Below are 72,089 nucleotides of genomic sequence, written 5' to 3'. Positions count from 1 at the left end.
AAGAAAATTGATGTGTTAATTCTCCCAAAAATGCTACTATCATGCCACGTTTCTATAATTCTTGACACGTGTTAGACAAATAACACGTACCGTTGGGATAATTACATAGGTTCTAGAACCCGAAACTTAAAATTAACGAACCAAGGGGCACGCAAAATAATTCCATAAAATTACAAAATTAGTCTTATAAGGTTACAAATATCCCGGAGTTATAAAAACATAAATTTTAAAATTTTAAAAATACTTTTCAAAACGCGATTTATACTCGCCTTTAACCAATAAACGAAACAAAGCGCAGGTGAAATTAATCCCGAAAATTACCAAAATAATTTTAAAATTCTCAGTATATTATGAGCTTAATAAAATATAAGTTTCATGATTTTTGAAGAATCCTGGAATTAAATATGGATTTTACCATTTAAATGAATTCAGAAAATCATTGAAGAATAAATAAATGACAGAATATTGATTTGGAAATTTTGTAAAATCCCTAAAATAATTTGCAAGGTTATAAAATCATAAAACAATTTTTAGAGACAACCCCAAATAATTTTGGAATTAAAATTGTCATTAAATCATTTTTAAAAGAAAATAAATGAAACCAAAATAACGCTGTGCACCAGTTAATTATAAATCACACTACAAAATCCCACAATCACATATAAATGATAATAAATAAACACAGAGATCATGAGTGATATAAACTTCTTTATTAATTAACTACGCAATAATTACATATTTAAATATTATAGAAATATACGGGTCGTTATAACTGTCTTAGTCCTCTTTGCTCTAGAAGAAGAAGGCTTCGCTTGATAATGTGCTGATGGCTGTGGTTGATGTGTTTGGTTAGTGGTTGGTTCTTATGGCTGTTGTGTGTTGGTGGGTTGGACATCAGGATATAGCAATGAATAGGTATCAGAATCAGCATTTACTAAAGCTTGCTTTACTGATAAAGGAATTTTAAGGGTTCTCAAAACCTCCTTCTTGTTGTCAGCAGTTAAGAGATCAGTAAAAGCCCTCTTAGCTAATCTAAACGGTTATATGAGTTCACTTGCTAGTTGTGGTTCATCTGATGTACAATAACTGTAAATTAACTGACAGAACCTAGAAAAGTAAACTACATTCCTGTCCTCTTTCATTCTATCTCCTATAAAATATAACACAGTCTTGGTATAATCAAAATAAGATTGGTTTAATAGTGCATACCCAATTTGTTGAGTCAGAATCGGAATGGCGTCAAAATTTGAGCATTTGTTTGCGAACGCCTTGGTGATGAAATCGAAGAAAAAGCTCCATTCTCTTCGAATATGTGGGCGTTTAAGTTGGCCCATCTTGCTAAACTCTCCTCATACCCTAAATTAGCCATCATTTGTTGTAGCAATGACTCCTCAACAGTAGAACTGAACTGGAAGTTCTCAGATAGATGTAGAGCTTTCCTGACTGTTGCCGGAGTAACAACGTACTCCACCTCCTTTGCTGTAAAAATGATGCTTGGAGTCCCATTCTTACCACCATCATCATAAAGTCCCGTTCGCCGGAACGTCAGAACTTAAGTTCCTGAATAAAGTGGATGGCTGCGTCAAAGCGAACCCAATTTCACTATGAGATAAGAAATCCTGAATAAAATGAAGTTCTGAAGGAGCTTCACTCTTAGTGAGAATGGCAGCGTAGTTGTTTGGTACAAACTTTGCTCCATTAAAGATTAGATCATTGGGTGCCATTGAAAATGAGTGAGAATTAAGAATTCCTGAAAAATGTTTGGTGAAATGCCTGTGTAAAAATCGTCAGTGAATATAGAGAGAATAAGAAAAAGAGAGAGAGTATAGAAAGAAATGAAAATAAAAGATATAAAATCTTTTATCTCTTTTACTTATACACGCCACTTGACAGTAGTTAAGACGAATTTGAACAGTCTTTACACCTGTCAGCCATGCAGTAGTTAAGACAAAAGTTAATGGGCACGGGAAATAAGTAATGATTACTATGCACATACAGTTTATCAAAAAAATTGTTCCCACTAAACAAGTAATTATGACTGTCTTTATCTCACTTAAACCAATATTCTGATAAAATAGAACCGTTCAAGTATTGACCAAAAATAAATCAAGTAAATAAATATTGCCACGTAAGCATCAGAACTTGATTATTATCATAATTTAAAGGTCATCAGAATATGGCTTCTGTACTCAAAAAATGAATGTTTATTTCTGTAATTCTTCACACAAATACTGATATGGTTTCTTTAGAACTTAATCATCAGAACTTCCATCAGAACTTATCCTCAGAAATTATGCAACTGACACTTAAACTGTTCATCTAAAACAACATTGATCACCACAGTAATTTTCATCATTCATATGGAGTGTAAGTGTATGCTTTGAGCTAAATATCAGACAAAGAGTAAAGTATGATTCACTTCAGTACATCTTAGAAATAAGGCATAACTAAGAACTTTGCTCAAAATCTGTCATTAGTCTGAAGTCTACTATAGAATGAGTTCATGCATGAGTCCACCTCAACTGTTTTGTGCTCATTTTATACATCTTTTGATATTCTTTTTCACAGGAGCTCCTCGGTGTAAGTGAGTCACAACTGCTTATCAGAATTTATACTATTATCAGAGTATTTCTCCAGTAATCAGAGAATGTGAAAAGTCACCAAGAAAATTTTATTTTACTTTTCTAATGCATATTACTTAATACCAGCAATGCACTTGGGTGTTCCCTTCCACATATATTTTTCTCTAGATCTCAAAGGAGTACCTGATATTTATTTCTTTTCTTTACTTTTTTTTTGATAAATGAGGCTTATCAGCACTTAGTACATCCATCAGATTTATCAACATTAGAACTTAACAGATAAGAAGCACTATTCTAGTTTGTGACTTAGTAATAAGATACACAAAGTAAACCTAACCAAGCTCAATATCAGAATTTGCTTGTGTTAAACGATTTCCGCATAAACAATTACTTCAAACATGGGATTTTTAGTATATTAGAGACTACTAGGTCAGCATCTAGTATAGTTATCCTCATTGAATTGAATAGTCACAGAAACATTCATATCACTATCAGAGTTTAGAAATTCACATCAGACAATAATCAGCACTTAGGTAAATTTCAATTTAAGCACAGATTATATAAAGATAGTAATATCTGTAAATACTGATCATACAGTCTGATGTATCAGAACATAAACTAAATAGATTTAGAGAAAGAACCTGAAACCATTCCAGGTTTATTTACCAATCTTGTAAAAGTAGCTTCACACAGTGGTTTTGTGAAGATATATGCCAGTTGTTGATCTGTTTGAACAAAATGCAATTCCACTGTACCTTCCATCACATGTTCCCTTATGAAGTGGTACCTAATGCTGATGTGCTTTGTCATTGAGTGCTGAACTGGATTACCTGTCATAACAATAGCACTTTGATTATCACAGTAAATAGGGATTTTAGAACATTCTAACCCATAATCCAGTAACTGATTCTTCATCCAAAGAATTTGTGCACAACAGCTTCCTGCAGCAATGTACTCTGCCTCTGCAGTTGATGTGGAAATTGACTTTTGTTTCTTGCTAAACCAAAAAACTAATCTGCCTCCAAGAAATTGGCAGCTTCCACTTGTGTTTTTCCTGTCAATTTTGCACCCTGCAAAATCTGCATATGAGTAACCTATTAGCTTAAAGTCTGATTCCCTAGGATACCACAATCCTAGATCAGCTATACCCTTAAGGTACTTGAAAATTCTTTTCACAGCTGTTAAGTGAGGTTCTCTTGGATCTGCTTGAAATCTTGCACAAAGACAGGTAGCATACATGATATCAGGTCTACTTGCAGTTAGATATAGTAATGAGCCAATCATACCTCTGTAATCAGTAATATCTACTGATATACCAGTATCCTTATCCAATTTTGTTGCAGTGGCCATAGGAGTGGATGCACTTGAACAGTCTTGCATTCTAAATTTCTTCAACAAATTTCTGGTGTACTTAGATTGACAAATAAAAATTCCTTCTTCATTCTTCCTCACTTGAAGGCCCAGAAAATAACTAAGTTCTCCCATCATACTCATTTGATATCTTGACGGCATTAGCTTGACAAACTTCTTACAAAGTCTGTCATTTGTAGAACCAAAAATGATATCATCAACATATATCTGTACCAAAAGTAAGTCCTTTCCATGGTTGAGATAGAATAATTTTTTGTCAATAGTCCCTCTGTTAAATCCACTTTCCAGAAGAAACTGAGCTAATGTCTCATACCATGCTCTAGGAGCTTGCTTAAGGCCATAAAGTGCTTTATCAAGTCTGTAGACATGATTAGGAGATTTTGAATCTATAAAACCTGGAGGTTGTTCAACATATACTTCTTCTTCCAATTCTCCATTAAGAAAAGCACTTTTTACATCCATTTGAAAGACTTTTAACTTTTTGTGAGCAGCATAAGCCAAAAATATCATTATGGCTTCCAATCTAGCAACTGGTGCAAATGTTTCATCATAATCAATTCCTTCATGTTGAGAATATCCTTTTACAACCAGTCTTGCTTTATTCCTTGTAATTATGCCATCACTATCAGTTTTATTTTTGAACACCCACATTGTACCAACAATAGATCTATTCTTTGGTCTTGGCACAAGGGTCCAGACTTTATTTCTTTCAAATTCATTTAACTCTTCCTGCATTGCTTGCACCCAATCAGCATCTTGAAGAGCTTCTTCCACTTTCTTTGGTTTAGTCTGAGAAAGAAAAGAATGATAGAGACATTCATTTGATGTTGTTGTTCTAGTTCTAACACGTACTTCATGATTTCCAATAATCAAGTCAGGAGTATGTGTTTTAGTCCACTTTCTTGCAGATGGAAGGTGATCTCTAGAACTGGATGCTCCCCCATGATCCATGCTGTCTCCATCAACATTTTCTGATGCTCCTCCTGAAATTATGCTCTCTGAGTTGGATTCTTCATAATTTGAGTTTCCAGAATTATCAGAACTTGGCCCATCAGAACTTGATGAATCAGAACTTGAAGAGCCTGTTCTAGGTTCTGATGCTTCTTGAGATGTGGTTGGATCTTCAATATGCTCCCCCTGCACAGGTGCATTTTCCTTTGGCGTAGTCACCACAGTTTCAATAACATAAGAGTTTAACCCATCAGAGTTTGCAGTATCAGGATTTAGACTATCAGGATTTACAGAATCAGAATTTAAAACTTCATTCTCAAATCTAAACTGATCATGATCATTGAAATCTTCAAGTCCAGTAATATTCTTATCATCAAAAGAGATATTGATAGATTCCATGACAACCCTTGTTCTTAAATTGTAGACTCTGAAGGCTTTTATGGAAAGTGGATATCCAACAAAAATTCCTTCATCAGCTTTTAGATCAAATTTGGATAGTTGTTCAGGATGAGTCTTAAGAACAAAACACTTGCATCCAAATACATGAAAGTACTTCAGATTTGGTTTCTTTTTCTTCACCATCTCATATGGTGTCTTTCCATGCTTGTTGATAAGTGTTGCATTCTGAGTAAAACAAGTAGTCTGCACAGCTTCAGTCCAAAAGTAGGTTGGTAACTTTGCTTCATCAAGCATAGTTCTTGCAACTTCAATAAGAGTTCTATTCTTTCTTTCAACAACTCTATTTTGCTGTGGAGTTCCAGGAGCAGAGAATTCCTGCTTTATTCCATGGTCTTTGCAGAACTCTTCCATGATCAAATTCTTGAACTCAGTGCCATTATCACTTCTTATGATTTTCACAGAATCTTTGACCAATTTATCCAGTTGTTTGACATGATCAATCAAGATAGATGCAGTTTCACTTTTTGTGTGCAAGAAATACACCCATGTGTATCTGGTAAACTCATCTACTATGACCATAGCATATTTCTTCTTTGCAATAGACATGACATTCACTAGACCAAATAGATCAACATGTAGTAGGTGATAAGGCTCAAGAATTGAAGATTCAGTCTTGCTCTTGAATGAAGATTTTCTTTGTTTTGTCTTTTGACATGAATCACAAAGGCCATCAGGAGCAAATATTGATTTTGGCAGTCCTCTCACAAGATCTTTCTTGACTAGTTCATTTACATTGTTAAAATTTAAATAAGAGAGTTTCTTATGCCAATCCTAGCTTTCTTCATTTGATGCTCTGCTTAACAGACAGATTGCAGAACCATCAGAACTTGTTGAAAGTTTGACTTCATAAATGTTACCATGCTTGTATCCCTTCAGAACAACTTTTCCTGTAGATTTGCTTACAACTTCACAGTGTTCTTCAAAGAAATCCACATGATAACCTATGTCACAGATTTGACTAACACTCAACAAATTGTATTTAAGTCCTGAGACTAGAGCTACTTTTTCAATGATGACATTCCCAAGATTGATATTGCCATATCCCGGAGTTTTTCCCATGTTGTCATTTCCATAAGAAACTCCTGGGCCAGCTTTCTTTACAAAGTCTGATAGCAGGGCTTTATTTCCAGTCATATGTCCTGAACATCCACTGTCCAGAACTAGGATATTTTTCCTGTTGCCCTGCAATCACAAAACCACTAATGATTAGTTTTAAGGATCCAGACTTGCTTGGATCCTTTGGCCTTATTAAGTTTGTTAGTATTTGCAGCGGATTTAATTCAGAGTTTATGCTAACATACTATTTATTAGAATTTACAGTATCAGACTTTGTATCAGAACTTATACTAGAAGGAATAATGCTAACTTTCTTTAAAGAAGGTTTTATTTGATAATAATCATAGTACAAATTATGATATTCTTATTTGATAATAATCATAGTACAAACTATGATATTCCTTACAAGTATAAATGGAATGCCATAAACTACCACAATGAAAACAAGGATTTTCTGGTTTAAACCTAACAGACTGACTCTTAACTCCTGATTTGAGAGGTAAAGAGTTTATATCCTTATTCTTCCTGCAAAAGGAAGCAAGATGGTTAGAGTTTCCACAGTTATAGCATTTCTTTCTAGGAGCATTAAGAACAGGCTTATAATTATTGCTTTTATTCACACCTTCTTTTCCATTCCTATTTTTCCTAGGTGGTTTTACCTTGTTTACATTCTTAATCTCTTTCAACTTATGCTTAAGCTGCCTTTTGTCATTAAGCCTATGTTGACTTCAGTTGGCTTATCCTATTTTAATTTGTCAAAAGTTTACTCTGCCTTAACTTCTGTCTCAATATCTTTCATCTTTTCAGAATCAGACTTTATCATTTTAGCTACAAACTTAACAGGATTTACCCTTGGCTTAACAGTTTGTTTAACGACAATTGGCTTAATTTGTTTAGTTCATGTTTCACTTTTATCATCTCCATAACCTAAGCCCTCTTTCCAGTTTCCGCTATTTAGTAAATTCTGAGTTGTTCTGCCAGAGTTAGTCCAAGTCCTGATAATCTCTCTTTCCTTTTCTAACTCAGTTTTTAGAGATTTATTCAATTTTAACACTTCATCTCTAACATAAAAAGCATCATCTATTTCTTTCGGAGTTTGATGGAACATAACTAACTCTTTTTCTAAATAGTCATTTCTTTTCTTAAAAGCCAAATTTTCAAAAGGTAACCTATCACATGTTAAAGTATAATCTCTATAGCTAATGAATATGGTTTTAAGATAAGATCTTAACTCAGTAATATCATCAATATGAAAAGCATACGTTGTTTGAGGTACCTTTAACTCAGCAGCATCAGAACTGCTATCAGCATTTTCCATCAAGGCATAGTTCACCTCATCTTCAGAATCTGAAGTGTCTGTCCAGCTTTTCTTCTTTGTGACAAGTGTCTTGCCTTTGTCATCTTTTCCTTTCTTGCAATCAGGAGATATGTGGCCTTTTTCACCACAATTATAGCATTTAACATTTGAGTAATCTCCTATGTCAGACTTTCCGGCTTTGCCTTCAGATTTTCTGAATTCCTTCTTATCAGAACTTCCACTTTTTCTGGAAAACTTCTTTCCCCTTCTGAATTTCCTATAGGCTATCTTTGTGATACCCTTCACCATAAGAGCACACAATCTCATCATCTCTTCATCAGCATCCATCTCAGATAGACTTTCAGTTTCTGAATCCTCATCATTATCAGAACTTGATGAATCTGAATCAGGCTTTGTGATGAGAGCCTTTCCTTTGCCTTTCTTTGAGACAACCACTTTGGGGTTTCCCCCTCAGCCTTAAGAGCAACTGTCCTTGACTTTCTCCCATGTCTCTTGCTTCTTTGATCCATTTCAAGGTCATGAGTTTTAAGCATACCATAAATTTCATCAAGAGTAGTTTTATCAAGAGCATAGTTATCTCTTATAGTAGTTGCCTTCAAATCCCAACTTTTAGGAAGAGCTAAAAGGAATTTAAGATTTGAATCTTCAAGATCATATTCCTTATCCACCAGTGACAGATCATTCAAGAGTTTGACAAATCTGTCATATAAACCAGTTAATGACTCATCAGGTTTTGAGTCAAAGTGCTCATACTCTTGAGTGAGTATAGTCATCCTGTTCTTCTTAATTGCATCAGTTCCCTAACACCTTATTTCCAAAGCATCCCATATCTCCTTTGCAGTCTTGCAGTTGATTACCCTGTTTGACATGACATTATCAATGGCACTATGCAGCAAATGCCTTACTTTTGCATCCTTGGCAATAGATGAGATATCTTCAGTTGTATACTCACTTTTCTCCTTTGGTACAGTCTTTGCTGGCTGATCTGCAACTACAACAGAGAGCTTGGTTGGCTTATGTGGTCCTTCATTAATTTTGTCAATGTATTCTGGATCCGTAGCTTCCAGAAACATAGCCATCCTCACTTTCCATATGGGATACTCAGAAGGTCTCAGCATGAGAACCCTAATAGTCTCATATTGACTGTGGATTTGAGCCTTTGGAGTTTCTTCAGTTTTGGTGGGTTTTGTTGGAGTTTGTTCTTCTTCAGACATGATTGTTTTGGATCTTTACTGTATATGTGTTAACAGATAGGCTCTGATACCACTTGTTACGTCACACACACTGTAGAAGGGGGTTGAATACAATGTATAATACAATCAAATCGAGTTAAGAACACAAGTATGTAACAAAGAATAATCTTATTAATAAAATAGTATTGCAATGGAACCGTTCTCTCTCAGTGATGAACAAATATCACGAGAGCTGCTAGGGTTACAATGGATAATATTCTCGATAATGATAACACATCTAGTGTAAACCCTATGCTGTGTTTATATACCACACAGTTACAAGATAATCTCTAATTGATATCGAATATAATTATGTATCCTAAAATATATCAATTAGTTATCTTTTTCTCCAAGTCTTCTATTCTTCATAGAATTAATCTCCATGCATATCTCTTCTTGCTTTAGTCTTGATCTTCTTTCCCTTCAATCAGCCGCCTTTCTTATCTAAAAGTCTTCTTAAATCCTGATATTATCTTCTGATGAACATCTTCTGATATCTTAAGTTTTGATAACTTAAGTTCTGATATCTTAAGTTCTGACTTTAGTATAAGTACTGATTTCCAGTTAAGTCCTGATTTGTCAAGTTAGTTAAGATCTGAAAACTAAACACAATTCATTATTAGACATGACATCACAAATATATCTAACACCTTGGATCAAAACTGAATAGATGAGCGGCTATTTCTGAATGAAATGTAATCCGAAAAAACAAAGTTTGGCACAAAATGAGCAAATAGTGTCACATCACTAATAAAACTATCCACCAGAAAAAAGAGGCGGAAACTTCACTATTACAACTTGACAGAGCTATCAAAACCTGAAAATAGGGTTCATGACAGCCTCTTGACAAATTTGAAATATACAGACATGACTGAAAAAAGGATTAGGGACTATACATACCTCTTTTTGAGAGATGTCAAGACAGTTTATAGAAAGAGAAGGTATTGACAAGGTTTTAATCAATGCTTTCTTTGTCGATTCTTCTGATGACACGTCATCCGCTTTTTTACCCTTCTTCTTCATAATCTAAGGTTATCAATATTTACATCGTCGTCGATTCGTTATAACTTTCCGAAGACTCCACCATAGACGACTGTATATACAGGAGTTCTATCCAGCTCAGCATAACCACATTAGCCAAATACGCCATATGTGATGGCCTCAACCCCGGGGTCAGGGGCTGACGTCACCAAAAATATGATAAATTATAACAAAAACTACTAAATAAACTTTATTATAATACACGACCCCAACCAGGAGCCGAAACAGGTTTAAGTATTATTTAGGTTATAACACACACAATAACTTATTCAAAACCAGACACTCTCACTTATTACAGCAACTCATCAGACCTCAGGGTCTGATACAAAATACCTTCTCTTTCTATAAACTGTCTTGACATCTCTCAAAAAGAGGTATGTATAGTCCCTAATCCTTTTTTCAGTCATGTCTGTATATTTCAAATTTGTCAGAGGCTGTCATGAACCCTATTTTCAGGTTTTGATAGCTCTGTCAAGTTATAATAGTGAAGTTTCCGCCTCTTTTTCTGGTGGATAGTTTTATTAGTGATGTGACACTATTTGCTCATTTCGTGCCAAACTTTGTTTTTTCGGATTACATTTCATTCAGAAATAGCCGCTCATCTATTCAGTTTTGATCCAAGGTGTTAGATATATTTGTGATGTCATGTCTAATAATGATTTGTGTTTAGTTTTCAGATCTTAACTAACAGGACAATCAGGACTTAACTGGAAATTAGTACTTATACTGAAGTAAGAACTTAAGATATCAGAACTTAAGTTATCAAAACTTAAGATATCAGAAGATATTTATCAGAAGATAATATCAGGGTTTAAGAAGACTTTCAGATAAGGAAGGCGGCTGATTGAAGGGAAAGAAGATCAAGACTAAAGCAAGAAGAGATATGCATGGAGAATAATTCTATGAAGAATAGAAGACTTGGAGAAAAAGATAACTAATTGATATATTTTAGGATACATAATTATATTCGATATCAATTAGAGATTATCTTGTAACTGCGTGGTATATAAACACAGCATAGGGTTTACACTAGATGTGTTATCATTATCGAGAATATTATCCATTGTAACCCTAGCAGCTCTCGTGATATTTGTTCATTACTGAGAGAGAACTGTTCCATTGCAATACTGTTTTATTAATAAGATTATTCTTTGTTACATACTTGTGTTCTTAACTCGATTTGATTGTATTATACATTATATTCAACTCCCTTCTACAGTGTGTGTGACCTAACAAGTGGTATCAGAGCCTATCTGTTAACACATATACAGTAAAGATCCAAAACAATCATGTCTGAAGAAGAACAAACTCCAACCAAACCCACCAAAACTGATGAAACTCCAAAGACTCAAATCCACATATTGACAAGGTTTTTATCAATGCTTTCTTTGTCGATTCTTCCGATGACACGTCATCCGCTTTTTTACCCTTCTTCTTCATAATCTAAGGTTATCGATATTTACATCTTCATCGATTCGTTATAACTTTCCGAAGACTCCACCATAGATGACTGTATATGCAGGAGTTCTATCCAGCTCAGCATAACCACATTAGGCAAATACGCCATATATGACGGCCTCAACCCCGGGGTCAGGGGCTGACGTCACCAAAAATATGATAAATTATAACAAAAACTACTAAATAAACTTTATTATAATACACGACCCCAACCAGGAGCCGAAACAGGTTTAAGTATTATTTAGGTTACAACACACACACTAACTTATTCAAAACCAGACACTCTCACTTATTACAGCAACTCATCAGACCTCAGGGTCTGATACAAACTACCTCAGAGGAGCCGGGACCGGAGGCTGACACTCTACGCTGACCTGGTCTTCTAGACATCTGCAATAAATAAACACAAAATAAGCTGCAAGGGTGAGCAATCCATTGCTCAACAGTACCTCTATATGAATAACCAGTAACAGGATGTATAAAACAATATAGGAACATATATTAAACTGATATACAAAAAATTCGTAAAACAGGTATAAACTGGATATCAAAACTAACATGCTTTGCAAAATAACATCATCTGTAGTGTGCTGTGTAAAATTACTAGAGTTAAATTTTAGCATGCTATTTCCTTTCCAAAACCACTGTCCATTGCTGGACCCATAAATCACCTTTCCCGTTACGGGGACTATAAACCATTAAACCTTTATCAGATATATAAAAGAGGATGAATTCTAGGGACAGCTGATCAGTCTATCCCACCACAAATTTCGTTCCAGAACTCAGAGACTAGCTAGGTCTCTGTAATGCTGGACTAAGCGGCCTACCAGTGCGCGCATCCGACTTAGCCTCTTACACAACCATGCTGGGCCGTTACCTAATAACGGACCTCTTACGCCAACTGACCATCCAATATATGATTTATTTTTATCCAGTTTCCAAAACCATTTACACCTATCTCCTTTTTTAAACAATTACAGCACACATTCTAAAAATCCCTTTTTTATTTTTAATCACAATCTAGAGATAGGCATTTTCAGAAGTTACTTTTTCCCCAAAACCACGTTCAGTAACACATATTTAAATACGGGGAATACATAACTTAAAACGTTCTGTTCCAGTACATAATTTAAATCAACAACTATTCATATATACTGAACTGTAAAAGATTAGTTCAGGGGTACTTGCCTTGCGAAGCTTTGCACTAACTCTGGCTTAACTCTAATCGACTTCAACTACGGGGTCCTTTGACTCGAACCTACGAAATCGAAACATCCTAGGTTAGACAACCGATTATGCTTGATTTTTCCTCACTAACTAATTACCCAACGCTATAATGTTTTCGACTCGTAAGCATATTAATATCAATAACATATACGCAATAATAGTGCACATAACAATCAGGGTTAATTTGTACTAAATAGGGTATATATATACTCAATTTATAATTTAAGGAAATTTTTAGAAAAAAAAATTAGACAGCGACTCCTCTATTTATAGGTCTACCCGTCGAAACATCAATCGACGTCACATCCCAACAAAATCAATTTGAATCAACTCATAACTAAATTTTTTTAGTCCCGAAAACAATTTATACAACTCATTTTATTTATTAAAATATTTAGGACTCAGAACAGGGTCATCACCGTCCACCGCGCGCTCGTAAAAATTCATCGCGCGCGGCGGCAAAATTATTGGTGCCCGAAAATATACGGGTTTCCACATAATTTCACCGATTCTTTTTTTAAAAAAATTATTTTTCTGCACCCACCGAATTTAATATCACGAAATTACTCAACAAAATGATGCAGGAAATCAAGAATTGCAAATCAGTAACCGAACAACAGGGTCAAAATGCAACCAAACCAACACAGCACCATACTACACAAACACGCGCACACACCACCGCACGCGCCACCGCACGCGCCACACACACACACGCACACACTGCACACACACTCATACACACATAAACACACACATGAACATACAAATATGACTGTATGTATGTATATAAGAACGAACACAAACAGAACCCACCGGAAACCGAAGGCGACGGCCGGAAATCCGCAGAACCACGGCGGAAGAAAGAAAATGAGGAAGGGGATTAAAGAGAGAAGAAAGAGAAAAAAAGAGAGTGTTACAGAGAGAGGGAGGAAGAGAGTAGAGAGAGAGAGAGTCGGAGAGATTCCGAGAGAGAGAGACAAGAGCCGCGGTCGATAGAGAAGAAGGGGGGGTGTTTTATTGTATTATATTTTTTTTCTTTCTCCTTCCTGTGCTGCCACGAGTCCAACCACAGAACACGTACTAATTTTAGTAAACAAGGGATATACACGTGTATCTGTCTCGCTCTCACTTATATTCTAGTTCATTTTCTTGATAAATAACGAACCAGCTGCATATCAGAATACATCGAAAAATTACAAATTTTATACCAAAATTCTCAAAATATTCGAAAGTTAATAAAAATATAACTTTCATAATTTTTAAAACACTTTACACACACAACTTATACCCGCATTAAATGAAATAACGAAAAACCCGCGACTAAAATTAATCTTAAAAATTACCAAAATAATTTTAAAATTCTCAGAATATTGTAAACATAATAAAATATGAGTTTCATAATTTTTGAAGAATCCAAGAATTAAATATGGAAGTCTACCTGGGAACTAGAATCAGATATGCTTGACAAATATCCTCACTTATTTAATTAGTAAAGATTCTGAGGGGAGAATCTTTTTAAGGGGGGAAGGATATAACGACTCGTATATTTCTGTAATATTCAAATATGTAATTATTGCATGGATATTAATAAAGAATTTATGGTATTTATGGTCTCTGTGTTAATTATTATTGTTTAAATGTGATTGCTGGTTTGCGTGATGTGTTTTTATGATTAGCCGGTGCACAATGTTATTTTTTATTTCACTTTTAAAAAAAGTGATTTTTATGACAATTTTATTTCCAAAATTATTTGGTTTGTCTCCAAAATTGTTTTTATGATTTTATAACCTTGCTAATTATTTTAGGGATTTTACAAAATTTACAAATTAATATTCTGTTATTTATTTATTCTTCAATGATTTTCTGAATTCATTTAAATTATAAAATCCATATTTAATTCTTGGATTCTTCAAAAATTATGAAACTCATATTTTATTATGTTTACAATATTCTGAGAATTTTAAAATTATTTTGGTAAATTTTAAGATTAATTTTACTCACGGGTTATTTCGTTATTTCATTTAATGCGGGTATAAGTTGTGTGTGTAAAGTTTTTTAAAAATTATGAAAATTATATATTTATTAACTTTCGAATATTTTGAGAATTTTGGTATAAAATTTGTAATTTTTCGATGTATTCTGATATGCAGCCGGTTCGTTATTTATTAAGAAAACGAACCAGAATATAAGTAAGAGCGAGGCAAATACACGTGTATATCCCTTGTTTACTAAAATTAGTACGTGTCCTGTGGTTGGACTCGTGGCAGCACAGGAAGGAGAAAGAAAAAAAATATAATACAATAAAACGCCCCCTTCTTCTCTATCGACCGCAGCTCTTGTCTCTCTCTCGGAATCTCTCCGACTCTCTCTCTCTCTACTCTCTTCCTCCGTCTCTCTGTAACACTCTTTTTTTTTCTCTTTCTTCTCTCTTTCATCCCCTTCCTCGTTTTCTTTTTCTTCCTCCGTGGTTCTGCGGATTTCCGGCCGCCGCCTTCGGTTTCCGGTGGGTTCCGTTTGTGTTCGTTCTTATATACATACATACAGTCAAATTTGTATGTGCATGTGTGTGTTTATGTGTGTGTGAGTGTGTGTGTAGTGTGTGCGTGTGTGTGTGTGGCGCGTGCGGTGGCGCGTGCGGTGGTGTGTACGCGTGTTTGTGCAGTATGGTGTTGTGTTGGTTTGGTTGCATTTTGACCCTGTTGTTCGGTTACTGATTTGCAATTGTTGATTTCCTGCAGAATTTTGTTGAGTGATTTCGCATCTCTATATTAATTATTATTGTTTATATGTGATTGATGGTTTGCGTGATGTGTTTTTATGATTAGCCGGTGCACAATGTTATTTTTTGTTTCACTTTTAAAAAAAGTAATTTTTATGACAATTCTATTTCCAAAATTATTTGGGTTGTCTCCAAAATTGATTTTAAGATTTTATAACCTTGCTAATTATTTTAGGGATTTTACAAAATTTACAAATCAATATTCTGTTATTTATTTATTTTTCAATGATTTTCTGAATTCATTTAAATTGTAAAATCCATATTTAATTCTTGGATTCTTCAAAAATTATGAAACTCATATTTTATTATGTTTACAATATTCAGAGAATTTTAAAATTATTTTGGTAAGTTTTAAGATTAATTTTACTCGCGGGTTGTTTAGTAATTTCATTTAATGCGGGTATAAGTTGTGTGTGTAAAGTGTTTTAAAAATTATGAAAATTATATTTTTATTAACTTTCGAATATTTTGAGAATTTTGGTATAAAATTTATAATTTTTCGATATATTCTGATATGCAGCTGTTTCGTTATTTATCAAGAAAACGAACCAGAATATAAGTAAGATCGAGGCAGATACACGTGTATATCCCTTGTTTACTAAAATTAGTACGTGTCCTGTGGTTGGACTCGTGGCAGCACAGGAAAGAGAAAGAAAAAAAAATATAATACAATAAAATACCCCTCCTTCTTCTCTATCGACCGCGGCTCTTGTCTCTCTCTCTCGGAATCTCTCCGACTCTCTCTCTCTACTCTCTTCCTCCCTCTCTCTGTAACACTCTCTTTTTTTCTCTTTCTTCTCTCTTTCATCCCCTTCCTCGTTTTCTTTTTCTTCCGCCGTGGTTCTGCGGATTTCCGGCATCCGCCTTCGATTTCCGGTGGGTTCCGTTTGTGTTCGTTCTTATATACCTACATATAGTCATATTTGTATGTGCATGTGTGTGTTTATGTGTGTGTGAGTATGTGTGCAGTGTGTGCGTGTGTGTGTGTGGCGCATGCGGTGGCGCGTGCGGTGGTGTGTGCGCATGTTTGTGCAGTATGGTGCTGTGTTGGTTTGGTTGCATTTTGACCCTGTTGTTCGGTTACTGATTTGCAATTCTTGATTTCCTGCAGAATTTTGATGAGTGATTTCGCGTCTTTGTGTTAATTATTATTTTTTATATATGATTGCTAGTTTGCGTGATGTGTTTTTATGATTAGTCGGTGCACAATGTTATTTTTTGTTTCACTTTTAAAAAAAAGTGATTTTTATGACAATTCTATTTCCAAAATTATTTGGGTTGTCTCCAAAATTGTTTTTATGATTTTATAACCTTGCTAATTATCTTAGGGATTTTACAAAATTTACAAATCAATATTCAGTTCTTTATTTATTCTTCAATGATTTTCTGAATTCATATAAATTGTAAAATCTATATTTAATTCTTGGATTCTTCAAAAATTATGAAACTCATATTTTATTATGTTTACAATATTCAGAGAATTTTAAAATTATTTTGGTAAGTTTTAAGATTAATTTTACTCGCGGGTTGTTTAGTTATTTCATTTAATGCGGGTATAAGTTGTTTATGTAAAGTGTTTTAAAAATTATGAAAATTATATTTTTATTAACTTTCGAATATTTTGAGAATTTTGGTATAAAATTTATAATTTTTTGATGTATTCTGATATGCAGCTGGTTCGTTATTTATCAAGAAAACGAACCAGAATATAAGTAAGAGCGAGGCAGATACACGTGTATATCCCTTGTTTACTAAAATTAGTACGTGTCATGTGGTTGGACTCGTGGCAGCACAGGAAGGAGAAAGAAAAAAAATATAATACAATAAAACACCCCCCCTTCTTCTCTATCGACCGCGGCTCTTGTCTCTCTCTCTTGGAATCTCTCCGACTCTCTCTCTCTACTCTCTTCCTCCCTCTCTCTGTAACACTCTCTTTTTTTTCTCTTTCTTCTCTCTTTCATCCCCTTCCTCGTTTTCTTTTTCTTCCGCCGTGGTTCTGCGGATTTCCGGTCGCCGCCTTCGGTTTCCAGTGGGTTCCGTTTGTGTTCGTTCTTATATACATACATACAGTCATATTTGTATGTGCATGTGTGTGTTTATGTGTGTGTGAGTGTGTGTGCAGTGTGTGCATGTGTGTGTGTGGCGCGTGCGGTGGTGTGTGCGCGTGTTTGTGCAGTATGGTGCTGTGTTGGTTTGGTTGCATTTTGACCCTGTTGTTCGGTTACTGATTTGCAATTCTTGATTTCCTGCAGAATTTTGTTGAGTGATTTCGCGTCTCTGTGTTAATTATTATTGTTTATATGTGATTGCTGGTTTGCGTGATGTGTTTTTATGATTAGCCGGTGCACAATGTTATTTTTTGTTTCACTTTTAAAAAAAGTGATTTTTATGACAATTCTATTTCCAATATTATTTGGGTTGTCTCCAAAACTGTTTTTATGATTTTATAACTTTGCTAATTATTTTAGGGATTTTACAAAATTTACAAATCAATATTCTGTTATTTATTTATTCTTCAATGATTTTCTGAATTCATTTAAATTGTAAAATTTATATTAAATTCTTGGATTCTTCAAAAATTATGAAACTCATATTTTATTATGTTTACAATATTCAGAGAATTTTAAAATTATTTTGGTAAGTTTTAAGATTAATTTTACTCGCGGGTTGTTTAGTTATTTCATTTAATGCGGGTATAAGTTGTGTGTGTAAAGTGTTTTAAAAATTATGAAAATTATATTTTTATTAACTTTCGAATATTTTGAGAATTATGGTATAAAATTTATAATTTTTCGATGTATTCTGATATGCAGCTGGTTCGTTATTTATCAAGAAAAAGAACCAGAATATAAGTAAGAGCGAGGCAGATACACGTGTATATCCCTTGTTTACTAAAATTAGTACGTGTCCTGTGGTTGGACTCGTGGCAGCACAGGAAGGAGAAAGAAAAAAAATATAATACAATAAAACACCAAAACACCCCCCTTCTTCTCTATCGACCGCGGCTCTTGTCTCTCTCTCTCGGAATCTCTTCGACTCTCTCTCTCTACTCTCTTCCTCCCTCTCTCTGTAACACTCTCTTTTTTTTCTCTTTCTTCTCTCTTTCATCCCCTTCCTCATTTTCTTTTTCTTCCGCCGTGTTTCTGCGGATTTCCGGCCGCCGCCTTGGTTTCTGGTGGGTTCCGTTTGTGTTCGTTCTTATATACATACATACAGTCATATTTGTATGTGCATGTGTGTGTTTATGTGTGTGTGAGTGTGTGTGCAGTGTATGCATGTGTGTGTGTGGCGCGTGCGGTGGTGTGTGCGCGTGTTTGTGCAGTATGGTGCTGTGTTGGTTTGGTTGCATTTTGACCCTGTTGTTCGGTTACTGATTTGCAATTCTTGATTTCCTGCAGAATTTTGTTGAGTAATTTCGTGATATTAAATTCAGTGGGTGCGGAAAAATAATTTTTTTTAAAAAAGAATCGGTGAAATTTTGTGGAAACCCGTATATTTTCGGGCACCAATAATTTTGCCGCCGCGCGCGATTAATTTTTACGAGCGCGCGGTGGACGGTGATGACCCTGTTCTGAGTCCTAAATATTTTAATAAATAAAATGAGTTGTATAAATTGTTTTCGGGACTAAACAAATTTATTTATGAGTCCATGTGTGTGTTGTAACCTAAATAATACTTGAACCTGTTTATAACAAAAACTACTAAATAAACTTTATTATAATACACGACCCCAACCAGGAGCCGAAACAGGTTCAAGTATTATTTAGGTTACAACATACACACTAACTTATTCAAACCAGACACTCTCACTTATTACAGCAACTCATCAGACCTCAGGGTCTGATACAAACTACCTCAGAGGAGCCGGGACCGGAGGCTGACACTCTACGTTGACCTGGTCTTCTAGACATCTGCAATAAATAAATACAAAACAAGCTGCAAGGGTGAGCAATCCATTGCTCAACAGTACCTCTATATGAATAACCAGTAACAGGATGTATAAAACAATATAGAAACATATATTAAACTGATATACGGAAAATCCGTAAAATAGGTATAAACTGGATATCAAAACTAGCATGCTTTGCAAAATAACATCTTCTGTAGTGTGCTGTGTAAAATTACCAGAGTTAAATTTTAGCATGTTATTTCCTTTCCAAAACCACTGTCCACTGCTGGACACATAAATCACCTGTCCCGTTACGGGGACTATAAACCATTAAACCTTTATCAGATATATAAAAGAGGATGAATTCTAGGGATAGCTGATCAGTCTATCCCACCACAAATTTCGTTCCGGAACTCAGAGACTAGCTAGGTCTCTATCATGCTGGACTAAGCGGCATACCAGTGCGCGGATCCGACTTAGCCTCTTACACAACCATGCTGGGCCGTTACCTAATAACGAACCTCTTACGCCAACTGACCATCCAATATCTGATTTATTTTTATCTAGTTTCCAAAACCATTTACACCTATCTCCTTTTTTAAACAATTACAACACACATTCTAAAAATCCCTTTTTTATTTTTAATCACAATCTAGAGATAGGCATTTTCAGAAGTTACTTTTTCCCCAAAACCACGTTCAGTAACACATATTTAAATATGGGGAATACGTAACTTAAAACGTTCTATTCCAGTACATAATTTAAATCAACAAATATTCATATATACTGAACTGTAAAAGATTAGTTCAGGGGTACTTGCCTTGCGAAGCTTTGCACTAACTCTGTCTTAACTCTAATCGACTTCAACTACTGGGTCCTTTGACTCGAACCTACGAAATCGAAACATCCTAGGTTAGACTACCGATTATGCTTGACTTTTCCTCACTAACTAATTACCCAACGCTATAATTTTTTCGACTCGTAATCATATTAATATCAATAACATATATGCAATAATAGTGCACATAACAATCAGGGTTAATTTGTATTAAACGGGGTATATATATACCCGATTTATAATTTAAGGAAATTTTTAGAAAAAAATTGGACAGCGACTTCTCTGTTTGTAGGTCTACCCGTCGAAACATCAATCGACGTCACATCCCAACAAAATCAATTTGAATCGACTCATAACTAAATTTTTTTAGTCCCGAAAACAATTTATACGACCCATTTTATTTATTAAAATATTTAGGACTCAGAACAGGGTCATCACCGTCCACCGCGCGCTCGTAAAAAATCATCGCGCGCGGCGGAAAAATTTTTGGTGCCCGAAAATATACGGGTTTCCACATAATTTCACCGATTTTTTTTAAAAAAATTTATTTTTCCGCACCCACCGAATTTAATATCACGAAATCACTCAACAAAATTCTGCAGGAAATCAAGAATTGCAAATCAGTAACCGAACAACAGGGTCAAAATGCAACCAAACCAACACAGCACCATACTGCACAAACACGCGCACACACCACCGCACGCGCCACACACACACACGCACACACTGCACACACACTCACACACACATAAACACACACATGCACATACAAATATGACTGTATGTATGTATATAAAGAACGAACACAAACGGAACCCACCGGAGACCGAAGGCGGCGACCGGAAATCCGCAGAACCACGGCGGAAGAAAAAGAAAACGAGGAAGGGGATGAAAGAGAGAAGAAAGAGAAAAAAAGACAGTGTTACAGAGAGAGGGAGGAAGAGAGTAGAGAGAAAGAGTCGGAAAGATTCCGAGAGAGAGAGAGAGAGACAACAGCTGCGGTCGATAGAGAAGAAGGGGGGGTGTTTTATTGTATTTATTTTTTTTCATTGTCCTTCCTGTGCTGCCACGAGTCCAACCACAGGACACGTACTAATTTTAGTAAACAAGGGATATACACGTGTATCTGCCTCGCGCCTCGCTCTTACTTATATTCTGGTTGATTTTCTTGATAAATAACGAACCAGCTGCATATCAGAATACATCGAAAAATTACAAATTTTATACCAAAATTCTCAAAATATTCGAAATTAATAAAAATATAATTTTCATAATTTTTAAAATACTTTACACACACAACTTATACCCGCATTAAATGAAATAACGAAACAACCCGCGAGTAAAATTAATCTTAAAAATATTAACAAAATAATTTTAAAATTCTCAGAATATTGTAAACATAATAAAATATGAGCTTCATAATTTTTGAAGAATCCAAGAATTAAATATAGATTTTATAATTCAAATGAATTCAGAAAATCATTGAAGAATAAATAAATAACAGAATATTGATTTGTAAATTTTGTAAAATTCCTAAAATAATTAGCAAGGTTATAAAATCATAAAAACAATTTTGGAGACAACCCAAATAGTTTTGGAAATAGAATTGTCATAAAAATCATTTTTTTTAAAGTGAAACAAAAAATAACATTGTGCACCGGCTAATCATAAAAACACATCACGCAAACCAGCAATCACATATAAACAATAATAATTAACATAGAGACCATAAATACAACTTCGTTATTAATATCTAAGCAATAATTACATATTTAAATATTACAGAAATATATGAGTCGTTATACCATATCTTTATTTAGTTATTAGTACTATATCTAACAGTCCAACACGAACTCTTTATGACCTCTGGAGTCCTTAAATAACTATATAAAACTTCTACACACTCTCGTTTCTAGTTTACTATAACCTCAACTCTGATACCAACCTATAACGCCTGTAAATACGGATCAGAGGGTTTGGTCGTCACAATGAAACCTCAATATAAAACAACATGTTTAATCAATAAACAATTACAGACAGTTGAAATATAGCATCTGCGATCCTAAACTATACCAAGATCGTTTTAGGTTACATCTCTAGAAACAAGAATTTAAAAATTCTATAATTAATTTTTTCCTTTCTTTTTAAATATTTTTTTAATAATCTCAGAACTTATAACTAGACCTACTAGCATAACTTCGAAAAGAAGAATATTAGGCTAAGCTATACAATAACACAAAAATAATATATATAGAAACAACTTTACATAATAGAACGTACTCTAGTTCCGGAAACCCGGGACCAATAATCTTCGTAATAGCATCTTTCTCAGCCTTTCTCAAATTACGCGGTTAAACAGTGCAAGTTATTCCTCACTGGAATGTTAAATTTAAAACAGGCAAGTATGAGCGAAAATAATGCCCAACAAGTATATTAATAGAATAATTACCAAGCCTCAAAACATTTACATTTTTCTTAATTAAAACCGAAAACTTCACTTTAAAAATCTTAAAGTGATTTTGATAATTTGCAACACTTATTTGTTAAAACTTTTTGGGAATTGAGCAAAAGATGCTTTAACCGCATTTTAAATGTTAACAAGAATCTGGTCAACTATCATTATTGGAAATCAGTTGACGAAAAAGGATTATCTTTTCAAATCACTTTGCCCTGTATACTAACATGCATATCACAAAAATCAATATGAAACATTGAGTATTGATCGAATTATAAATTTATATTCATTTTACTCAAAACCCCAATCATGATATCAATACTCATTTTGATGTCAACGTCAAATTAGATATCAATACTAACTTTGATGCTCACAACATCCCATATTGAAGTCAACATCAATCAAATATATCAACATCAATTTTAAATATTAACAGCAAATTAAATATCAATATCATGTAAACCATACAATGACAATTTACGATAAATCATCTATTTTATGATTATCAATAATAGTATATGCACGAGAATAAAAGCTATCATAAGCTTAACGAGTAAATAATAAGTTTATAGATTGGAATTCTCGTTTGACGGGTGTATTATCACAGCTGAGCAGTTCGTCTGATAGCACGTATCATGATTCGGAGTACTCAAATAAAAAGGCAACATATCTTCCCATGACATTAGTTGTATTATAAAAATTTAATATAATACATGGCCCTTGTTGGACCGCTGTCAAGGCCTCTTATGAATTCATCCAATCGATATTTTTCATAAAGGAATCGAATCAATCGATATCCTTAAATAATAAACTCTCAATTTCACATGATCCGGAGTAACTGTAACAACTGATGGACATATAACTAGAATGATTAGTTATTCGCTAAATATAAAAATCAAGTTCCCCTTTATAGAGTATATCTGGATAGAATGGTTATTCACTATCTATCAAAAATAGGAAATAATATCCATGTAGGATAATTACTAGAACAGCCTAAACTCGATAAATCCATGAGTATCCATAAATACTATATCACAAAAATATGCATAACAGTTTTATCAATTATGAGTATAAAAACATTCATCCATTCTGAAGTTAAAATAAGAAGCGGGTACTTGCATAATCGGAACTAAATATTTTGATATGTAAAATATTAACTATTCTAGAAGTAGAATAGGTCAAGAATACTTTCCTTTGGTTTTTTTAGCAGTTAAGTACACTCGCAATAACAAAAAACATCTAATTCTGACATCTCATGACATCATCGCCTTCTATTCCAATAACTCTTTAATCTCCAGCTCATGCGGTTGGTAAAAGCCGGATTTACAACACTATTCACTATTAAACACATGAATTTTGACCCACGTAAACACATAATTCACATAGCATGTAAACAAATAATTGAAGTATCACATAATTCTTATATAACACATGACTCAGTTCGTCAAAAGGTAGGTCTCAGTATTTTAAAAATTGAAATCTAGTCAAAATATGATTTTTCAGTCAATACGTGACTCATTATTATTTATAAAATGAGCGACCTTTCAATACAAAAGAATTTATGTCTCGAAAGTATATTTAAAAAGCAAAATATTTTTCCGAGTCTACACGTGTTCGTTTCGTATTAAACGGACAAACGGTCTATTTTCTACGAATAAAATAAGAATAATTCAATTATTACAAATATTAATTGATTATTCAAAACTTTATATATTTTTAGAAGCTCAAAATAATATTAAAATAATATTTGACTTAATTACATATAATTAAATTTTATTTAACTATTTATAGATAAATTTAATTGATTAAAGTTAAATCAATAATTAATTAACTAAAATAAATTATAAATAATTAAATCAAATTTTGGATTTTTTAAAATAATAAATAAAATAATTTTCTGGCATTTAAAATTATTTAGTTAAATATTTAAAAATAATTAACCAAATTGTTTTGAATTAAAAAATGAAGTTTTTTGGAATTAAAAATAGGATTTTTGAAATATTTTAACAATAATTCAGCAGAAACAAATATATGGTTTCGTTTTGGGGGGAAAAGTAATCAAATTCGGGTCTGATTTGCTGGTCATCAAGAACAAACCGGGTCGGGTATGAATAACCGACCCGATTCTAGGGTTGAACTCAGTTTCCGGCGGGTCTGCCTGACCCCGGCGTGCCTGGTTCGGCCCCAAATTGCACCGTTTAACCTCGTTTTCGCATTCCAATTAATATAACCACAACCCAACAGCTAATTCCAACAAACAACATCAACACCCAGTTGTTTGCACTCCGATTCCGGCTACAATCAATAAAATCCGGCGAACTTCGAAAAAAACCGGCGAAAAAACGAACTTCACCAAATCAATACCAAAATTTACGATTTACCCATGAAAGCGAAGCTAATCGACTGTACAATCTATTCATGTCCTTATAAACATCAAACCAACATTCTACAACTCAGAATTTCGAAGATTAAAAACGAAAACGAAAACAAAAACTTGGCTTAGGCCCTCTGGTAATCAAAATATACAACTTAATATATGAAATTACTCTAAATCATATCAAGAATCTTAATCTTGCATTAAAACAATTAAACAATCAGGGAATAAGGAAGTCCCGATTCTCGTCGATTCCGACGAACACGTAACGAGAAAAATACTCCACCTTAATTCACGATTCCGGCGTCAAAAAACTCGCCTCGATTAGGGCTTTAATTTGGCTTCAAGAACACTAAAAACGGATGGGTAATTTTCTTGCAACAGATTGATCTTTGAACACGGCTCTCGAATTTGTATCGGATAAACGAAGAAAGGAAAACAAACCGACTTATCCACTGATTTTTTATTTTTATCAAATTGTTGGATAATTACGAAGGGCTATTTGTACTCGTAAAATTAATCCCGATAAATCACACAACGGTCCTTTCATTCTCATAATTTAAACATAACAAGCCCTAAAGTAATAATTTACGGGAAATCATTATAAAAATATAATATTTAAATCAAGTCCCCCAAATTTATTTGCATTCTAAAAATATTAAAACATTGACTATTTGAAATATCTTAGATTTTATAAAAATGAATATATAAATTTTATGGGTTTTAACGTCCCGATTGGGTCCCGGTCCGATCATTTTTACGAAATCAAAATACTTTCTAAATTTTAAATAACCCCAAAACGGATACAATATATGCAAATACACACAAAACAAGATTTAACACGTAAAATGGAACAAACATAATTTGGCACGCATCCAAAGCGTAAAATTTCATACAATTGCATTTTAAAACGTAACAAATATCTGAAAATATATTGGTCCTTACAGGACCACATATAATTCTATCACATGTTACATCATTTCCAGCATCAATTTAAATAATAATAATCACATAATAATTCATTTAACATGTAACAAAAAGGTCATAAAATATTAGTTTTTTTTAATATTCTCACAATTCACCCGCTATGAGGGCGAAACCGGATAAAAACATTTACATTTTTAACGCAAATAAAATATCCACTCATTCCCTGAAATATTAAAACGAACTCAATCTACCGATATCGATTAAACGATCGGGTTTTACAAAATTTTAAAAATAGTAAAAGTAAGTAAATATATTCACGGTACCAAAAGGGATCAATATTGAACTACCAATTAGCACATTGGTCCAAATAAGGACACAAACTCATGAAATAGAAATACAATATCCATAATTTTATTCCTTCCAAATTGAAACAATCACATAAAATTCTTCAAATAATAATAATAATAACTTTTGAAAATACAGGATATCACAATATTATGAAGGGGATTTTGATCTTTCAAAACATAATATATTTGTTTGCAATAAGGTTTATCTGTCCTCAATTATTTGTGAACACTTCACACCGTGTCAACGATCGGTATAAATTGGTCATTATTGTACTTAGACCTGAAAAGTTACTGAGTTGATAATGACCAATTCGGTTAGTTTATATAGATCGTGGTATAAATTGGTCATTATAAATCGTGGCTTATAGCACCTTCACGGTTTTGTGGCGTGTGGAGCTGGCGTGTCACTACGCCATAGATGACCTATCTGAATATTTAAGCATGGGTGTTGATTTAGCTGATGTTATAATAGGTATGAAATTTTGGACCTAACACAACATCACACTTATGGGTGTTAATGTAGAACTAAAAGTGTGTTGTTGTAGCTCAATAAGGTGTTACACACTCCAACACGTTAGATTATGTTACTATAGACCGTGAAAAAAGCAAATTTTAATTTTAACTCATGATAAATTAATTCGTTAAAATTAACTCATTTTAAAATAATATTTATTTTTAAAATTAATTGACTTGAATGAAATAATTTATGAATTTTTCTTAGAAAGTTAATTTATGTCGATTTATTTAATTTTTATAAATATCATTTTTATCGAATTTAAAATTAAATTAATCTTCGAAATCAATGATTTGAAAAAAATAATATATGAAATTTTCTTTGAAATTAGAAATATATGAAATACATAAAATATTTATATTTTTATAAAATAATATAAGATTTATTTGAATTCATAATGTATACATTTTTACTAAATTAGTATAAATTAAATTTGATTAATGCAATTACTCATATATACTGTTATGGAAAATAAAAATATGTAATATTTTTATAATATTAAAAAATATATAATTAAACTCTTAAAAAATTAATTATAGCAATTATAATGTGTGTAATAAAAAATATTGTAAATATGATTAAATTGAAAAATGAAAATGAATTGTCATATAAACTGGGCTACAAAGACAATTGGGTTGGGCCGGTAATATTTGTGTTGGGCGGCTAACAAAAATACATAGCGGGAGTTTGAAAATTTCAGACAAAAATATATTCATTTTGTTACATCTCACGGGCACTATTTTCAGATAGTGGCAAAATCAGTGTAAGAACATCTGCAACCATGTTACCTTTTAGGTAAAATGTCTAGGTGGCAGTATAATTTTTTTTTGACTAATTTTGGCTTATAGCCTTACAAATGAGTATCTGTTCTCAACAATTCTCGGGGTGAGCCAGGATCGAACCTCATATACATATTTCTGTTTTTTTTAGTTCTATTTATTTTCTTTGTTGAATGCTTTTTTATCATTATACTTGGTATGAATGAAATTTCCTAGTGGAGTACATTTCTTGGTTGTGATGTGCATTGCAATATTAGTTAGCCCGCACAATATTAGGAATAATGTTGTTCAGTACCAATTATTGATGCTTTGGAAGTGGTTTGGAGAATCTTGTTGGGGGAGTGGTGGTGTTTTTCTTTAGTTGTTATGAATGATTAGCTATCATTTTGTTCTGAGAGTTGTTCTGGATCTGAATATACTCCGATTTGAGACTTCTCAAATAGTCCAGAGTTGTCGGAGTTGGGGCCATAACAGCTCTTTTTACAGTCTTGTGCTTTCCGTGGATAATATTATATTTTTGAAAATATAAATTCTTTAATTATATGGCCTTAATGTATCTTATGTTACTGTCTGTATTGATATTTCACGCTCTATTAGTTAAGTTTTCAGGGGAAAATAACTATCTTAATTATCCGCTCTTCCTTTCTCTGGTTTGATTTCTGTTCTTCTGATGTAGACAAATTATGTCCTACTGCTCTCTTCCTTCAAAGAACAACTGCAACAACATGTTCGTGTTCATGCCATGGAAGCAGTCATGGCTTGCTGGGAGCTTGAGCAATCTCTGCAAAGCTTGACAGGTATCATTTATATTTACCGCATGAATGTCATTTATTTTAACTGGATATTACTGCATCATTTATGACCAGGTATGCAATTCTTCTAAAATTATTAACTTAAATCTCTCATTAATTTTGGCTTGTAGCTTTGCAGCATATATGCTTGTTAATGGTAGTATGATAACTGTGGTTATATCTAATTCTTAACCAGACGACCACTTTATTTTATCAGCTTGTTCATATAATTATGATGCCCTAAAGGGTATAATCAATCAAACAAGGATATATTAGGTTTCAACACCTACTGCATTGTTCGATATCAGTTAATAGTGGTCGTCTATCTTTGTTCCTTGAAACATAAATGTTATGAATGGACTTGTAGACTCTTGTTGGCATGGGCCTATTCCTGGATGTTTTCTGTGTATTTTAGTTTTCTTTGTTGGGGAACTTCATTGTTGAATTATAAACTGAAGGTTAGTAAGACAGTTAGCTGCTGCTTAAATGTAGTATGACCGTTTATGGACAGAATGTCTGAAATTTAATATAACTAAAACATGCCCTTAGAACTGCCAGGATCTGTTGTCCGAACATTTTTTTTATGTAATTCAGTATTGAACTATTTATTGTTGCTTTTAACTCAAAGGAAGTCATCATATGTAGTGTTGGAAGGTACTGCCCTTAAGATGTATATTTAACAAAATTGGCGGTGTGTTTCTACCTGTATCCAAAGAAAAAGAGTGTGTGCAAAGTGCAAATTGCAGTTCTGTTGCTGTCAAAGAGGCAACCAAACTTATCTTGGGTGTTAAAGTTAACTCGGAGTCTAGTCAAATGTAGTTTTCTGTACAAGGAGAAAATCCAAGTTTAGGTTTCCGAATCCTAAACTTGTTACCATGCAACTTGTTTGATATATGCATGTTTTGTAGTCAATTAATAATCCTCATAAGTTTAATGCAGTATCAACTGTCATATACTGATCTTGTCATCACCTTCAGTGACTTAGTGTTGCTAATACTGACAGTTAAGTGTTTTGACATCAGTTGAGTAAATGTTTGTGTCATATTTCCAGAGTAAGTGTTTGTAAATGCATTGCATTGCATTGTGCATTAGAATACACATTTAATTTCCGAGGCAAAGGTTAATTGGTTGCTTAGTATGAACTTCACCTAGCAAGTATAATTGTAAATTATATGGTACATTTGCTGATTTGCTCAATTGTAAGTTGTAACCTGCTTTTGACTTTCCAGATTGATAGAGGATACATTTTCAGATTGATGGATGACAAATTGAGATCAGAAGCTGAAGATGCTCACATTAGGCATACGACCAAGCACGTGAATGGAGCGAATGACACTTGAAAACTGAAGCTGGATAAAATTGTTAATCATGAACCAGTGGCTTCCCACACAGCAACATTCGATCTTAAAGAGCGCATTACAATCTGGCAGTGTTCAATACTTATTTTACAGAACTCAGAGATGAATTCATCTCTTTGTAATAATTCTTTATAGTGATCCATGAGTTTAAATTTATTAATTTAAATTGAGTTGTTAGTCTCATTATTCTTGGAATATTTTCATTTATATTTTGGATTTAAATATTTGTCTACTTACTATTATATTTGTGAAAATTAAAGGAAAAATAACCAACAGAAAAAACATTTAATATGAATTTATAAGAAAATATTTATGTGGGCCCACTGGTTAAAATTTATTCTGAAAATTATAAGATCTTTTGCAACACAATAAATGTGTTACTATAGAGCCTAAAATATGTTGTTGTATAGTTCCATAGTAACTACAAATGCTATGTTGCAGTAGACTAGGTGTTATGTTGCTATAAATATCTATACTAACTAGCTACGGGTCAACATAACTTTGATGTTGCCTTAGCCTTTTTTGGGCCTTTAGCAACATTTTTTCGAGTCTATAACAACACAGTTTGGGTGTTGTTTAAAGCAATCTATGACGTAGTATGTGGAGCTGTGTGGAAATGTAGATTTAATGTAAGGATACGTGTCAAAAGTTCATGTATTGTACTAGGTTAGCGTTAAGAGACTTGGTGAACAAGTCTCTGTATATGATTGGACATTGGAGTCCTAAAATGTTGGGAACACATTCCTTATAGGATTCGTTGCCTTGGAGGCCACTCTACATAGAATTATATCCTTAATTAAATACCTTTAAAGAGCTATTATTTATCCCTATTTATTAATTACGAAATTAATAAATAACAAGATTTTGGGCCTCATCAATTGTGCTTATTCTTTGAACCATACTAGATCTATTGATACCACATTAATTATGTATCTAGGATTATTTTTGACCATATCAAAATAATTTAACTGTAATCATTATAAGAAAGCTCGCTTTTCGTACGGTCTCTTTCATATAGACGGATTTTCTACCAGCCATTCTCTAATGATTTTCAAGTTAAAAGGGCCTTTTCCTACAACACACAATGTCGGCAGGAAATGCAACACCAATTTTTACTGAGATTGGTATGAAATGGATTAAGTGAGATCCACCATTTTTTAATATCATAAGTGTAACTTGAAATGTCTAACAATTCAATTCATCACAAAATTTTGATAAAAGAATTTCCAAAAACAACAGTCCTTGCAAAATTGAAAATCACACTTGACCAATATATCACATTAAGATTAACTATCTCGGTTACACATGGCTATGAAAAGAAAGCTAGAAGGCCACATATTCCCAATCAAAGAGAATCATCAATCATCATGCAAGTGACATTGAAACTTTGACGACAATATCAAATTCTTGGCAAATACCTCTGTATCACTATATTAAACCTCTTTAATATTAGGTTCACCAAAAAATTAAATTTCTTAAAAAGACAGAGTCAAAGAACCAAAGACTAGAAAGGCCTTGTATTACAGGGAGAATTTCGTGTAACAATATTTTTAGATGTTGCTGGAATCACGAAGTAAAATGCAGATATTTTGCTAAGAACACCAAGAATACGAGATCGATTTAGATGGATGTCATGAGTGATCTTGTTAAATGATTATTCAGATGCTAGAGAAAATACTTATATTCTCTCCAATACCAACTATTATTCTCTCCAATACCAACTATTTCTCAACCTAAAACAAGAGGCATGTGTAACCTATTTATAGGGGTTCAAGTCACACATATTTCTTGGAGAAAAAGTTACATCTAGACGAGCTATGATTTCGTCTGGTCCATCAAGGTCCAAGCCCATAATCCATGGACACCATCAAATGGAAGCCTAAATTACCATGGTTTGAGCCCATTAGGCTAAATAATTGTCATGAAATGAGGTGAAGTATTCTCACGATTAGGCGCGAGGGAACCTTTGGCCTTGCATGCGATTCTTGAAGACCTTTGCACGCGTTGCGGCCATTTGAATGTATTTATGTGACCCCTCCTGGAGGAGCTTTCACTATGAACCTTCATCTTCAAATGATTTAAGTATGATAGCGATGTGACCTTTTAAAAGTAAGGCTCAATGGTCTTCAATACATGCGAGGCACCCCCAAGAGAGCCGGCCTGCAAGCCTTTCAAATATTAATTAATCTTCAATGTGATATTGTAGGTCTTGAGGTGACACCTAGGGAGGGCTCTCTATGTACCATGATTACAAACTCTGTGGTCGCCAGTCATCATTTTCGAACGTATATCACCCCTTTCCTTCATTAAGTTTCGTATGATCCTTAGATGGGTTCACATTTGCAATCATAATTGAGTCCATTATTGATAGTGGGATGAAATAATGTATTCATTAGGCATGTGTAGGACCCATGCCAAAAGTGGGCATAATCTCCTAATTCCGGGTCGCTATTGTGAATATGACAATGGACCAGAGTCTAGAATCTATTTAATAGTGAAGGAAGGCCAGGGCTGCAATAGTGAAAACTTCTTGAAATTGCATCGCTCATTGCCACTAGTGGTTAAGTAAAATATTTTTTCCAGGTTTCACCCTGAGGGAATGCTTTCCAAAGGCTAGGATAAAGATACATGTCTTGCATATTCTCTCTCATCTCTTCCCTATAAATATGTTAAATTCAAATTCATTTTTCAACATTTCCATAAACAAGTTCACAAAGTGCTGTCATTTTGCTTAAGGATGAAAATGGCTAATATTCGAAGAACATCAAAAATAGTCTCCCATATCCAGTCCTCGTCTTCTTCAAACTCATCTCAATCTTTAAACAGTAAGCAATTTTATCTTTTATTTTCATAAATAATGTATCTTTTTATTGTTTAATTTGTTATTATACGTCACATTCGCATACATACACGAGGGCACCCTTATTTGGACCTATGTTTTGGTGACATCTTGATGCGCCCCTTTAGATGTTGGATTGTTTTTAGGTATATGACATATTTATACCATCATAACAAGTCTACTCAAGTTGTAATGTTTACTTTGCATAAACAAATGGAGTTTATTGTTACCCATTAAAGATATAATTGTTTAAGGGGGTTGGATACAATTATTTCAATAAATCAAAATCAAGATGTAAGATTGTTATTCCCTAACAATACAACAAGAATTACAAAAGGGGGGTTGAATGTAATTCTGGCTTCTTTTTCAAGATTTTAAAAACAGTTCTTACTTGATAATATATAAGTGTTTGAATTGCAGAGTGCGGAATAAATATTTTATATGAATCAAAACACAAAGTAATAAAAACACAAGCTTTTAAAACTTTCTGGTGGATTTGAAAGTATCCACCACACACACACACGTATATATATATATATAATATATATATATCGAATGAGAACTCTGTGAAGCTTGAATAGCTCACAACTTCTTACAAGTAGAACAACTAAACTTACAGAGAAATGCTACAGAATACAGCTTGAAAATGTTTCTCTGAAAATGTGTTTGCTTAGTTTATTGCTCTACTAGCTACACTTGGTTTATATATCACCAAGTTTAGATGATAGTGAGACAAGATAATAAAACAAAACATATCTAGTCTAGCTCTATGCTACTTCACTACTCTATTCCAGCATATCTTTGAATATCTTCATAATAGCATGGAAATGGTAATGCTTCTTTGTTCTCAAATTCCTACTTAACAGGCTGCCGCATTCCTTTTGCAAACACCCAACGCATGTGACTGTGTTGTCACTATCAACATATATTTGAATTTGATCATCCGTCGGGTACATGCTTGTCATTCGTCGGGTAGCTTTATTGATCATCCGTCGGGTAGCTTTGTTGATCATCCGTCGGGTAGCTATTTGTCACTTGACTCCATTTCACTTATACAGAATTACAAGACATCTCATATTTATAATTAATCAACCTATTCTGCATATCCACTAGTAGTCAACATGACTTATATGCTCCTACAGAATCTACATAAAGTTTTTTGCAGAAATGTGCTACAAATCTTATTTGTTACATAAGCTACTCACCCTGTGGATGTCAAATCATCACCCATCGGGACTATATTGAATCATCCGTCGGGACTATATTTTATCATCCGTCGAGTGCTACAAAATTCAATAAGTTAAATCTACTAAGGTGTTTTGTTTAATTTATCTTCAAGTTTACAACATATTCCTAACAATCTCCCCCAATTTATGTCTACTGGAATTGTAGGCATAAATTAAGAGAAACTTGATGATAACAAAACACCCAAAAGATACAGAATAAAAATAGTAGATAAAACTGATAAGTGCTACAAAATTTATTGAAAATTGAACAAAGTAAAGTATACAAAGAAGTTGCTCACAATCATTATCAAGGTGCTCCTCTAGTCTGAGCAGATAAGTCTATTTCCTTGATTGTCTGGATTTCTTCCCAAGCCTCCTGTTGTTCTCTTCTATTTGATTTTGGAGTTGTCTGTGGAATTCAAGTTCATCAGCTTCTGAGAGATCTAGCATTTCTTGTATTTCTAATAGAGTCTCATTGCTAGAGATACTCAACTGGTCCTCCAATCTGAAGAATATTTTTACTCCCTTTTCTTCCCTGAATTCCATCAGCCAATAGGGCCTCAAATGCACTCTCTTTCCTGTGAAGGGAATTGACAGAGTTTTTGGTAGTGCATCTTTGGTTCTATTACTCCTCAGCTCCTCAATTTTCTTTAGAACCAATCTCCTTGCAGTCACATTATATCCAAAGTTCTTTTTGAAAGATGTGTAGATCTTTATTAGAATTGATTGACTTTCTAGAAGAATCCTATGAAGTGGCCATATTATCTCTTTTCCTCCCTTATATTTAAACACCAGCCTTTCAGGAAGATGTCTGTGAGCATCAATTCCTCTTACTTCTTTCAATTCATATAAGTAGAGGTTTATGTTATAGAACTCCTTGATATCACAGATGTATAACAAATCTCCCTTGTTGACTGTAGATTGAGTTTTAATTAGGGTCTTGGATCTGAGAGTCACATGCTTCACTTTCTTGCTTGCTCTGGTCTTTGTCTTCTTTGGCTTGTTGAAGATAGGAAAATTTAGCTCAGGAATTGGCAAATTATCCTAGTCTACTGGCTCATCCTTAAGAATAATGGGTCACCATGAATGTTCCTAGTTGGATCCACCACCTTAAATTCTTCAAAAACCACTGAGGGTTTTGATGTCTGAGTTAAAGTTGTTGGATTTTTGGGAATATAGTCTTCCATTTCCTCATCACTGAAGTCCAATTTTCTTTTGGAGTGGAGCTTGTATCTGAATCTTCTTTTCTGTTGTGGTTCATCTTGCACTTTTTGATCTTGAGGTTCAATAATTACAGATGGTTGTGCAGAAATCTAAGTTGTGGTCTTTACAGCTTGAAGTTTGGCCAAGATAGCAACTTGCTTATTCTTTTGTGTGAGTTTCTTAGCATCCAGAGCAACTTGCTTCTTTTTTTGCATGATTCTTTCCTTCTTTTCCTTTTTAGTTTCCACAAGCATAGGGTGTTCAGCCACCACACAAATTTCCTTACCATTTCTGTAAATCTTGTCTAATCTTCTTTTGAGTGCTGAATCTGCTGGATCTTTGTAAAATGCAATTGACCTGGCCAATAGCTTCTTCTCATCTAGCTTAGATGTCTCATACTCAATATGTTACGACCGGTATTTCTAAATCTTATCTATATATAATTGTGTGTTTATAATTGAAATTTAAATTGTGTGGAATTATAAATGTGGGTGATCTATATGTTGAGTGCCTATAAATTAATTGTTTAATGTATTAGTTTATATGAAAATTTTGAAAGGAAAATCTTATTATTTAGTATTTTTAAATGATAATCAAAAGTATTTCATTCTATATGAAAAATCGATTTTTAAAAATCTTTTAACAACAAAATTTCAAATCTTATATCATTAAATTTCTAAAATCATAAGCTATTTTATAATATATATTTTGTGATTTATGGAAGTGCATTTTTATTTATAGAAATTGTTTTATATGGATTAGTTAATTTTTAATTTGCAATTTACTTAGTTGCCCATGCATGTATTTTGCTCCCAACACAAGATAAGGGCAAACTTGGAAATTCCAACCCCACTAACTACTACTTCACTAGCCAAGTTACTTCTTTATCCTTGTATGCAAATTGACACAGGCTTGCTAGAGGGTTACTTTTGTCAATTCTCAATTCCACTCACATTTTAGTCAAATTAAAACCCAAAACCAAAGACAATTTGTAATAATTCTCACCACCACATCACACTCACTCTCCCTCCTCTCCTCTCTCGGCCGAAACCCCCACCCCCCATTCTTCTTCATTTTTTTCATTCAAACATCCACCCTCCATTAAGTAATCTCACTTCTCATATATTGATCATTTATAATCCAAAGAGTTATGATGAAAAATCTAAGTTTTATTCTTGCATGGTAGTGTTTTGTTAAACTCAAAGTGAACACCCTTGATTCTTGTGAATCTAAGGCTTTCACCATGAGATATATTATCATGGGGTTGAGAATGGCTACATATGAGTGTGTCACACTTGTGCAAATATTGTTTTCACCCTAATCCATTAGGCCATGACTTGTTAGGAGCCGAATGGATGGTGTTCTTGTTGCTTTATTGGATTTTTGTGTGTTTATGTGATAATAGCTTGGATTTGGAAATAAAAACTTGATAAAACTCTTTGCATGCTAAGTTATCATATTAGTTATGGTTAATGCTATTATTCTATGATGAAATTTATATGGAAACCATATTGTTTTTCGCTTGTAAGTTCGAAAGCATGCATATATAGGTTCAACTCATGATTTCCGAAAGTTCTTGATTATTTGGATTGATTTTTGTTAATAAACTCTAATTTCAGTTGAGTTAAGATATTAATTATGATTTATGCTCCTTGTTATGTGATTTTGATTCATATATATGGAGGATTTAAGTTGTTATTTTCGAAATTGTGATGACTTGTAATTAGTATGTTATTTTGACTCTTGTTTTGCTATATTGCACTTAAGGTAAGGATGCTCTCCACTAAGCCAATATTGTGTGTGGGAGTGTTGGTTCAGTAGGTTACCTTGGTTGAGGTTTAGTTTGGGTCTTGGTTGATGTTTGGTTTGGTTTGTCAAGTGGGAAATCATGGTGGAAAGGGTATATTAAATTCTGCAGATTTTCAGTTTGGTAACATGAGGTTTAGGGTGAGATTTGACCTTGTCATTGTAATGCAATTTGAGGCCCAACTCACCAGAATCTAGTACTAGGGGTATAATTCAGATTTTAGATATTTTTTTAGAGGTTTGTAGGTTGTTTGGTTAGGTGCACGAGTGAAAACACTAAATCTGTCCAGCAGGGGACAGTTTTACTGCAACCTAGAAATGAGGAGTTTTGACCATGTTATGGGTAGGCCCTCACTAGGCCCTGGTTGGCCATAGTTAGAGGGAGTGTCAGAGGTGTTTTTCCAGTCATAGTTCATAAGAATTGAGTTAGAATCATGTAGCACAAGTTAGTGCAAGACATGACACTTTTCTGTCTAGAAAACAGGGGCACCGTGGACTTTAAGCTTAGGCCTAGGGAGGCCCAAGCTAGGCCTTTGAGTCACACCAAGTTTTGGAGTTACCTTATGATCATAAGAGTCTAATGTAGAAGTTTGGAAGGTAAACTTGAGGTGTAAGGGTGTCAATTGTACTAAAAAACCCATTGATGTCATCCTAAAATCACTATAATGAGCACATTCACTTAACATTTAGTTTTAGAGCACTTATGAGTGAGGCCTAGGTTGACCATCATAGTTGCAAGATAGTTTAAGGTCAGTAGAGTGTAGGGCCTAGGTCAGGGTCAATAGGAACTTGATGGTTTAAAAAAAAGCACTTCGAGTTATGAGGTCAATATTAGGAGTTTTGACTAGTTTAGCATAACTAAGTGACTTGAGTAAGTGGAGTGAGATCATCCAAGCTTAGTGATGAAATATAGTGTGTTGATGTATTATTATGTACTTAAATATGTTATGTGAGCATATGTGGCTATGTGAACTATTATGCTTATAAGGTAATTGTAAGCATGTATGTGTATATAGGCCTAAGTGCCAATGTGCTTAATTTCGGTTTCTAATTAGGTTGAGTTGGTGAGAATAAATTATAATGAGGTTATTATTATTTTGTGTAGGCTCACGAGACGAGGGTAAACTTGCCATTAAAGTCGAGTAAAGCTCCCAGTTGCTCCCACCTGCCAATCAAGTCAAGCCTTTCTCAAGGCAAGCGTTTCAACCTACCTTTTTTTTGTTTACACTGCAAGTGTGTGTTAAACCAGCTTTATATATGATGCGAGTATTCTATTTCACCTTGATATACATGTATACATGATCCAAGTGGTTTCAAATCTATCTTTCGAATTATATGCAAGTGTCATGAGCCCTCAAGTATCTATTACAAGTAGTTTAACTTTACTTGGAGATTGCTATGCCAGTAATTCAAAAGTCATACCATGCTAGTATACCAAATTAATTGTGATGCTAAAAACTGTATAAGTTGTATTTAGTAACCTTATCTTGACACCTAAAAGTCAGTTATTCCTCAAAGTTGTTCATATATGCTTGATAACTCTATTCTTATCCTTAAACCATGAGACCATGTTATACTTTGAACTGATGCTCACCTTATTTATATGTTAAATACCTATGTCTTATCTGGAACCACTACATTGAACCTAGTTTGACTTAGTTCCTTTATACTATTCAATAATTCTGTTAAACCTCATTACTAAATCTCTTGTAAATAGAAACTTTGCAATTCTATTTGATAAGGTACCAGTCTAGTTGATCACGGCCTTAAAAATTATTGAACCTATTCCATGTGCTTCTAAGTTGATCTAGAACCCTTGATAAAGATGTTCACTATTTAAGAAATTAACCGTCACTTGGCATCAGTTTTTAAAATGAAAAGTTAAAAGTGGATTTTCAGTCCCAAAGGGGTACGAATGTTTTCTTTAAATAGTGGACCTGGACTGAGACGCAAGTCCTTTCCGCTTTTAAATTATAGGCTTAAAGGTTTTCTAGGGATCCCATTAATGTTCTAGAACCCAACGAGGTTCGGGATTATTTCGCGACTGATCACCAGCTGTAATCCGTAGCGTCATAAAATGATTTTAATAAATAAATGGTTTTTAATTATTTTGTTACAAATAAAAGATGCCATCACCCTAAAAGTTTATCTCTTGTTACTATATTGTTGAATTTTTCATTCCCATTGTTATTATTCTTGTTTATGTATAATATAGCACTTGTTGAGCATTTGGCTCACTACTTGCTTTCACCCTGATATTTCAGCTAGCAGATATGGTTAGATTTGGTATAACAAGAATTACAGGAGGGGGGTTGAATGTAATTCTGACTTCTTTTTCAAGATTTTTAAAACAGTTCTTACTTGATAATATATAAGTGTTTGATTTGCAGAGTGCAGAATAAATACTTTATATGAATCAAAACACAAAGTAATAAAAACACAAGCTTTTAAAACTTTCTGGTGGATTTGAAAGTATCCACCATATATATATATATATATATATATATATATATATATATATCGAATGAGAACTCTGTTAAGCTTAAATAGCTCACATCTGCTTACAAGTAAAACAACTAAACTTATAGAGAAATGCTACTAAATATAGCTTGAAAATGTTTCTCTGAAAATATGTTTGCTTAGTTTATTGCTCTACTAGCTACACTTGATATATATATCACCAAGTTTACATGACAGCGAGAAAAGATAATAAAACAAAACATATCTAGTCTAACTCCATGCTACTTCACTACTCTATTCCAGCATATTTGAATATCTTCATAATAGCATGGAAATGGTAATGCTTTTTTGTTCTCAAATTCCTGCTTAACAGGTTGCCACATTCCTTTTGCAAACAACCAACGCATGTGACTGTGTTGTCACTATCAACAGGTATTTGAATTTGATATCCGTCTGGTACATGATTGTCATCCGTTGGGTAGCTTTGTTGATCATCTGTCGGGTAGCTTTGTTGATCATCCATCGGGTAGCTATTTGTCACTTGACTCCATTTCACTTAAACAGAATTATAAAACATCTCATACTTACAATTATTCAACCTATTCTGCATATCCACTAGTAGTCAACATGACTTATATGCTCCTACAGAATCTACACAAAGTTGTTCGCAGAAATGTGCTACAAATCTTATTTGTTACATAAGCTACTCACCTGGTGGATGTCAAATCATCATCCGTCGGGACTATATTGAATCATCCGTCGGGACTATATTGAATCATCCGTCGGGACTACATTTAATCATCCGTCGAGTGCTACAAAATTCACTAAGTTAAATCTACTAAGGTGTTTTGTTTAATTTATCATCAAGTTTGCAACATATTCCTAACAAAGATCAATAACAATTTATTAATTCTGGTACAAAACTGTTACAAAACTCTCTTAAGAAATTCTGATGTTCTTGAGAGCTAGTAGGTTACAATAATACTTGTGTTAAAGCTTATCAATAATGATAACCTATTATGTGTTTATATAATACACATCTGCTTTATCGATTACAAGATATGTCAAAAAGATATTTATTTTGTCTCCTCAAATACTGGGACTGTATAAATTACTAGATTCTGATTTATTCTATAATCCTGTCACCCAGTCATATCCTGATGACTTTCTTCATCTTGATGCCATATCCTGACGCCATGCAAATCCTGACAGTTAGCAAACCCTGATTCTCGGCGAATCCTGATTCCTGACAGATCCTGATTTTGACTTAAAGAATTTTCACCTAACAATCTCACCTAATCTATGCTTTGGAGAGCATGCATAAATTCTATGCTAAGCTTGATGCCAAAAATAGATAGACAAGATGTTGAGTAGATATTTCATATAAGTATAGAGAATTTTGTCATGTATTAATTCCTTGGTTCTTCATAGATATTATTATACCTCATGATAAAATTCCTCACCTTTTTATTCACCTTCTTTTGGAGAATTTATTTCCATTTTTCATTCATGTTCCTCTAATAATCAGATTCATCATAAAACTGATAGATGGAAGCTCTCAAGCTTACAATAGAAGATCTCTCAATCATCACATCATCAAGAAGTACATAGCATGCTTCTAGTCCATCAAGATTCAGTGCCAGCTGTCTAGAAGTAAGAACAGTTTCAAACCTAGATGCATCCCTTCTTATTTCCACTTCTTGATTACTGAGATTCATGTAAGTAGGAATGTAATGACCATTATACTCAAATCCTCTATCTATAATCCTTATTCTTATGGATTAGAAAATTAAATCAGAAAATTCCTTAGATACTTGACTGTCAACCTCAAGAAGATAATGGATTTATTTCAATTCTTTAGTTTTTATCACTAGAAGCTCATCAGATGATAATGTTACAATTCTTTCATCTTTCATTAAGAGCATTATCTTCTATTTTGGAGACGACCCATCAAATTTGTCTATAATGATCTACACTGCTTCAAGTCTACTCAGATGAGCAGCTGTGACTGATTCTCCTGGCCTGTCAGCCAAAGTGAAATTTATCATTCTTGGATTTACAAATTCAGCTTCCTAATGACCCAATCCTGGTCTAGAATGACGTTATATCAATCTTAGTTTTTGAGAATGTATAAACTAGGAAGGTGATGATGTAGTATCCTATGCTTTAGATTCAAATACACCTTCTTCTCTATTTCCACCATGAACAAAATCAATAGAATCTGTACATTTGATTTTATTTTTTCTTTTCTATTTCCTGTCCTCTTCCCTGACCGGAAAATAGCTTCTTGGCAATTCTTCTTTCTCTTTAGGATTCTGAACACGCCATTGATGTCTATAAGAAGTTCTTATTATTTCCCTGAAATCAACATTTGCTGTATAATTTACAATCCTTCTTATCATCGTCTCATTTCTTCTCTCTTTTTCATCCACTTCAGAATTATGTGCGTCAAATTAAGCAGAAAAATCTAAATATTCAAGTGATCTAGACATTCTTGATCTCCATCTTCATCAATATCAGGATTTGCAGTACTTGACCTTATGTTAGTATCATAAATTGAACTGTCAGGATTGACTGTGTTAAGAATTCTCGTGTCAGGATTATCACTATTAGGATTAGTGTTGTCAGAAGCTGCAATAATTTAAAGTTGCCTCGATCTTCTAATCAATGGCATTTTTGGTTCCTCAACAGATACATCTATGTCCTGAGTCAGTAGTCTTATTGCATTTGTTCTTGGCTTAGGATTTAGAAATTGTGGATCAATGATTCTTGGAGTCTGAGACTGAGATGTCTCAGGAATTTCTTCAATCCTGACCCCACTTCACCTTATCCTTCTTTGAGAAGAAATAATAGATTACTCATTCCCGAGAGTCCTTCCCCTTTCTCTTCTAGACCTTTTAGATCCTCTATCCCCCTTTCTCTTTCTTTAGAGGGACCTTCACTAACATTTTGAAGCTATTTTAGAATTTCTTACTGTTACTTTAGCATTGTTTCCTCAGTCATATCGGGATATTCTTCACTTAAGTGAGTGAGTTCTTTTCCATCAAATAAATCTTTAACTCTTTTATCTTTATGATAAAGAGTCACTGCTTCACCAGCTCTGGTCTTAAAAGTCCTGTAGAACCTTTGAGCATCTTCAGGATTATCAATGATCACTTCATCCCCCTCAAGAACTGCAGGCAGAGTTTGCTTTTTCTTTAGTATTTGAGAGTGAGTCAATGTCTCAGTTCTAACATTCCTAGCACCATCTGTAGAGACATGAGTTGACTTTTTGGTTTGTGTTTTGATTCCAGCTCTTGATTGTACCACAACAGCATCAGAGGTCTTTGTGCTTTGATTTCTATCATCATCATCAGCATTGACATCATCTTTCTTCAATACTGATTCAGGTGCACATTTTTTTGAGCTACTATCTCCCCCTTTTTGGCATCAACACCCTGTAACAAGGAGAAAATAACATCCGATTTTTGATTTTTAGCTTATTGATTTAAAATAATAGCACCTAGCCTCTCATTCATCAATTACGGATTGGACTCTATATTCATCATTCTTTTAACTAGTCCATTGTTCTTGTTAAGGCCATTGATGGTAACAGAAAGGTCAGCAACGTCTTCTTTTAAATCAGTATTTGAATCTTTGAGAGCAGAAAGAGAAGAATGCATTCCTTTAACCAAAACTGTAGTAGCTTTAACAACATTTTTAACTTAGGATTAACAATGAAGTTAATAGCATGGGCTACCAAAGTGTGAGTAGCATCATAAGAAATCCTTTCATTTGCAAGCCTCCATGACTGATTCCATTCATGAGCTCTGTGAGCATTAATAGTAGCATGGCCAGATGAAGACCCATATGTAAAATATTTGGAAGCTTCTAAAATCGCTTTAAGTTGAGCTGCAGGAGGATCATCATCATCATCACTGTCAGTGCTAAACTTTTCAGGAATATCATGAGCATCAGGAACTTGATCTTCAACTACGATTTTGAGCTTTTGATCAACCTTTAATTTACGAATATGGTATTATGAGAAGAGCCTCAAACAAAAGAACCAGTAACACCTAAGTCTCTCTGTTCTTTTAAAGCGATCTCATAATTTCTCACACAGATATTACTTTCAATAGTAATATTTTGCTAACTTTTTTCTCTCAATTCTACCGCTCCTTTTTCCAGATTGCCTCTCATTAATTTTATTTTTCACAAATTATTTTCTTCCAGTCTCACTAGAAAGGCTCAAATCACTCATAAAAGAAGAAATAAGAGCTGGCTGAGAAGAGTGGTCTGTAGTCATATAAATAGGGGTATCCTCATGTAAAGTTCTATTTATAGTCATACTAACAGATAATGTAGAAGTGGAAATAGAAACTGTTAGGTCACACACACTGCAGAAGGGGGTTGAATACAGTGTTTGTTAAAATCAAATCGAATTTAAGAACTCAAGTAATAAAACACAGATTTTATTTAACACAATAAACTCTGTTACAAAGAACTGTCCTCTCTCAGTGATAAACAAATTATCACGAGAGCTGCTAGGGTTATAATAAATAATAAACTCGATTATAATAACACATATAGTGTAAACCCTATGCCTGTGTTTATATACTACACAGTTACAAGATAATCTTCTAATTGATATCGAATATAATTCTGCTTCCTAATATATATCAATCAGTTATCTTTTCTTCCAAGTATTCTATTCCTCGTAGAATTCTTCTCCATGCATATCTCTTCTTATGTTTGTCTTGATCTTCTTTGCTTTCAATCAGCCGCCTTCCTTATCTGAACGTCTCCTTAAGTCTTGATATTATCTCCTGATAAATATCTCCTGATAACTTAAGTTCTGACAACTTAAGTTCTGATATCTTAAGTCCTGACTTCAGTATAAGTACTGATTTCCTGTTAAGTACTGATTTGTCATGTTAAGTAAGATCTAAAAACTAAACACATATCATATTAGACTTGACATCACAAATATATCTAACAATCTCCCCCAACTTGTAAATTAGCATAATATACAAGTTTAACAGATATTTGATGATGTCAAAAACATTAAGTACAAATGCATGAGAATTTGACTAGATAACTACAACTTACAGTCCTTGTAGCTTTACCATCCTCAAGGTCTGATAACAGCTTCAGTCTGTATACACTTCAGAGTTTAAGCAGTTGTAGATCTTTGACTTGGCTTCAATTTCTGATCTCTTTGATATCAGGAGTTGTTCTGAGATAGTTCTTCAACAAACATCTCTCAGCATATTCAAGTTCATTGACCATCCTCCTTTTAGCATTCTTCAATTCAACTGTATCTTCACCAGTTTGAAAAATAGCAGCCCTGAGATCATTTATTTTAGCTTTCCTTATATCCCGATCTAGTCTGATGATATAGGCTTTATCAGACTCAAGATTGAATTTAAGTCCCTTAATACCAGAAAATGTAGTGATGATTTTAGCAGTATTAGGCTTCATTTCAACAATTTCTCCAGTGTGAGATCTGTACTTGAGACAGTATGGGCTGTCAGAATTTACAGAGTAAATCTTCTCCTGTCTTTGAATATTTGATTTTAAAACCCTGCAACACCATCTGTTGATCTATTTTTAATTTGAAGTAGCAATAGAACATATTCCAGTTCTTCAAAATACTTCAATGAAATTGAATTCTCCCTGATCTGGAATACCCTCCCATCTGTCATAAAGTATAACATGATATCTTCTTTCAAAACAGAATGGTAAACCATTTGTACAGATTCAAGTTGATTCAATCTCTCAGGAGTTGCTCCTATACCTGGTTCACTTAAGGAAGTTGGATCATTGGTAGTATTGCTTACTCTCTTCTCTTTTGAACTACCTAATCCAGATTTGTCTCTTTCTTCCTTTCCTGTAACAACTCTTGCTTCAAAACCACTTGATTTAGTCTTTAAAGGTTGAGTCTGTTGAGCTTTGGTGAATCCTGGTAGTAGCATCTTTGTAGGTTTAACATGAGCAATATCAGAGGTTTCCTTTTCCTTATCTTCTGATATCAAGCCAACTTGAGCTATGTCAGAGGTTGCTTGCTTCAATGTAATATCAGAACTTACTATATCTTGACTCTGAACAACTTGAGCTATGTCAGAGGTTGGTTGAGAAATCTTCTTTTTCATCAGAGTAAGACTAGCATCTTCTTCATCAATTATTTCTTCATCCATGACTAGCACATATACCTTTACAGGTTCATCAACTTTTTCTTTGCCCTTGGATCTTGGATCTATCTCCACTTGTGATTTGGCTTTGGTTGCCTCAGAATTTGTCCTTTCCTTAATCACAATACCTTTAGGTTTTGGAAGTTTCTTTTCAACAACAGAAGCTTTAGATTTGGAGTTGAATTTTTCTGCTATAAGTCCAGCTTTTTCTTCCTTTAGACTTTCAAAGTCCATTCCAGGATTTTCTTTAAGAAATAATCTCTTTGAAATCTCTTCATCAAGTTCCAGATATTCAGTAGAACTTATCCTTTTACCAGTATCAGAAATTATCCTTTTACCAGTATCAAAACTTATTCTTTGTGTAGAAATTTCAATTGTCTTTGATGAAGAACCTTTGCCACCTTTGCCTTGACTATGACCTCTACCCATTCCAGAGTTTCCCTGGTCATCATTTCCATCATCCTTACCCTTCAGTGATTGAATAGATTTGCATTTGGACTTAATTACTTTCTCCCCCTTTTTGGCATCAGCAGGTAAAAGAAGAGAGACAAGCAATTCCACTGAGGATTGGATCTGATTGAGTTGAGTTTGATGAGAAGCTTGATTCTTTAGAATTTCATCAATCTGAGCCTGTTGCTTCTCCTGGGTTTTTTTAATATACCCAATTCTGTCAAAGGCTGGCTTGAAAAATCTGTTCTTTTTTAATTTTATATTCATATCTTGCTGGATCAAAGATTCTTTAATTTTATTCACCTTGTCATGAGTTATGGAGTGTTGACCTTGAAGGTGCCTTGTACTCATTGCAGTAACTCTCAGCTGTGCCTTGAAATAATCATTTATCAGCATTTCATCAGCTTTGGCAAGGTGCTCAGCAAGAATTTTTTCAGTAGGAACAAAATGAACTGAGTTCCATTCCTTAGTCCACTCCTTTCCTCTAGGAGTTTCACTCCAAGGTACTGGTGCATCCTCTCTAACAAACTTCTTGATTAAATCAGCTTTGCATGGAGCTTGTTGAGGTGCATGTCCTGATGGACTAGCTGCATCATCATCTACATTTGCAGCATCTTCATCAGTAAGTTCAGCATTATCAGCATCAGAACTTACAGAGCCTGCAACATCAGCATCCTCTGATAAAATAACAGTATGTGAGGCTATAGAGGCTTCAACATCATCCTCTAAGTTCTGATATACAGGTAAGTTCTGATCAACAACCAAATCTTGATGCCCAACTTCAATCTGATTTTCATCATCCAGATTCAGAATTGGTGTGGTTGGAATATTTTCATTGAAATCAGCATCTAGAATTGGTGTTGTTGGTGGAGTGAGTGGAGTTGATGGAGCTTCCAAGTACAGAACCTCAGGTACAATCAAGTTATGAATATAAATTTCAGCACTTGTACCTGGGTCTTCAGTATGTACTGGATCAATTATTGGAGACACATGAGGTGTAGACACTTTATCTGGAATATCCTCTTGTTCTTGAATAGGAGACTTGTGAGCTGATTCAGCAGTAGGAAGTAATTCAATGACTATAGGTTCTGTTGGGATCAGAGATTCCTGACCCCCTTACTTAACTGCTTCTTCCAGAGTTGCTTCAGAGTGTGATGATACACTTACATCCCTCCCGGCTCTTTGCTTTTTAAGTCTCTTTGCGGAATTAGAGACTTTGGGAGCTTCATCATCAGAATTTAGCTTTCTAAGCCTTTTTAGGGGCCTAGAACTCCCAGTTTCAGTATCATTCTGAGAAGAAATCTTCTCAACTTCTACAACAACAGGTTCTGATATTGGAACCTATTCCTCAGTATCTAACTCATCTCTCAGAACTATTCTCCTTCTCTTCTATTGAGTCTGAGGTACTATCTTAGTCCTCTTGGGTTTGGAAGATGAAGGCTTCACAGGATGTGCTGAAGGATGAGGTTGAGATGACTGTGATGGTTTGAAATATGTCCTGATAGAGGGTTGAGTAGGTTGAGGTTGAGAAGTTTGAGGTTGTTGTGTAGTTGTGGTATGTTCTGATGGCTGTTGTGTTGGCTGTGATGTGTTGGTGGGTTGAACATCAGGGTAAACAGATGTGTATGTTTGTGGCTTAACATTTACCAAGATCTGTTTTACTAACTGAGGAATCTGTAAGGGTCTCTGTACTTGTTTCTTAATGTCAGCATTTAACAAATCATTAAAAGCATTTTTTGCAAGCTTAAAAGGTGAAATTAAATTACTGGTAGGTTGGGGTTCATCAGCACAATAGAAAGTATATATAAGCTGACAGAATCTAGCAAATTATACTACATTCCTATTCTCTGTCATCCTATCCCCTATAAAATCTAACACAGCACTTGCAAAATCAAAATGAGTTTGATGAATAAGGGCATACCCGATTTGCTGACTCATGATAGGAATAGCATCAAAGTTGGAGCATTTATTTGCGAATGCCTTAGTGATACAATCAAAGAAAAAGCTCCATTCTTTTCTAATATTTGCTTTTTTCAGTTGACCCAGCTTTCCCAAACTTTTCTCATAGCCCATACTGGCCATGAGCTGTTATAAGACAGGATCCTCCACTATTGAGAATGTGCAACCTTCAGGTAAGTGGAGAGCTTTACGAACTGCTCCAGGAGTAACCACATGCTCGACATCTCCTGATGTGAAAATGATGCTTGGAGTACCAGTAGCACCACCATCATCAAAAAGCCCAGTTCTCCAAAATGTCAGCACTTGTTGGCTTGAAATAGTTTGAGGTTGGGTCAAAGCATACCCAATCTCACTATGAGCTAATAAATCTTGCACAAAGTGCAAATATGATGGAGCTTCAGCCAAGGTCAAGATTGCAGCATAATTATTGTAACACCCCCAAATCCGGGGTCGGGGATCCGGGTTGTCACGAGTTCCCTTTCCCTTAATAACACCCAATCTTAATAATTAATCAACTACTCTGTACTGTGACCCCACAATAAACACACACACCACAAGTTATAGTCTCAGAGATGAACATCCAAAAATAATCACAAGTCATTTTATTCCACAATTATCTTCCAATACACCTTAAAAGGTTTTCTGAATAAATTTACATTTTCTTTGCCATTATTACAATTCATAAATATACATAAATCTGGTACATCGAAAGTTGAAAGCCTAGCCTATTGGTAGTTCCTACCTCAGCTACAGCGACATCAACGCCTATAGGAAACTGCGGAACGTTTCCTATCCGCTCGCGAATCGGGAGCTTGGTCCTGTTCATCTTTTCTATCTGTTGTTGTGTGATGAAAGAAGAAAGCAAGGGTGAGCAGCAAGCCCACTAAAATAATATGTATAATGATTAACAATATATGAGCCTTCTCATAGTACTCATGAAAGTCTTGGTCAAAAGAAATGAACCAAGTTGATATCTTAATGCGATGAAGTCGCAAAATATTCAGTATATATATACATATATACTTTTCAAAATATTGGAAGTCCTCTTCCATGCATAATACACACAGAGTTCCAGTGTATAACTGTATAAAAATATCGTTGCAAGGTGATCTCATATATCTAACCTTGTCTCAACGTTTTTCTAAAAATCTTTGTCATGCATAAGATAATCATTTACTAGATATAAGTTTAAAAGATGAAGTTACAAGATACTCCAATATACTTATATCTTTTCCAAATACTAATTGAACTACCACCGTTCAAGTTATAATTAGTTTCAAAAGTTCATCACATAGATGAGACTACAAGACCAGATTTGAATAGATTAAATCTTTAAAATATCATCAAAATAAAATGAAGTTACGAGATACTTCATTTGATGCAAACATCATTTTGAAAATTTGACCCTGCCAACACTCAATAATCGCCCAACCGTAGCCTTTCTATCGAAGTGCTCTGGGTAGTGTTGCAGAAATATCCAATTGGATGATGAACTCATTACGGGAGTTTGCCGCGCCAGGAAGACCACTTACGATGATCAGTCGTAGTAGTGCAACCCCACCATTTTCTACATGTAGAGGAGAACCTGTCGGATTTACTTGTCAACCGAACACTGAACTCCTAAGGAATGGACCGCCTTAGCGGAACTTCCAGGCCATTTGGGCCAATATAATAAGGCTGGGCCGGCGCTACTCGACCACTTACGCCACTCCTAGTTCAGATGAAATCCATGACTCTGAAACGTAAAGCTCGTCCCCACTTTCCCCAAGTAGAAACTTGTTGATACGGCTCCACCAAGAAGTCGTATCTAGTTGGAAAGGAAAACTCACCGATATTTCCCAGGCGATGCCTGTTAATGGATTAACTTGTTCCAAGAATTTTACTTCCCGAGTGTTGGGTAAGTAATCAAAATTCTTTTATCAAGACAGCAACCTTGTTGCGAATATAAAACACACCACAGAGCCGGATCCCTCAGGTTTTGAGCGAGTATTTAAATCCCCTTCGAAAGGAGGATCTTAAATATAAAAATGAGTTTTGGGATCCGCTCTAACTTTTAAAAATCATTTTGAAGACTCGCAAAACATTTTTAAGAATGTTCGGAGTGATGCTGATTTAACAAAATAAATCAGTCCCAATATATTAGAAAATATCTGAATATTATTATTTAAATAATATTCCCATAAAGAATAATCTTTATAAAAATAATTGAAGTATATGTTGTAAAACTTATACTTGAAATGAGTATTAAATAACCAAAGATATACTTATACGAAAGTACTATCTTTATTGAATCATCAAAGATAAGTTTGATTATCGACACCTTATTCTTTAATAAAATAAAGAATATTATTAAATAATAAGCGGAGTCATAATACCTCGAATGAATATTATAAATATAATTCATTAAATAAAATAAAGGAGTCATACATCCTCAAATAAATATTCGAAATAATATTCAATTAATACAATAAAAGGAGTCATAAGTCCTCGGATGAATATTCGAAATAATATTCAAATAATAAAATAAAGATAAAGTTATCGAATAAACCTTATTCGATTAATAGTTTTGAAAACTATAACCATATATATATATAAATATATATATATATATATATATATATATTATTCTCGGGAACATCGACTCCCGGTTTAGAAATATATTCATCTTTTATCCCCTATACTAAGGGTAAACTCAAATACCGCTTATCTCTAGCATAGGTATTATGCAACTATAAGCATTTGAATCAACAGATATATAAATCAATAATATAAAACATGCATGCATATATACCATATCACATGCTACAATATATCGCAAGAATTTGCTAATAACAAATATGCATTTATCGCAAGATCATGCATATACACATATACATCACAACAACAGTTATACGGGTAGAAAACTTGCCTGAGCGACTGGGGTTACAATGGCTCGGGACGAGTCTGGTAACCTATAAACAACAAGTAAGTTGGAATTAAACCAAAGTCACTTGTAAATCTATACTTTAACCAAATTAGACTGTAACGCTCGTTTTGCGCTTACTGATTCTCTTAAGTCACTCGAGTACCCTCGGCTCCACCATTTTTAATAAATTACCCATTACGAGTTTTAAAGCGATTCTTTCGCGAGTGCCTTACCAACTGCCTAATCCACTTAACATAATTGTTTCATACTCCAATTAGTCCTTTAAGGTCTTTAACCAAGGTTCCAAAGTAAGGCGAGGGGAAATGTTTCGTTCGTGAAACGCCGTTACTTAAAACGGTCGTTTCTCCTAAACCGTACATCGGAATCAAACGAACCACATATCAAAACGAAGCTCGTAACATGAAATATCTAATCATGGCAATGGTCAAAACCTAGCAGGGAGTTCTCGGGTCCTAATGTTATGAACAAAAGCAGTCTAAAGTAAATCGGACATTACGACGACTATGTTTACGCGATTTCCGAAATTTATACCATTCCAATTCAACCACCAATCAATCCCAATTCACAACCCAATCAAAACTCCATCCATACCATACTAAAACAGCCCCAACAAATCAATATTACCAATTCATACTTATTTCTCAATTATGAATTAAGAGTTTACTTAAGTTCATTGAGTAATAACCAAGATTTCCAACTCCAAAAATATCACAAAATCAACCAATCTCTAAACACACAATAATCATGCCTCTCACCAACCAAACTACTCATAACAAGGTTTAAACATGATTACACACCCATTACACTAACCCATCATCTAAACATTAGGAAAGCTAAACAACAAAACCTAAAACTAAGATCATGAAGAGTTATACCTTCCTTGAAGCTTTTAATCCATGAAAGATCCTTGAAATGCCCATGGAAGCCTTAATCTAACCTCCTACAAGCTTGATCTTTCAAAAAAATCAAGAACACAAAAATTAATTTCAAGAAGTACTATTCACCATCTTCTTCCTTGATTTATAAAAAAAGATTGGCTTGGAATTAGAAGCTTAAACTTATAGGAAGTATGTAACTATCCATGGGGAAGCTTAGATAAATACCTTGCCAAATAGTAAGTGGTGGAGCTTGGATCTTCATTTTTTAAGAAAAGGGGCCGAGAGCAAGATGAAGAAAAGAAGTGTTTTGTGATTTGTTTGGTGAAAAATGAAATGTTTGGCTTGGTTGGTTGAATTTTGATTTGTTTTAGGTGAATTACCTAATTAACCTTGACTTTGTGTGGTTATCATTCAACCACACTTCCTCCCCCCCATGTCATGCTTACATCATCAAGTGATGTCACCCTCCCTCCTTTGTCCTCTTCCTATTGGTTTGATGACATCATCCCCACTAATCCCTTTGATTAGCTTTTAATTGTTTGCCTAATGACCGCTGATCTGTTATACGGTTCGCTTAACTTTCGTTCTCGTTTTTCCATTGAGGGATCATACCCGGGATCTTATTACTTGGGTTTCCTTAACCTTTCTCAATACATTATATTCCTTTTTTGATCCTCTCTTATAATCCTTTAATTTAAATCCTTTTCATCCTGGTACCTTATACTCAATTCTTTCCGTATCTAGTGGATTTCCGGGAAAAATCAAAGTGTTCGGAATTGGATTCTGACGATCTTTACATACACTTATATACCACATAGAGTACTAATAATATCCCAGAAGATCAATAACAGAACCCCTACATAGTGTGGCATGAAAAGTTTTCTCATTCAGCATAATCTGCAAAATCACTATTCATAAGGGTTTCAAAATTTTCCAAAAATTGGGGTTATTACAATTATTTGGGACAAACTTGGCTCCATCAACAATTAAATCCTTGGGCGCCATCAGAAATAAGTGAGAAGTTAGAGTGCCTGTAAGGTGTTTGAGAAAATGTCTGTAAAGAAAACCGTCAGAAAATGTGAGAGAGAATAAGAAAAGAGAGAGTAGAATAAAAATGAAAGTAAAATATTTGAAAATCTTTTATCTCTTTTACTTAGACACCCCACGTGACAACAGTTAATAAGAAGTGGAACAGACCTTTACACCTGTCAGACATGCAGCAGTTAAGGCAAAAGTTAATGGGCACGGTAAATAAGTAATAATTACATTGCATGTTCTGTTTTTTAAAAAAAACTGTTCCCACTAAACAAATGATTATTACTGCTTTAACTCACATAAACCAATATTCTGAGAAAATCTGACCGTTCAAGTAATGACCAAAAATAAACCAAGTAAATAAATACTGCCACGTCAGCATCAGAACTTGATTGTTATCAGGATTTAAAAGTCATCAGAATATGGCTCCTTAACTCAAAAAGTGAATGTTTATTCCTGTAATTCTTCACACAAATACTGATATGGGTACATCAGAACTTAATCATCAAAATTTCCATCGGAACCTGTCCTCAGAATTTATGCAACTGACACTTCTGTTCATCCAAAACAACGTTTATCACCATAATAATTTTCATCATTCATATGGAGTGTATGTGTGTGCATTAAGCTAAATATCAGACAAAGAGTAAAGTCTGATTCACTTCAGTACATATTAGAAATAAGGCATAACTAAGAACTTTGCTTAAAATCTGTCATTACTCTGAAGTCTACTATAGAATGAGTTCATGCATGAGTCCACCTCAACTGTTTTGTGCTCATTTTATGCATCTTTTGAAATTCCTTTTTACAGTGGCTTCTCAGTGTAAGTGAGTCACAACTGCTTATCAGAATTTATGCTATTATCAGAGTATTTCTCCAGTAATCAGAGAATGTGAAAAGTCACCAAGAAAATTTTATTTTGCTTTTCTAATGCATATTACTTAATACCAGCAATGCACTTGGGTCTTCCCTTCCACATATACTTTTCTCTAGATCTCAAAGGAGTACCTGATATTTCTTTTCTTTTTCTTTTGATAAGTGAGGCTTATCAGCACTTAGTACATCTATCATATTTACTAACATCAGAACTTAACAGATAAGAAGCACTATTCTAGTTTTTGACTTAGTAATAAGATACACAAAGTAAACTTTAACCAAGCTCAATATCAGAATTTGCTTGTGTTAAAAGATTTCCACATAAACAATTACTTCAAACATGGGATCTTTAGTATATTAAAGACTACTAGGTCAGCATCTAGCACAGTTATCCTCATTGGATTGAATACTCACAGAAACATTCATATCACTATCAAAGTTTAGAAATTCACATCAGACAACAATCAGCACATAGAAAATTTTCAATTTAAGCACAGAATACACAAAGATAGTAATATCTGTAAATACTGATCATAAAATCTGATGCATCAGAACATAAACTAAGCAGATTTAGAGAAAGAACCTGAAACCATTCCAAGTTCATTTGCCAATCTTGTAAAAGTAGCTTCACATAGTGGTTTTGTGAAGATATCTGCTAGTTGTTGATCTGTTGGAACAAAATGCAATTCCACTGTACCTTCATCCACATGTTCCCTTATGAAGTGGTACCTAATGCTGATGTGCTTTTTTATTGAGTGTTGAACTGGATTACCTGTCATAGCAATAGCACTTTGATTATCACAATAAATAGGGATTTTAGAATATTGTTAACCCATAATCCAGTAACTGATTCTTCATCCAAAAAATCCGTGCACAATAGCTTCCTGCAGCAATGTACTCTACTTCTGCAGTTGATGTGGAAATTGACTTTTGTTTCTTGCTAAAGCAAGAAACCAATCTGCCTTCAAGAAATTGGCAGCTTCCACTTGTGCTTTTCCTGTCAATTTTGCATCCTGCAAAATCTGCATCTGAGTAACCTATTAGCTTAAAGTCTGATTCCCTAGGATACCACAATCCTAGATCAGCTGTACCCTTAAGGTACTTGAAAATTCTTTTCACAGCTGTTAAGTGCGGTTCTCTTGGATCTGCTTGAAATCTTGCACAAAGACAAGTAGCATACATGATATCAGGTCTACTTGCAGTTAGATAGAGTAGTGAGCCAATGATACCTCTGTAATCAGTAATATCTACTGATATACCAGTATCCTTATCCAATTTTGTCGCAGTAGCCATAGGAGTGGATGCACTTGAACAATCTTGCATTCCAAATTTCTTCAACAAATTTCTGGTGTACTTAAATTGATAAATAAAAGTTCCTTCTTCATTCTGCTTGACTTGAAGGCCCAGAAAATAGCTAAGTTCTCCCATCATACTCATTTGATATCTTGACTGCATTAGCTTGTCAAACCTTTTACAAAGTCTGTCATTTGTAGAACCAAAAATGATATCATCAACATATATCTGCGCTAAAAGTAAGTCCTTTCCATGGTTGAGATAAAACAATGTTTTGTCAATAGTTCCTCTGTTAAATCCACTTTCCATAAGAAACTGAGCTAATGTCTCATACCATGCTCTTGGAGCTTGCTTAAGGCCATAAAGTGCTTTATTAAGTCTGTAGACATGATGAGGAAATTTTGAATCAACAAAACCTGGAGGTTGTTCAACATATACTTCTTCTTCTAATTCTCCATTAAGAAAATCATTTTTTACATCCATTTGAAAGACTGTAAACTTTTTATGAGCAGCATAAGCCAAAAATATCCTTATGGCTTCCAATCTAGCAACCGGTGCAAATGTTTCATCATAATCAATTCCCTCATATTGAGAATATCCTTTTGCAACCAGCCTTACTTTATTTCTTGTAATTATGCCATCACTATCAGTTTTATTTCTGAACACCCACTTTGTACCAATAACAGATCTGTTCTTTAGTCTTGGCACTAGGGTCCAGACTTTATTTCTTTCAAATTCATTTAACTCTTCCCGTATTGCTTGCACCCAATCAGCATCTTGAAGAGCTTCTTCCACTTTCTTTGGTTCAGTCTGAGAAAGAAAATAGTGATAGAGACATTCATCTGATGTTGTTATTCTAGTTCTTATACCTGCTTCAGGATCTCCAATAATCAAGTCAGGTGTATGTGCTTTAGTCCACTTCCTTGTAGATGGAAGGTTATCTCTAGAAATGGATGCTCCCCCATGATCCATGCTGTTTCCATCAACATTCTCTGATGCTCCCCCTGAAATTATGCTCTCTGAATTGGATCCTTCAGAATTTGAGTTTCCAGAATTATCAGAACTTGAGTTTCCAGAATTATCAGAACTTGGCTTATCAGAACTTGATGAATCAGAACTTGAAAAGCCTGTTCTAGATTCTGATGCTTCTTGAGATGTGGTTTGATCTTTTATATGCTCCCCCTGCACAGGTGCATTTTCCTTTGGCATAGTCACCACAGTTTCAATAACATCAGAGTTTAACCCATCAGAGTTTGCAGTATCAGAATTTAGACTGTCAGGATTTAGACTATCATGATTTACCGAATCAGAATTTAAAACTTCATTCTCAAATCCCAGCTGATCATGATCATTGAAATCTTCAAGTCCAGTAATCTTCTTATCATCAAAAGAGACATTGATAGATTCCATGACTACCCTTGTCCTTAAATTGTAGACTCTGAAGGCTTTTGTGGAAAGTGGATATCCAACAAAAATTTCTTCATCAGCTTTTAGATCAAATTTGGATAGCTGTTCAGGATGAGTCTTAAGAACAAAACACTTGCATCCAAATACATGAAAGTACTTCAGATTTGGCTTCTTTTTCTTCACCATCTCATATGGTGTCTTTCCATGCTTGTTGATAAGTGTTGCATTCTGAGTAAAACAAGCAGTCTGCACAACTTCAGCCCAAAAATAGGTTGGTAACTTTGCTTCATCAAGCATAGTTCGTGCAGCTTCAATAAGAGTTCTATTCTTTCTTTCAACAACTCCATTTTGCTGTGGAGTTCTAGGAGCAGAAATTCCTGCTTGATTCTTTGGTCTTTGCAGAACTCTTTCATAATCAAATTCTTGAACTCGGTGTCATTATCACATCTTATGATTTTTACAGAGTCTTTGACCAATTTATCCAGTTGTTTGACATGATCAATCAAGATAGATGCAGTTTCACTTTTTGTGCAAGAAATACACCCATGTGTATCTGGTGAACTCATCCACTATGACCATTGTGATATCTCGTATTTTCAGAATTATTATTATTAATATTTGAATATGTTTAGGTGATTTTCTGATTTAGAAGGAATAAAATGGTGGATATTTTATTCCTATTTGACGAGTTGGTGTTATTATAAGGTAATGTGTTAATTGTTAAGTGTTATATCGATCCTTGTTAATTTCTGAAAATATTTCTTTAAATGTATTATTTTCAAAAGTTTATTTGAAAACCGATCATTTTATTGATATCGGTAAATTAAGTTCGTTTAGTAATATTAGGGATTGGATGGATATTCTGTCTACTATGTGTTGTATGTAATATTAATTGTGTGGGACTCAGTTGTGATTGAGGATTATTTGTATTATTAATTAATGAGTCGTATCGTTTTGTTTTTATCTTTAAAAGTGATTTTATTGAAAATTTAATTTCATAAATATTTAAATTATCTTAAAAATTATTTTTACGACTTTATAATTACAATAATTATTTTTGGGATTTTATAAAATTTAGAAATCAATATTTCATCAATTATTTAGCCCGGTATGATTTTCTGATTTCATTTATTTGTAAAATCCATATTTAATTCCAAAATTCTTCAAAAATTACGAAACTCATATTTATTTAAGTTTGGAATATTCCGAGAATTTTAAAATTATTTTGGGAATTTTTAGGATTAATTTTATCCGCGCGTTGAATCGTTTAATTGATAAAAGCGGGTATAAATTGTGTTTCAAAATTATTTTAAAATTTTGAAATTTATGTTTTTATAAATTTCGGGATATTTGTAACATTTTAAGACTATTTTTGTGATTTTCTGAATTTGTTTCAAGTGCAGCTCGGTTCGTTAAATTGTGTAATACGGGTATAGAGCGCAAGTCAAAAATATTTTAAAAATTATGAAAATTTTATTTTACTAGTTTTCTAATTATTCTGAGAATTTTAGAATTTGTTTGGTAATTTTTCTAATTTTTATTTACCGACGCGTTTATTCGATAAGTTGAGAAATGCGGGGCAACAAATTTTCAGGTATAAATAAGGATATGTTGGTGTGCTCTGTTTAAAAAAAAAAAAACAACAACGTGTCAAACAGCGCCCCGACCCCCTGCCACCTACCCCCACCCGCGTTAAGCCCCCTGCCCCCTTTCTTTTTTTTTTTTACCAAAAACAGTTTCTCACCTTCTGTCTCTCTGTCTCTCTCCCTATTTATATACTTTTAATTTTCAAAAATTCATATCTTGCAAACCGTATATCCAAATTTCAATTGGTATATATATAAACGATCAGCGCTTCGATACCTACGTATAGGTATATAAATTGCAAGGTTTTGAGAAGAAAATTTGCGGGGCATATTTCCGTTATATTTCCGTTTTAATTTATTTTCGGGGCGTAGAAAAAGAGTTTGGAGGCGGTGATTACTCCACATGGCATCTTAGCGTGTATATGTCTATGACCATTAATTTCGGATTTTTCTGGAGATATTTTCCGGACATCAGATATTCTCCTCGGGGTGATCAGAATTTATTTTGGGTAACGATTCCGAAATTCCGCCTTCGTACTTGTGTATATTATAGCATGTTAGTGTTTATATATTTATTTCATAATTTTTAGAAATTGTTGGAGAAGTCACTTTTGGTCCGAGTTTTGGTTCAGGTGGCCGTGTTATTCATTTCTGGAGTGTTTATATGCGTAAATATAAATTATTGTGTTGATTGTTGTTGGTTGTGTCGATATGATATCGACTGGCATTCCGAGAAATAGAGCAGATGCTGTCCGATTTCCAAGAGAATATTATTTTAAATTATTTTCCAGGCTCAATAATTCTTATAAAATTATTTCGAGTGTTCGAGCACTATTATTTAGTTATAAATGATTCGGAGACCCGTTTTAATTCCGAAAAATGTTCAAAAATTCATAATAAATAAACCGTTCATCCGTTTAATATGAAACAAACGCGTACAGACTCATAAAAATATTCCGCTTTCATTAAAAATACTTTCGAGACCCAAATTCTTTTGTTTTGAAAGGTCGCTTGTTTTACAAGTCATTCTGAGTCGATTTTTGATCGATAAATCATATTTTTGACCCGATTTCAGTTTAAAACGTACCTAGTCGAATGTTTTGGCGAGACGAGTCCTGTGTTATATGAATTATGTGATACGTGGATTATGTGCTTACTTGCTATGTGAATTATGTGCATTTGTGGACCAAGAGTCCTGTGTTTGTCTGTTTTAATTACATGTGGGCTATCGTATGGGTAGATGATAGGCTTTTGACGCGTAGTTTGTCGAGTGATTATCGTTTAGATGATTAAAGTTCTATATTTTAATTATAGATGCGGATCTCTCGAGTTGATCGGGACAAGACGTTGGATAAAGAATGAGATGGAATGGTATTGGGTAGCTGACTTCTAGTAATCGCAGGAGCAACATATCAGTAAAGTGTTGGAAGGGAAGATGATGATGTCTTGAGACAGAATGTCAGAATAGATGCATGTTTGCGAGTGTGACTAACTACTAAAAACCCAAAGGCAAGTATTTCTATCATCACTTATTGTTCAAGTGATATTTATTTTGAATCGTATCATCCAAGTATTGCTTTCCCTATTCAGTTCAAGATAGATAAATGTTTTACATATCGCTGAATTAAATAATTCTGTTTATGCAAGCACTCTTCTGCTATTCTATGTTCAGAATAGATTTACAAATGTTTTGGGTTTTGAGAAAAATGATTTTGTTGCGAGTATTCCTGCCCAAGTGAATGAGGGAATAAAATTATTTCGGGTGTCGAGTATTATGACCCCTTTTCAATAAAAGGTTTTGAGATTGAATGGTTACTGATTGCGTAAGAGGCCGAAGCACCGGTCCAGCGTGAACTATTATACAGAAGTGAAATACGGAAGTGTAATATCTTACAAGGCTTGTTATGCCTTTTCTGGCGCCATATAGGTACCGTATGTCTTCGGGATACGGGTAGTACCTATATTTACGGTATGGCTGCGGGATACCGGTGTTGTTTCGCGACTGATCATCAGGAACAACATGAAATGTTATTGATTCCAATCTAAATTGATATCTAAATTTCTTTATTATTTTTGATATTCATAGAATAAATGATTTATCAACTGTTTCTGTTTTGGAATGATGGTGAAATGCAGTTTTGATTCAGATTCTGATTTATGCTAATACTTACGTTGTTGTTAAATATCAAAGGTGGTATTAGTATAGATGATTCATGTTGACTTCAGTATGGGTGTTGTGAGCATCCAAGTTCGTATTGATATCTAATTTGATATGACAGCAAAATAAGTATTAATTTCAAAAGTTCGATTTTGAGTAAAGTTTATGAATAAATCCATAATCATTGTTTCATGTTATTGTGGTTTACGATATTTCCGTAAACACTATTTTACGAGTTTTATTCTCGTCAAGATTCAAAGTATTGCTTAAGCATTTCGCTCAAAAATATCAAAATGGTTTTGAATACAATTAAGGAATCAATTCTGGGGTTCCTCAACTAAAATTTTATGATTCGGCAATTATGATTTAAATGTTCTGCTTTGATGCAGATGTCGGTTTTATATCAAAACGACCCTATATATGTCTTAATGATCTTGCTGAGCATTTCTTTCGCTCATACTTGCCTGTTTTTAAATTTAACCTCCAGTGAGGATTAGCTTGCGCTGTTTAGCTGCTTAATTCGAGGAAGCAAAGAAGAAGCTTTTGGAAGGTGGTTGGTCCAGGGTTTGCGGACTAGTGTAAGTTGTATTGTGTAAAGTTGTTTATATTATATTATATATAGTTGTATATTTTATTTGGGCCTAGTATACTTCATTTCGAAGTTATACTAGTGGGTTTAGTTTTGAGTTGGAATTTATTGAAAAGAGTTTTAAAAGAAAGTGAAAAATTTATTTGTGGAATTTGGATTTCTTGTTTCTAGAACTGTAACCTTAAAAGATCTTGGAGTAGTTTTGGGTCATTTATGATAATTATCTTCCGCTGGCATTTGTTTATTAATTAAACAGGTTAATTTGGATTGAAGTTTTATAGTGACGACCAAATCACCTGACCCCGGATTTGGGGGCGTTACAGGTTGGTATCAGAGCAGAGGTTATAGTAAACTAGAAACGAGAGTGTGTAAGAGTGTGTTTAGCTATGTGAGGACGTTTGAGCTCATATCGAGTTCCTGTTGGACTATTGGATATAGTACCAATGAATAAGTTAAGATAGGCACATTCGTTTGAGATGATTGTGCTGAGCTGGATGGAACTCCTGGAAATTGCAAACTTCTATCGTGGAATCTTCTGAGACTACTACGATTCGACGACGATGGAGATTATCGATATCATTGGAACGTGAAGAAGTGTCTAGAAGTGGGTGACGATTTAACTAGAGAGTTCAAATTGAAGATAAATATTAAGACTTTGGCAATACCTTCTCTTTCTATAATTCCTTTTGACATCTCTCAAAAAGAAGTAATTGTTAGAAGATATATTCCCTAACACTCATTTTCAATTATATCTGTGTTTCAAATGTGCCAGAGGCTGTCATGAAGCCTATTTTTCAGGTTTTGATAGCTCTGCCAAGTTATGATAATTTAATTTCACTTTTCTTATTTGGTGGATAGTTTCTTGATGATGTGACACCATTTGCTCATTTGGTGATATAATTTTGTTCTCTGGATTTCATTTCCTTCAGAAATATCAGCTTTGAAATCTTGTCAGCTTTATTCATTTGATTTTCAATTTCTTTCATATTCTTTTATTCTGACTGAGATGAACAACCCTAACTATAGGGGACACAAGGTATACCTGTCTGTATGATAGGAGTTGGATGGGACACCATCACTTGTGTGTATTGTGAATACATGAAGGTTAACAACCTTTAGTAGTGTCATAATTTGGACACGCAATACCAAGTTCATTTGATCATATTGATCTCTCAGTTATTCTTTCATTTCAATAATACTTTTTCTCCAATTCAGATTCTATCCTGTTATGATATGAAATTCTTTTCTTTTTGAAATTCCATGATTTTATCATTTCAAACATTCGAAGGTATGCTAATCGAGTTAAGTTGAGTATCCTGGTCAAGTCAAAGTAAGGAGATGTGATGGAATTACGAAGGACGACAGTTTACTGCAATGCGATTAGAATATCAGTGGCATATAGCGAAGTCAATCTGTTCTTTTATTTCTCTCTCTATCTTTCTTTCTTTTCTTTCTCTCTATCTTTCTCTCTATTCTTCTTTCTCGCAATCAGTAAAGCGATTCTATTGAGGAATTGGTCAAAAGAGGTGAATGGAACAGTGGTGCACGGTGAAGCTCCTATAAAAGTTTTATTATACAAGGAATACAAGATTTATTTGAGATTCTGGAAAATTGAGGTTATTTGGAAATGGAAAGTTGGCTAGAAGATCCCTTAGTGCTTTCTTCTGCTGATTCCGAGGACGGAATCCTTATAAGGAGGGTAGATTGTGATATCTCGTATTTTCAGAATTATTATTATTAATATTTGAATATGTTTAGGTGATTTTCTGATTTAGAAGGAATAAAATGGTGAATATTTTATTCCTATTTGACGAGTTGGTGTTATTATAAGGTAATGTGTTAATTGTTAAGTGTTATATCGATCCTTGTTAATTTCTGAAAATATTTCTTTAAATGTATTATTTTCAAAAGTTTATTTGAAAACCGATCATTTTATTGATATCGGTAAATTGAGTTCGTTTAGTAATATTAGGGATTGGATGGATATTCTGTCTACTATGTGTTGTATGTAATATTAATTGTGTGGGACTCAGTTGTGATTGAGGATTATTTGTATTATTAATTAATGAGTCGTATCGTTTTGTTTTTATCTTTAAAAGTGATTTTATTGAAAATTTAATTTCATAAATATTTAAATTATCTTAAAAATTAATTTTACGACTTTATAATTACAATAATTATTTTTGGGATTTTATAAAATTTAGAAATCAATATTTCATCAATTATTTAGCCCTGTATGATTTTCTGATTTCATTTATTTGTAGTATCCATATTTAATTCCAAAATTCTTCAAAAATTACGAAACTCATATTTATTTAAGTTTGGAATATTCCGAGAATTTTAAAATTATTTTGGGAATTTTTAGGATTAATTTTATCCGCGCGTTGAATCGTTTAATTGATAAAAGCGGGTATAAATTGCGTTTCAAAAATTATTTTAAAATTTCGAAATTTATGTTTTTATAAACTTCGGGATATTTGTAACATTTTAAGACTATTTTTGTGATTTTCTGAATTTGTTTCAAGTGCATCTCGGTTCGTTAAATTGTTTAATGCGGGTATAGAGCGCAAGTCAAAAATATTTTAAAAATTATGAAAATTTTATTTTACTAGTTTTCTAATTATTCTGAGAATTTTAGAATTTGTTTGGTAATTTTTCTAATTTTTATTTACCGGCGCGTTTATTCGATAAGTTGAGAAATGCGGGCCAACAAATTTTCAGGTATAAATAAGGATATGTCGTGTGCTCTGTAAAAAAAAAAACAACAACGTGTCAAACAGCGCCCCCACCCCCCTCCACCTACCCCCACCCGCGTTAACCCCCCTGCCCCCTTTCTTTTTTTTTTTACCAAAAACAGTTTCTCACCTTCTGTCTCTCTGTCTCTCTCCCTGTTTATATACTTTTAATTTTCAAAAATTCATATCTTGCAAACCGTATATCCAAATTTCAATTGGTATATATATATAAACGATCAGCGCTTCGATACCTACACATAGGTATATATATTGCAAGGTTTTGAGAAGAAAATTTGTGGGGCATATTTCCGTTATATTTCCGTTTTAATTTATTTTCGGGGCGTAGAAAAAGAGTTTGGAGGCGGTGATTACTCCACATGACATCTTAGCGTGTATATGTCTATGACCATTAATTTCGGATTTTTCTGGAGATATTTTCCGGACATCAGATATTCTCCTCGGGGTGATCAGAATTTATTTTGGGTAACGATTCCGAAATTCCGCCTTCGTACTTGTGTATATTATAGCATGTTAGTGTTTATATATTTATTTCATAATTTTTAGAAATTGTTGGAGAAGTCACTTTTGGTCCGAGTTTTGATTCAGGTGGCCGTGTTATTCATTTCTGGAGTGTTTATATGCGTAAATATAAATTATTGTGTTGATTGTTGTTGGTTGTGTCGATATGATATCGACTGGCATTCCGAGAAATAGAGGAGGTGCTGTCCGATTTCCAAGAGAATATTATTTTAAATTATTTTCCAGGCTCAATAATTCTTATAAAATTATTTCGAGTGTTCGAGCACTATTATTTAGTTATAAATGATTCGGAGACCCGTTTTAATTCCGAAAAATGTTCAAAAATTCATAATAAATAAACCGTTCGTCCGTTTAATACGAAACGAACGCGTACAGACTCATAAAAATATTCCGCTTTCATTAAAAATACTTTCGAGACCCAAATTCTTTTGTTTTGAAAGGTCGCTTGTTTTACAAGTCATTCTGAGTCGATTTTTGATCGATAAATCATATTTTTGACCCGATTTCAGTTTAAAACGTACCTAGTCGAATGTTTTGGCGAGACGAGTCATGTGTTATATGAATTATGTGATACGTGGAATATGTGCTTACTTTCTATGTGAATTATGTGCATTTATGGACCAAGAGTCCTATGTTTGTCTGTTTTAATTACATGTGGGCTATCGTATGGGTAGATGATAGGCTTTTGACGCGTAGTTCGTCGAGTGATTATCATTTAGATGATTAAAGTTCTATATTTTAATTATAGATGCGGATCTCTCGAGTTGATCGGGACAAGACGTTGGATAAAGAATGAGATGGAATGGTATTGGGTAGCTGACTTCTAGTAATCGCAGGAGCAGCATATCAGTAAAGTGTTGGAAGGGAAGACGATGATGTCTTGAGACAGAATGTCAGAATAGATGCGTGTTTGCGAGTGTGACTAACTGCTAAAAACCCAAAGGCAAGTATTTCTATCATCACTTATTGTTCAAGTGATATTTATTTTGAATCGTATCATCCAAGTATTGCTTTCCCTATTCAGTTCAAGATAGATAAATGTTTTACATATCGCTGAATTAAATAATTCTGTTTATGCAAGCACTCTTCTGCTATTCTATGTTCAGAATAGATTTACAAATGTTTTGGGTTTTGAGAAAAATGATTTTGTTGCGAGTATTCCTGCCCAAGTGAATGAGGGAATAAAATTATTTCGGGTATCGAGTATTATGACCCCTTTTCAATAAAAGGTTTTGAGATTGAATGGTTACTGATTGCGTAAGAGGCCGAAGCACCGGTCCAGCGTGAACTATTATACAGAAGTGAAATATGGAAGTGTAATATCTTACAAGGCTTGTTATGCCTTTTCTGGCGCCATATAGGTACCGTATGTCTTCGGGATACGGGTAGTACCTATATTTACGGTATGGCTGCGGGATACCGGTGTTGTTTTGCGACTGATCATCAGGAACAGCATGAAATGTTATTGATTCCAATCTAAATTGATATCTAAATTTCTTTATTATTTTTGATATTCATAGAATAAATGATTTATCAACTGTTTCTATTTTGGAATGATGGTGAAATGCAGTTTTGATTCAGATTCTGATTTATGCTAATACTTACGTTGTTGTTAAATATCAAAGGTGGTATTAGTATAGATAATTCATGTTGACTTCAGTATGGGTGTTGTGAGCATCCAAGTTCGTATTGATATCTAATTTGATATGACAGTAAAATAAGTATTAATTTCAAAATTTCAATTTTGAGTAAAGTTTATGATTAAATCCATAATCATTGTTTCATGTTATTGTGGTTTACGATATTTCCGTAAACACTATTTTACGAGTTTTATTCTCGTCAAGATTCAAAGTATTGCTGAAGTATTTCGCTCAAAAATATCAAAATGGTTTTGAATACAATTAAGGAATCAATTATGGGGTTCCTCAACTAAAATTTTATGATTCGGCAATTATGATTTTAAATGTTCTGCTTTGATGCAGATGTCGGTTTTATATCAAAACGACCCTATATATGTCATAATGATCTTGCTGAGCATTTCTTTCGCTCATACTTGCCTGTTTTTAAATTTAACCTCCAGTGAGGATTAGCTTGCGCTGTTTAGCTGCATAATTCGAGGAAGCAAAGAAGAAGCTTTTGGAAGGTGGTTGGTCCAGGGTTTGCGGACTAGTGTAAGTTTTATTGTGTAAAGTTGTTTATATTATATTATATATAGTTGTATATTTTATTTGGGCCTAGTATACTTCATTTCGAAGTTATACTAGTGGGTTAAATTTTGAGTTTGAATTTATTGAAAAGAGTTTTAAAAGAAAGTGAAAAATTTATTTGTGGAATTTGGATTTCTTGTTTCTAGAACTGTAACCTTAAAAGATCTTGGAGTAGTTTGGGGTCATTTATGATAATTATCTTCCGCTGGCATTTGTTTATTAATTAAACAGGTTAATTTGGATTGAAGTTTTATAGTGACGACCAAATCCCCTGACCCCGGATTTGGGGGCGTTACAACCATAGCATATTTGTTCTTTGCAATAGACATGACATTCACTGAAGCAAATAGATCAACATGTAGTAGGTGATAAGGCTCAAGAATTGAAGATTCAGTCTTGCTCTTGAATGAAGATTTTCTTTGTTTTGCCTTTTGACATATATCACAAAGGCCATCAGGAGCAAATACTGATTTTGGCATTCCTCTCGAAAGATCTTTCTTGACTAGTTCATTTATATTGTTGAAATTTAAATGAGAGAGTTTCTTGTGCCAATCCCAACTTTCTTCAATTGATGCTCTACTTAACAGATAGATTGCAGAACCATCAGTACTTGTTGAAAGCTTGGCTTCATAAATGTAATCATGCCTGTATCCTTTCAGAACAACTTTGCCTGTAGATTTGCTTACAAATTCACAGTGTTCTTCAAAGAAATCCACATGATAACCTCTGTCACAGATTTGACTAACACTCAGCAAATTGTGTTTAAGTCCTGAGACTAGAGCTACTTTTTCAATGATGACATTCCCAAGATTGATATTGCCATATCCCAGAGTTTTTCCTATATTTCCATCTCCATAAGAAAAACCTGGGCCATCTTTCTCCACAAAGTCTGATAGCATGGATTTATTTCTAGTCATATGTCCTGAATATCCACTATCCAGAACTAGGATGTTTTTCCTGTTGCCCTGCAATCGCAAAGACCACTAATGATTAGTTTTAAGGACCCAGACTTGCTTAGATCCTTTGGCCTTATTAAGTTTCTTAACATTTGCAGCGGATTTAGCATCAGAGTTTATGTTAACAGTTTTCTTATCAGAATTTGCAATATCAGACTTTGCATCAGAACTTACACTAGAAGGAATAATGATAACTTTCTTTAAAGAAGGTTTTATGTGATAATAATCATAGTACAAACTATGATATTCCTTACAAGTATAAATGGAATGCCATAAACTACCACAATGAAAACAAGGATTTTGTGGCCTATATCTAACAGACTGACTCTTAACTCCTGATTTTGAAGGTAAGGAGTTTAAGTTCTTATTCTTCCTGCAAAAAGAAGCCAGATGGTTAGAATTTCCACAGTTATAACATTTCTTTCTAGGAGCATTAGGAACAGGCTTATAATCATTGCTTTTATTCACACCTTCCTTTCCATTCCTATTTTTCCTAGGTGGCTTTACCTTGTTTACATTCTTAACATCTTTCAGCTTATGCTTAAGCTGCTTCTTTGTCATTAAGCCTATGTTAACTTCAGTTGGCTTATCCTGTTTTGGTTTATCAGAAGTTAATTTCTCTTTAACTTCTAATTTATTAATATCAGACTTTGCAGCTACAAACTTAACAGGATTTACCTTTGGCTTTTATTTAACAATTATAGGCTCAATTTCTACAGTTCCTTTATCATTCTTATCATCTCCATAACCAAAGCCCTCTTTACAGTTTCCACTACTTAACAAATTCTGAGTTATTCTGCCAGAGTTAGTCCAAGTCCTGATAATCTCTCTTTCCTTTTCTAACTAAGTTTTTAGAGATTCATTCATTTTAAGCACTTCATCTCTAACATAGAAAGCATCATCTCTATCTTTCTGAGTTTGATGGAACATACCTAACTCTTTTTCTAAATAATCTTTCCTTTTTTTAAAAGCAAGATTTTTAGAAGTTAATCTTTTACATGTTAAAGTTTGATCTCTGTAACTAATGAACATGGTTTTAAGATATCTTCTCAACTCAGTAATATCATCAGTATGAAAAGCATAAGTTGTTTGAGGTACCTTTAACTCAGCAGCTTCAAAGCTGCTATCAGCATTTGCCATCAAGGCATAGTTCACCTCACTTCCAGAATCTGAAGTATCTGTCCAGCTTTTCTTCTTTGTGACAAGAGCCTTGCCTTTGTCATTCTTCACTTTCTTGCAATCAGGATATATGTGGCCTTTCTCACCATAGTTGTAGCATTTGATATTTGAGTAATCTCCTCTGTCAGACTTTTCTCCTTTGCCTTCAGATTTTCTGAAACCTTTCTTATCAGAACTTGCACCTTTCCTTGAGAACTTCTTTCCCCTTCTGAATTTTCAGTATTCAATCTTTGTCATTCCTTTCACCATAAGAGCACACAGCTTCATCATCTCTTCATCAGGGTCCATCTCAGTTAGACTTTCAGTGTCTGAATCCTCATCACTATCAGAACTTGATGACTCAGTATCAGACTTTGTGATGAGAGCCTTTTCTTTTCTTTTCTCTGAGACAGCCACTTTAGGGGATTCCTCCTCAGCCTTAAGAGCAACTGTCCTTGACTTTCTCCCATGCCTCTTGCTTCTTTGATCCATCTCAAGTTCATGAGTCTTGAGCATACCATTAATTTCATCAAGAGTAGTTTCATCAAGAGCATAGTTGTCTCTTATAGTCGTGGCCTTCAAATCCCAACTTTCAGGAAGAGCTAAAAGGAATTTGAGATTAGTGTCTTTAAGATCATATTCCTTATCCACCAGTGACAGATCATTCAAGAGTTTGACAAATCTGTCATATAAACCAGTTAATGACTCATCAGGTTTTGAGTCAAAGTGCTCATATTCTTGAGTGAGTATAGTCCTCCTGTTCTTCTTAATTGAATCAGTTCCCTGACATCTTGTCTCCAAGGCATCCCATATCTCCTTTGCAGTCTTGCAGTTGATTACCCTGTTTGACATGACATTATCAATGACACTATGCAGCAAGTGTCTTACCTTTGCATCCTTTACAATAGATGAGATATCTTTAGCTGTATATTCACTTTTCTCCTTTAGTACAGTCTGTGCTGGCTGATCTGCAACTACAACAGAGAGCTTGGTTGGCTTATGTGGTCCTTCATTGATCCTGTCAAGGTATTCTGGATCTGTAGCTTCCAGAAACATAGACATCCTCACCTTCCATATAGGATACTCAGACGGTTTCAGTATGAGAACCCTAATAGTTTCATATCGATTATGGATTTGGGTCTTTGGAGTTTCTTCAGTTTTGGTGGGCTTGGTTAGAGTTTGTGTTTCTTCAGACATGATTGTTTTTGGATCTTTACTGTATGTATGTTAACAGATAGCTCTGATACCACTTGTTAGGTCACATACACTGTAGAAGGGGGTTGAATACAGTGTTTGTTACAATCAAATTGAATATAAGAACTCAAGTAATAACATACAGATTTTATTTAACACAATAAACTCTGTTACAAAGAACTGTCCTCTCTCAGTGATGAACAAATTATCACGAGAGCTGCTAGGGTTACAATAAATAATAAACTCGATTATGATAACACATATAGTGTAAACCCTATGCCTGTGTTTATATACTACACAGTTACAAGATAATCTTCTAATTGATATCGAATATAATTCTGCTTCCTAATATATATCAATCAGTTATCTTTTCTTCCAAGTATTCCATTCCTTATAGAATTCTTCTCCATGCATATCTCTTCTTATGTTTGTCTTGATCTTGTTTCCTTTCAATCAGCCGCCTTCCTTATCTGAACGTCTCCTTAAGCCCTGATATTATCTCCTGATAAATATCTCCTGATAACTTAAGTTCTGACAACTTAAGTTTAGATATCTTAAGTCCTGACTTCACTAAAAGTACTGATTTCCAGTTAAGTACTGATTTGTCCTGTTAAGTAAGATCTGAAAACTAAACATAAATCATATTAGACATGACATCACAAATATATCTAACATAAACTATACCTTATGTGGATGATTCTAAAGGCATACCAGAAATAGGAGTCACCAATATAGCTCCAGTGTCCTTCTTTGCAGCCCCCATGTCAACATCAGGATCAGGAATTGAAGTGTCAGGATTTGCCGCATCAGGATCAGGATGAGAAGCATCAAGATTTGACCTGGAATCAGGAATTGCAGCTTGGTCTGCATTAGTACTTTGAACTGATGGTTCTTGTATGAACTGAGGCTGTAAAGCTTCTTCAACCTTTTGAGTTAAAGGTTCTGTGGGCTTCCCTCAAAGATTGGATCATTAATCACTGCATCCAGCTTTACCAAGTTCTCCTGATGAGCTTCCTTTTGTTGGACATGGGCTTGAACCTCAGTTTCTATAGAATCAGGACCATCTTGAGCAATGTAGAAATTGTCCTTTGAGTGAATGTGTCTGCACTCTCACTTTGAGAGAGTGGTTCCTGTGTGACTGGAGGCTAAACAGTTGCTGAAACTCTTTAAGAATCAGGTTCTTCTGTGTTTTTCTTTTTCTATGGTGATAAGAATTATGATTTCTTCCTCATAAAAATAGCTTTTCTCTTCCCTAAAATGTCAAGACCAACCTCATTTGCCAGGTATCTCATTCTTTCAGCAGAAACTTTAATAAATTTGCGTGAAAAGAGTGAGGGACTGATAAGATATCATGATTAGAAATCACTGTTTCAGGAAAATCAGTTTTCTCACTATTGGGATACATACTAGATTATTCAGGATTAGAATGAAGCTTTGTATGCATCTTGACTTTTTCTTATTGAGCTTGAAGTTTGTCAGCTAACTTGATCAACTTTCTTTTCTTCTTTAGAGAAGTCTTCTCAGCATCAAACTTATCTCCTTCCTTTGTACGAGTAACCTCCACTAGCTTTACATTCATTTTGAAGATAAATTGGGTCTAGTCACTATCATCATTATCTAATTCATCAACAATATTACTTCTTCCCGCCCTCTCTTTCTTTTTCTTTTCCTCAGCAAGTGTTTGTCTTACGCTTTTGCCTTTTGGAATATGTTTCTTAGATCCAGACCCTCTCATTTCTCCACCTCATTTCTCCTTTTCTGTGGGTGAATATGGAACAAACCTTGAACCTGACTAATTACCAGACACATAAGTTCTAGCTGGTTGTTGAGATTTTACAACTGATTCTTTTTGGGAAGAACCAGAGGTGGTTGATTGTTTGGATTGCTGTTTTAATAAGAAGTACTCTTTTGATGGAAAAGGCAAGTTCAAGAAGAATGATGGTCAATATTCTAAGGGAAGGAAGTTTGTCAAGGAAAAGGTGACTTGTTATAATTACAATGAAAGAGGACATTTGGCTACTGAATGTCCTAAGTACTCTAGTTATAAGAGGTGACTTGATATAACTGCAATGAAAGAGGGCATTTGACTTGCTCTAGTTATAAGAGCAAGTCAATTGAAAATGACGATTTAATTGATGAAAATAAAGAACTTAGAAAGAGAAATGATCATCTAGAAGCTGAGATTGTATGTATGCTTGAGACTGAAAAAGCATGTCAAAAGGCTACACACAATGAAGCTCAGATGTGTTGTGTATATGTTGTGTACTTGATGATTTCCTGAACAAAACACCTTGGTAGATTTTACTTAGTGAAATTTTGTAGCACTCGACGTATAAGGTTTATAATCCCGATGGATGATTCAATATAGTCCCGACGTATAAGGTTTATAGTTCATCGAGTGAGTAGCTTATGTAACAATAAGTCTGTAGCACATTTCTGCATACACATTATTTAGAATCTGTAGTAGTACTTAAGTCATGTTGACTTTAGTTAGATATGCAGAATAGGTTGATTAATTGTACATAGATGATGTTTTGTAATTCTGCATAAGTGAAATGAAGTCAAGTTCCTGATTGCTACCCGACGGATAAACAACAATGAATTTGACGGATGATCAACAACCCGATGGATGATCAATAACTCGACGGATGATCATGAACCTGACGGATAAAGAATTCAAATATCTGTTGAT

At 34.0% G+C, this 72,089-nt stretch overlaps 1 long non-coding RNA gene across 1 annotated transcript; it reads left to right on the top strand.

Moving 5' to 3' along the window:
- Positions 1 to 27,714: 27,714 nt before the first annotated feature.
- On the top strand, positions 27,715 to 29,927 carry LOC141686683 (uncharacterized). The gene is made up of 2 exons (XR_012560771.1): positions 27,715 to 28,394; positions 29,618 to 29,927. It is a non-coding gene; the product is annotated as an uncharacterized LOC141686683 (long non-coding RNA).
- The last annotated feature ends 42,162 nt before the right edge of the window (positions 29,928 to 72,089 follow it).

This window comes from Apium graveolens, chromosome 9 (genome assembly GCF_009905375.1).
Source record: "Apium graveolens cultivar Ventura chromosome 9, ASM990537v1, whole genome shotgun sequence".
Lineage (NCBI taxonomy): Eukaryota > Viridiplantae > Streptophyta > Magnoliopsida > Apiales > Apiaceae > Apium > Apium graveolens.
The sequence above is the reverse complement of the archived record's forward strand: the minus strand, read 5'-3'. Positions and strand labels throughout refer to the sequence as shown.